This window comes from Streptopelia decaocto (assembly GCF_964273445.1).
Source record: "Streptopelia decaocto genome assembly, chromosome: Z".
NCBI classification, from domain to species: Eukaryota; Metazoa; Chordata; class Aves; order Columbiformes; family Columbidae; genus Streptopelia; species Streptopelia decaocto.
The window spans coordinates 39,064,364-39,136,452 of record NC_138657.1 but is presented as its reverse complement, the minus strand read 5'-3'; the positions used below and the strand labels follow the sequence as shown (position 1 = coordinate 39,136,452).

Here is a 72,089-nt window from a genome sequence, read left to right as displayed (position 1 = left end):
CTACTTTTCTCAAAGGGGAAAAAAATTTTCCCCTTTGTGTCCAATCAGGATCTCCCCAGGAGGGATGGAGAGGGATGACTACCCTCTAGGCCTGGCCATTCAGCCAGTTTTCAACCCACCTCAAACTGGAAGAGGATTACTCATCCAGCCCATAATCTGTCACCTTCTTTATGGAGATGTTATGGGAGACAGACTCGAAAACTTTACAGAAGTCATGTCTATGTGGAAGCTTATCAAGTTGGTCAAGCATGACTTCCCCTGATGAATCCATGCTGACCGCTTCCAATCACCTTTGTCTTCAAGCCAGTAATTTGGCCTCTAGAATATTAGAACTCCATTGTTATCTGTTGTTCTCTTCTGGTTGTTAAGACTGGTACAAAAACTTTGAAGAAAAAGCATCACACAATACGAATAATTCACTGATGCAAATTTTGTGCTGGGCTGGAATTACTAAAATGTTTTGTTCTTATAACAGAAACCTGGTCTAGGAAGGACTTGGATCAAAGTATAAGCTTACACTAGCATAGCCTTCTTCATCTTATCCTCTAAGGCATGGTCTTCAGCATTTACTACCACATTATGGGAAATGGGATTTTTGTATGCATTTTCGAATGTATAAAGCTCCTCTTGGTCTAGCGGGACTTTTCACATGCTAGTGCTGAACTTTTATTGGAGTCTGGGATTTTTCACCCATGTTTCTCATGTTTATTTCGAACAAGTCTGGGGAATGAGCAGCAGAACTCCAGTGGCTTCAGCAAGGCAAGATATTTTCCAATTCTTTACCTTTAAGGAGGGTGAGGCTGATCATGAACCACTCATATATCATCTAGTTGGCCCGTTTCTTGATGAGCATGGTCACCTTATTAACAGAGATGTAGACAAAGCCGAGTGTTGAGGTTTTGGTTGCAGGGTGACAATAAAATTGTTGCAGATGTATTGTTAACCCACTCTCCCGGCCTCCCACCCTTTAGCCCCTCCCTCTCCCCCCTTCCCACTAAGGACAGGCAATTGGGAGGGAAAGAAGGACAGAGAGAAGAGAGTTGGAAAAATTAAAAATTATTTACTAATACTACCAATAAAAATAGAGAAAATAATACAAAATATACAAAACCGATCTTGAAAGTCCCAGCAACTGCTCTGGCAGATGTGGGGCTGGCACCTGGAGTCCTGGACTGGACTCTGCAGCCAACCGGAACTGGATTCAGTCTGTCACTAGGCCTCAGTTCTCAGGGACGACTAGCAAGGTCCTCTCCAAATGTCGGCCATAAGGAAAAGGGATGAGATCCTCATGATCTCCCACTTTTATATAACGTATTCACATGAATGGGATGTTATACTCTGCTGGTCAGTTTCTGGTCACCTGTTTCTCGTTGCCCCTCTTGCAAGATGTACATCCATCCTTATCAGTCCAGCCACCTTGCATACCATTGCTGTGTCTACCAAAACATGTATCTGGCTTTCAGGAAAGCTGACAGACAAATTCACTAAAAGTCAAACTTGTTTTTAACAAAACCAGGACACTGAGATGTTTAATGTTTTTTCTCAGTCTTCAACACCGATGATGGTCTTGGGCACCCTCATAGCCCTGACTTGGAAAAACAGGGCTTGTAAGGGATTTTCTACTCTAGCTAGATCCCTACAAGTTAATGGGGCCTGATGGGATTCATCCAAAGGTACCTAAAAATCTGGCTGGTGTCATAGCAAGATCTCTCTCTGTGATTTTTCAACACTTCTGGGAATCTGGAGAGGTCCAGATGACTGGAAGTTGGCTAACATTGTCCCAGTCTACAAGAAGGGCAACAGGTATTACCCTGGCAACTATAGGCCCATCAGCCTCACTTCTGTGCCTGGCAAAATCACAGAGAAGATTGTTCTGGGAGTTATTGAAAAACATCTGAGGGACAACACAGTCATTAGTCCCAGCCAGCACAGGTTCATGAGGGGAAAGACCTGCTTAACAAACTTAATTTTTTTCTATGACAAGGTTACCCACCTACTTGACCAAGGGAAGTCTGTTGATGGGATCTTTTTGGATTTCAGGGTAATCTTTGATACTGTCTCTCGGAGTATCCTCCCGGACAAGATGTCCAGCATACAGCTGGATAAACACACAATGCAGTGGGTGAGCAATTGGCTGATGGGCCGGGCTCAAAGGGTTCCAGTAAATGGAATTATGTCAGGCTGGCAATTAGTCACCAGTGGGGTTCTACAGGGATCCATCTCAGGGCTAGCACTCTTCAATGTCTTTATAAATGACTTAGACACTTAGCACTTGAGGGAATACTAAGTTCACTGATGACACAAAATTTGGAGGAGCTGTTGACACTCTGAAGGGCAGAGAGGACCTGCAGAAGGATCTGAACAGATTGGACAACTGAGCAATCCCCAACCACATAAAGTTCAACAAGAGCAAGTGCATTGATAAGATCCCCTCTCAGCCTTCTCTTCTCCAGGTGGAACTGACCCAGATCTCTCTGTCTTTCCTCATAAGAAAGATGCCGTAGGCCCCTAATCATCTTCATAGCCCACCACTGGATGCCATCCAGTAATTCTTTGTGCTTCTTAAATTGGGGAGCCCAGAACTGGATGCAGTCCTCCAGATGCGGCCTTACCAGGGCAGAGTAGAGGCGGAGGATAACCTCCCTCGGCCTGCTGGTCACACTTTTCCTAACACATCCCAGGATACCATTGCTCTTTTTGGCTGCAAGGGCACATTGCTGACACATGGTCAGCTGTTGTCAACCAGAACTCCCAAGTCCTTTTCTGCAATGCTGTTTTCCAGCAGGTCAGCCCCTAACCTGTACTGGTGCCTGGGGTTATTCCTCCCCAGGTGAAGGACCCTACACTTCCCCATGTTGAATTTCATCAGGTTCTTCTCTGCCCAGTCCTCCAGCCTGTCCAGGTCTCGCTGAATGAATGGCAGCACAGCCATCTACGCTTCCTCCCGCTTTGGTACCATTAGCAAACTTCTTGAGAGTGCACTCCGTCTCTTCATCCAGGTCATTCATGAACAGGTTGAACAAGACTGGACCTAACACTGACCCCTGAGGAACCCCACTAACTACAGGCCTCCAACCACACTCTGCATCATTGATTACAAGCTCTGTGCTCTGCCATCTTGTCCGTTCATGATCCATCTCCCCATGCACTCATCCAGCCTGCACTTCCTGAGCTTGCCTATGAGGAGGTTGTGAGAAATGGTATGAAAAGCCTTGCTGAAGTCCAGGTAGACAACATCTACTGCTCTCCATTTGTCTATCCAGCGTATCATAGCATCTTACAGAAGGCTATCAGGTTGGTCAAACATTATTTCCCTTTGGCAAATCCATGCTGAGTGCTCCTGATAACCTTTTTTTCCTCCACATGCTTGGAGATGACATCCAGAAGAAGTCGTTCCCTCACCTTTTCAGGAGTGGAGGTGAGGCTGACCAAGCTGTAGTTTCCTGGCTTGTTCTTCTTGCCCTTTTTGAAGACCGGAGTGATGCTGTCTTTCTTCCAGTCATCAGGCACTGCTCCTGTTCTCCAAGACCTTTCAAAGATGGAGAGTGGCTTAGCAATAACATCTGACAGCTCTCTCGCCACTTGGTGCATCCCATAAGGGCCCATAGATTTGTGCATGTCCAGTTTGCTTAAACAATCTCTAAGCTGATCCTCCTCAACCAAGGGAAAGTCTTCTTTTTGGCAGACTTCCTCTCCTATCTCTAGGGCCTGCGATTCCTGAGGGCTGGTCTTAGTGGTAAAGACATCAGCAAAGAAGGCATTCAGTAACACTCCATTCTCTGTATCCTCCGTCACCAGGGCACCCACCTCATTCAGCAGCAGATCTACATTTTCTCTATACCTTCCTTTTGCTTCTGATGTACTTGAAGGAGCCCTCTTGTTGTCCTTGACATCCCTGTCCAGATTTAATTTCAAGTGGAGCTTGGCCTTCCTCACCACATCCCTGCATACCCTAACAGCCTCCTTATATTCCCCCAGGTGATCTGTCCCTTTTTCCACATTACATGAACATCCTTCTTCCACCTGAGTTTTTTTGACTGGAGCTCCTTAGTCATCCATGCTGGCCTCCTACTCCTTTTACTTGATTTCTTCCTCATAGGGATGCATCAGTCTTGAGCTTGGAGGAAATGATGTTTGAAGATCAGCCAGCTCTCTTTAATCTCCCTACCTTCTATAGCCCTAACCCATGGGATTCCTCCAAGCAGGACCTTGAAGAGGCCAAAGTTTGCCCTGCTGAAGTCCATGGTGTTAGTCCTACTTAGTGTCCTGCTTCCTCCATGCAGGATCCTGAACTCCTCCATCTCATGGAGGAGATGCCCCCAACCACGACATCGCCAAACAGTTCTTCTTGATTTGCTAGGACAACATCCAGCAGCACGTCTCTCCTCATTGGGTGCTCCACAATCTGTGTCAAGAAGTTGTCATCAGTTATCTGTAGGATCCTCCTGGACTGTACATGCTTAGCTGTGTTGCCCACACAGCAGATGTCATGGTGACTGAAGTCCCCCATGAGAACCAGAGCCTGTGATCATGAGGTACTTCCAGCTGTTTGTAGAAGGCCTCACCACTATCCTATTTCTGCTCAGATATCCTGTAGTAAATACGCACAACAGTGTCCTCCTTGTTAGCCCGTTCCTTAATTGTTACCCATATGGACTCAACCTGTTTTTCATCCCCTGCTAGACACAGTTTGATACATGTGAGTTGCTCTCGCATGTAAAGTGAATGTCCTCCACCTTGCCTTGCTGGCCTTCCTTTCATAAAAGGTACGCAGCCTTCCATGACAACATCCCAGTCAAGTGAGCTGTTCCACCATGTCTCCATAATAGCAATGATATCATGGTCCTGTGAACCCACACAGATCTTTAATTCTTTCTGTTTATTTGCCATGCTACATGTGCTGGTGTATAAACACTTCAGAAAAGTACTCAAGCATGCAGGTTTGTGCAGAAGTATCGGCCACAGCCGTATATATCCTTGATGTTGCTGGCCTTCTGGTTCTTGTCTTGGGAGGCAGCTAAGGAATACTTGTCTCTGCTGTGGTTGGCCTGGCTTATTCCCCAGTTGGTGGTCATGGCATGAGCATTGTCACTTTGTACTCCATGCCCAAGCTGATCAGTTTAAAGCCCAATTCGCTTTGCCCCTCTATGCTTGGTGTCACACACCCACAGCATGTCATGGGCGAGCCTGATTACATGCCCCTCCCCCTTCATATCTAGTTTCAAACCCTGCCAATGAGCCCTGCTAGCTTGTGTGCAAAGACGCTCTTCCTCCTATAAGAAAGGTGAACTCCATCTGACCACAGCAAACCCTGTGCCATGTAGGCCACCCTGTGATCAAAAAAGCCAAAATTGTAGGGGTGACATCAGCCAGAGAGGACCTATCTGTTTCTTCTAATGTCACTGTCTGCAACTGGAAGGAGAGAGAATAAAATAACCCCTGCTCCTGATTCTCTCACCAATTGTCCCAAGGCCCTGAAGTCTCTTTTGGTCGCCTTTTGACTATGGCTTGCAGCTTCATGACCATGCACATGGCAGACCATCAAGGGATAGTAGTCCAAGGGCTGTACCAGGCCAGGAAGTTTCCTGGAGATATCCTTAACCCAGGCCTCAGGATGGCAGCCGACCTCCCTAAGAGGAGGGTCCATCCAGCATATTGGATCCTCTCTACCCCCAGAAAGGAGTGATCTACAACTATAACTCTTCTTTTTTTTTTTTTTCTACAAGGATTTGAGTCACTGAAGTACTGGCGGGCAAGAGGGAACCTGAAGGACCATCCATGTCTCAGCCTAAAGCTCATTTTAGTTTTTCTCCAGAGGCTTAGGGCAGCTTCTGAGCATTAGCTCTCACAAAAGATAAAGCAGGAGACAGGAGGGAAGTGTGGAACAATCTTTACTCTAGAAGCAGAATATCACAGAGGAATACCTGCATTTCTCATGAAGACTGCTCTTTGGATGATCTGGTGAGACTACAGATCATGGGGCTTTTGAATGATATTTAGTACCAGATAATGATGGCTAAGGAGAGCCTTGGGAATAGAGTCGTTAAATAACAAATGGGGAGGAAAAGCCTCTTGGTTTTCACTATACATTTTCAATATACGTTTCTTCCTTGCCGAAGATGCCTTTGATGGTATACACAGATTTTATCAAGCAACCACTAACTACTAGAGTACAACAGTTCTTGTGCTTGCCACAGGTGTGGGGAGCAATTCCTGGCCTCTGGTACTTCAGTGTTAACATTGTAACCTAGGACTCTGTATTTTTTTTTTCTTATTGTTATCTATTTCTGTGTCTCCCCTGGAGCTAAAAACCAAAACTGATGTTGGTGTTTCTAATAAAAAGAAACAAATAAAACATTTTAGAACCTTTTTGCATCCTTCTTGGCTACTGTGTATTTTTAGGACTGGAAGGCTTTTCAAATCTACTCATACCAGGAAAACACAGCCTTGGCTCCTCGTTGTCTAGTGTCAATTGGTGTATTTTGTGTTACTGGGGTGAGTGACAAGCTCAGGTTGCAGAAGAGCCTGAAACTATACAGCAAAATGCTTTTCCTCAATGGCTGGACACCAGTGTCACCTAAACCAGGCTGCAGGTGAAGAGGGCTACTCTTTCAAGCTCTGCTTGATCAGCTCGTTTGACTGTAGGCTCTATGACCGCTGAGGTCAGCAGTTTAAGCTACCCTTGCCAGCAGTGCTTGATTTACTCATTTGGTTAAACAAGTACTGTGGCACAAAGTTGTGGGCAAGGTTTTTGTACTTCCTTTTCTATTGCTACTTGATACATATAATATCTTTCCAGTTGCAAATCAATCATGATCTTAGGAAATGTGAAATTTTGACACTACCTGCAAAAGAAACCATAGCAAATCAAGATTAAACACAATCTTGGCCAGAGTTCACTCTATTTTGATCCAACAGGTCATGTTAACTTCAAATGCCATAACTGAAACAGTAGCTAAAGCATACTCCTTAAAAATAAGCATTATTAATGCAGCCTTCTAGACCAAAAGAGTCAGCAAGCTGTATGCAGGTATGTAATATCTGTACCTAATACAACACAGTGTATCTGTGGCTTTAATACAGTCTTTTCAGAGGTGTATGTTGCAAGATGTCATCGGCTCTCTGCTGTTTCTGTTTTGGTTCTTTGAAGTGCTGAGGTGGACACCCTGGTGGACAATGCTTCTTGAAGCCTGACAGTGAGCTCCTGTCACAGTGTGGTTTTAGGTAGCCACTGTGAGCAGCTCATCCTAAGATACAGGGGCCAGGGAAGTTGCTGGCATTGCTCCTTTGCATTGCAGGGAAGATAACATGGCTTGCCATGCTGTTGCTTTTCTGTGAACAAGCATTCTCAAGGTGAATAGTTTGCTAATCTTGCAGTTGTAAGGCAAACAGCATTTCTGAATTATTATTTTGTCTGATTACTTTGACAAACTGCACCTTACTAGATTCTTAATTTGCAACTGGATAAACTATTTCACCTACCATCCTCACAGTTTTATTTTGGAAACAACCACCATGGCTGGTAAAGCTCTGTGGTGGTTGCATTTCCATGGTTCACCAGATGGATATAGCCATGAGCAGTGAAAGTTAATATTTGGGTAAGACTGGCCAGAAAAATGACCTCATGCTTGATTAGCTAGATTCAAGCATACTGCTACTGTTTGGTCAGCGTCCTTCATAGGCCAGAAAAGCCACAGCTGAAAACAAGCTCCTGCTATTGTCATCGATTAAGTCTGTCCTGGTTTTGGCTGGGAGAGAATTAATTTTCTTTCTATTAGATGGTATAGTGGTGTGGTTTTGATTTAGTAGGAGACTAAGTTTGATAACACACTGATTTTTACTTGTTGCTAAGCAATCAAGGACTTTTCAGCTTCCTGTGTTCCATCAGGTGTACAAGAAGCTGTGAGGGAGCTTAAGCCATGACAATTCAGCTGGCCAAAGGGATATTCCTCACCACATGACATTGTGCTCAATATATAAACCAGAGTTGGCCGGCAGGCAAATCTGCTGCTTGGGAACAAATGGGCTATTAGCATAATGGCTGCTGAGCAGCTGAGCATTATGCATCACTTGGTTTGTATATTCTGGGTTTTTTTCCTCTTATTTTGCTGTCCTATTAAACTGTTCTTATACCAGCCCACAATGATATTTTTTTGTCTCTTTCCAATTCTCCCCCTCATCCCACTTGGAGAAGGGGATAAGCAAACAGCTGTGAGGTCCTGGTTTCCGACTGGGCTTAAATTGTGATAAATCAGATCCCAAACGCTGTTTTGCAAGCACTCATGACTGCTGTTAAAATGTTGAGTACAGTATGTAGAGGGCTTTAACTTTAGTCTCCAGTGATCCCATGAGTGTCTTGGGCTGGCATTAGGCAAGAGCAGCTCTATTTAGCTCTGCCATGGTCAGATTGCATTTTTGATGCATCAATAAGGAGCTCGGAAACTGGAACAAATGGGTGAATTTTGTGCAGTTCTCCTCTTTTCTGATGTCCAGTGGCCACTGGATGGCACTAAGGTTACTGTACTGCTCACAAAAACACGTTCTAACCATCTTCATACTTGGACTGCAGGAGTACTGAAAAATTGTCTGGGGCACTGAATTTGGGTACTTTGTTGCTGTAGTTCAAATAGGGCTTCTCTCTTCACACAAACTATCCCCTCCTCCTTTGCTGTGGGAGTGGTTACAACTAATGGGAAATGCATGCTGGGAATTTTCGCACAGATGTGTACAGATCCTCAAACTTGCTGAGAGCACACGCCATCCCATCACTCTGGTGGGAAAAGAAGATGTCAGATAGACTTGGTTCTTGTATTATTTCTTAAGGCATGTAACTCATAACAGGATACAGAGTCGTTTCAAAGGGTTAGCAAAAGCAACAACAGAATATAATTGCCTTCAGATGCCTGGTAGCATATAGGGGCTGTTCACTGATTATCCAGTCATCTTAATGGCCATGACTTCTGAAGATTTTCCATGCTGAAAGAATACAAAAGACAAAACTATAGCACAGCCCTTTCAGAAACCAAAACACCCGACAACTCAAGGTATTGGCAGATATCTGACCTTAAGGCACCTTAAGTCTCTCTGCAGATAAGGTCTGGTGAGACATTCAGTGCAATTGCTGCTAATCCTTTTCAGCCATTTTGGCTGAAGGCCTGAGCTCCAAATACAAAAGCAGCAGGTTATATGTATTATTGATCCACTTGATGCAGATCATGTAGGGGTAGAATACACTTGGAACAGTGATGGCAGGGTATCTCAACAGCTGGAGCAGAAATAAATATTTACAGGTTCTGTCTCAAACTACATAGTGCTGAGCCACCAGAATTTAGGGTGCATTTTTCCTTTTGTCTCCTCTTTAACTACTAAAGTTAAAAACTGTTTGCTTAAACTCTAGATTGTGTTTGATGTTGTAATCTAAACAGTTTTCAAGGGAGATTGTGATCTTCCCCATCTCCAGCATACGGAAGCACTGCGCACTTTTGAAAACAGAGCTATGCAGGAAACTGCTTAAAATTTTATTCAAGTGCCCCCTCCTGTGGATGTAGAGCTACATGCAGTAAAATACAATTCAAGAGTTAATTGAGTATTACCTGAAGTTAATCTATCAAGGAAGAAGTATCAGAAATATTTTTAATGGAGGAAGTTGAACTCGTTCCTCTGAATAACTAAAATTAACTGAAATTAAACTGGTTTACACCACAACGTTGGCTTTAAAAATACCTTTTATTGTAAGACCTTTATTAGTGTTTGCTCTTGTACGTACTCCATACAGCTAGACTTCTTTTGATAATCACAGTTTCTAGAACTGCTTCTGCAAATTCAGACCAACTCTTCAAAATAATGTCAATGGTAAGAGGATCAGTGACAGGCAGTGATAAAGCTCAACCTGATCAAACAGCCAAAGATGCTTTGGGGGAAGAATAACCAGAGATGAGCTACTACTACTTCTGCAGATTTATCCACAGACAGAAGTCCTGTCATGATACTATACAGTTAGATCAGAGGAGACTTTACAGATGGATGTTATTGTTTTTTCACAAGAGATACTGATGAACTCTTCTAAACATGACCTGGGCCTCAAAAAATGGTAGCTTACTGATTTCCCCAAAACTGGATGGGACCTGTTCTTGCCAAGGCATGAAAATTAGTTTACAGACTGCTGCCATAAACAGGACAGAGGTGACAGAGCTAGGCAACCTGTGGCCAGCATAACCCACAGAAACACCCCCACTAATGCCTTGTAGAGTTGCTGCTGATTAGAAGCAGTATGTTTATTCCATAAAGCAATTTAGATAAGGTGTAATTTTGTTCTAGACTTAGTTTCAAACTTCTGCAAACATGAGAGCCTTAAAATATGTCCACACAACCCAGAAACACTCATTTTAATATTCTTCAAATTGTTAGGAATAGAAAATGAAAGGATTATTTTCCATACACAGCAGATTTCTGACAGTAAGAAAGTTCTTTCAAATAAAGTATTAAAGAGGACCCCACTGTAGCTAAGTAACATTAGCAAATGCCTCCTCTATTGTATTTAGCTGGCCTTGTGAAAAGAGCCACCCAGCCGTGTCTGATTCAAAAGCTCAGTAAAACTGAACTGTTCCCTCTCCTGCCCAAAGGATCCTTGTGAGTACCATCTTTGTTTTCATTAGTTTGCCCAAGATCCACTGCGGTTCCTCAGGAGTTGAAAATATGTAAATACAAGCATTTTGGACAAAGCATAGCTGGTTGGTTTGGCAGTGTCTATTGCTAGTAAAAGGACATGATGAAAAAGAATGAGAGCTAGTCAAGTGGGAAGACTTACTGGCTCAAAGCAGCATGATGTTAAGATTGCTTTGGGTACCCAAAGCTCTGTGGCTGTTTGCTGCTTAGCTCTAGATCACATCAAACACAGCCTTAGCAGCTACTGAGACAAACATTGTTCAAGTACTTTGAAATTCACACTGAGTGCGATACTCTCAAACGCATTGGCTACCCAGCAAGCTCATTTCTGGATTAATTGCAGAATGCTGAGGCCCTTGCAAAATCAAGAACAGCTGCAGAGCTGTTTAATTTAGGGTATGGCACTGTCAGAAGAACAGTCATTTTAAACAGATCAATATTCCACTACCATCTATCGTTCTAAATCAATGCTTGAGGTTTTGGCCACATCCAGCTAGTAAACTTCCCAATATTTCATTTGTTTTTACATGCAAGTACCAAGTCTTTCCTTTCAAAAATACCAATGTTATCTTCTCCTCTCAAGTTCCCTGTCTCTATTAAAGCAATGCAAAATTTCAGTAAGAACAAACAACATATATCATCTGTGATGTCACAGAAGAGTGCATAGCTTAAGATTATTCAGTTCCTTAACATCTGATTTTGGATATAACTAACTGGCAGTGAAAAAGAAGATGAGAACTTTCAGGTGGTTCGGTCCCTAGAAGTGTACCTGCTGTGTGGGAACAAGTGTCTAAACAGACACCAGAAAATAATGCCCTAAACGTTCAGACTTTTCTAGTGTTAGTTGCATATATAAACTGGAACTCCTTTCCAAAAGCCAATGTATGCCAGACAAGGCTTTCATGAAGTGACTCTGTCCTTCTGTTTTCAGTCTTCTAAAAGTCTGAGGAAACGGGGTGGAGAAAAGCAGCTGTTTTAATCCAGTGTTCTGAAGATAGTCAGAAAGGATCAAGCACTTGTCATCTGGCTAACTGAATCTCAGTGATATTTCAATGTCTGGCTATTTCAGACTGAATAAAAGATTTTTGTCTTAGCTGCAGAGCTAAGCACCAAGGCACCATCAGCTGCAGCCCACTCTATTGGCTGGCAGTGGCCAGAGGCATGCCAGCATTACAGCCAGGTGCTGTGCAGTTGCACCCACACAACCACCCTGCCAGTATGGCAAGCACGAGCCAGGGGATACACTCACCATTCTCCCTTATGCTTCCTTCTGTGTCCACATCTCCAGCCCCACTCCCTTTTTGTGACTGGAACATTCCTTGCACTAGGAACACAGCTATTGCCACTACTTGCTCTGACATGCCCCTCAAAAGCTGATCAAACTGCCTGGCATTAGGAGCTGTAGAACAATCTCCCTTGAAAGCTGCTTAGATTACAACATCAAACACAATCTAGAGTTTAAGCAAACAGTTTTTAACTTTAGTAGTTAAAGAGGAGACAAAAGGAAAAATGCACCCTAAATTCTGGTGGCTCAGCACTATGTAGTTTGAGACAGAACCTGTAAATATTTATTTCTGCTCCAGCTGTTGAGATACCCTGCAATCACTGTTTCAAGTGTACCATACCCCTACATGTTCTGCATCAAGTGGATCAAGAAAGGTTAGAGAAAATGAAGGTCCGCTGCTGAATGAGGTGGGTGCCCTGGTGACGGAGGAAACAGAGAAGGAAGAATTACTGAATGCCTTCTTTGCTTCTGTCTTTACTGCTAAGACCAGCCCTCAGGAATCCCGGGCCCTAGAGATAGGAGAGGAAGTCTGCCAAAAAGAAGACTTTCCCTTGGTTGAGGAGGATCAGCTTAGAGATTGTTTAAGCAAACTGGACATGCACAAATCTATGGGCCCTTATGGGATGCACCAAGTGGCGAGAGAGCTGTCAGATGTTATTGCTAAGCCACTCTCCATCTTTAAAAGGTCTTGGAGAACAGGAGCGGTGCCTGATGACTGGAAGAAAGACAGCATCACTCCGGTCTTCAAAAAGGGCAAGAAGAACAAGCCAGGAAACTACAACTTGGTCAGCCTCATCTCCATTTCTGAAAAGGTGAGGGAACAACTTCTTCTGGATGTCATCTCCAAGCATGTGGAGGAAAAAAAGGTTATCAGGAGCATTCAACATGGATTCGCCAAAGGGAAATAATGTTTGACCAACCTGATAGCCTTCTGTAAGATGTTATGATACGCTGGATAGACAAATGGAGAGCAGTAGATGTTGTCTACCTGGACTTCAGCAAGGCTTTTCATACCATTTCTCACAACCTCCTCATAGGCAAGCTCAGGAAGTGCAGGCTGGATGAGTGCATGGGGAGATGGATCATGAACGGACAAGATGGCAGAGCACAGAGCTTGTAATCAATGATGCAGAGTGTGGTTGGAGGCCTGTAGTTAGTGGGGTTCCTCAGGGGTCAGTGTTAGGTCCAGTCTTGTTCAACCTGTTCATGAATGACCTGGATGAAGAGACGGAGTGCACTCTCAAGAAGTTTGCTAATGGTACCAAAGCGGGAGGAAGCGTAGATGGCTGTGCTGCCATTCATTCAGCGAGACCTGGACAGGCTGGAGGACTGGGCAGAGAAGAACCTGATGAAATTCAACATGGGGAAGTGTAGGGTCCTTCACCTGGGGAGGAATAACCCCAGGCACCAGTACAGGTTAGGGGCTGACCTGCTGGAAAACAGCATTGCAGAAAAGGACTTGGGAGTTCTGGTCGACAACAGGTTGACCATGTGTCAGCAATGTGCCCTTGCAGCCAAAAAGAGCAATGGTATCCTGGGATGTGTTAGGAAAAGTGTGACCAGCAGGCCGAGGGAGGTTATCCTCCGCCTCTACTCTGCCCTGGTAAGGCCGCATCTGGAGGACTGCATCCAGTTCTGGGCTCCCCAATTTAAGAAGCACAAAGAATTACTGGAGGGCATCCAGTGGTGGGCTATGAAGATGATTAGGGGCCTACGGCATCTTTCTTATGAGGAAAGACAGAGAGATCTGGGTCAGTTCCACCTGGAGAAGAGAAAGCTGAGAGGGGATCTTATCAATGCTTAGAAATATCTCAAGCGTGGCTGTCAAGAGGATGGGACCAGACTCTTTTCAGTGGTGCCCAATGATAGAGTGAGGGGTGACAGGCACAGATTGAAGCACAGGAGCTTCCGTCTAAACATGAGGAGAAACTTCTTTACTTTGAGGGTGCCAGAGCACTGGAACAGGCTGCCCAGAGAGGTTGTGGAGTCTCCTTCTCTGGAGACATTCAAAATGTGCCTGGATGCATTCCTGTGTGATCTGCTCTAGATTAAGCTTCTTTAGCAGGTGGTTTGGACTAGATGATCTCCAGAGGTTCCTTCCAACCCTAACCATTCTGTGATTTTGTGAAGTCCTTGTGGTACTCTTGCCTGAGCTGACTAGGCAGCACTCAGCCCTGGTTACTCTGCACTCTGCTCGCTTTTTTTATCTGCCTTCCTGTTTGTGGCCTTTTGAGGACCTTGTTTAGTAAACATTACTTGTCCTAGGCAAGTGTGAGGCTTGGATCTCAAAGGCCCTTTTTAAAGTAAGTATTTTTACCTCTCTGCAGTGTCAAAAACCAAAACCCTTGAGTATTTTTAATTCCAAGATCTGTTCTAAACTCTTTGTCTTTGAGCAATGGATTTCTGCATGAAGTCATGCATGTTCTGTAGTATGTTTATCCTTATAACAAACCACCACAGTTCAATGAGCAGTTTTTCTCTCTTTTGCAGTCTATTTTCTTAGAGAGTAGAGTTGTTGGGCCTAGGGACAGTGTAAGACTGAATGATGACCAACTTTCTCAAAGGATAGCAGAGTTGTCATCAAAAGAGACAGGTAAAAGCAAGGACTGATTTTAAATTGCTCTGCTACCAGCTCTTTCTGGCTATGCTCTGGCAGCAGTTTTTCTCAAGTGCCTGTGCCCTGCTCAACATGATGGTGAACAGAGATTCTTCTGCCATCATTATTTAGCCTTGGTCTAAATAGCATCCCCTTCCCACGCCCAACTCCCCCTCCACCAAGCTCTTTTTCATTGTGTCATGTGGGAAAGTATGCTCTGCATTGAGCTATGCTGCATCTTCATTCTCCTTTTCAAGCCTCCACCAGAAAACTGCTGCATGAAGAAATAACATCTTAAACCAACCTATTCTGGCTGTAACTTCAGGCCAGACCTTAAAGATGTTTCTTTTCATTGATTTTAATGTTAGTTTAGCACATAAAATACTTTTTAAAGGGAGCTGAAGGTTAATGGATGCTGTAGAAGTCTGGTGTGTGTTTTAACACAGCACTGGACAGCGTTCTCCATCAAAGCTAGAATTGACCTGGCATGTCAGCTACTAAATGGATGAAGACATAGCTGCTAACTCTCAAAACGTAGCTGTGAAGAGGAACTCATCTTCCAGTGGGACAAGAACAATTCTCATAATGCAGTCACCAGGAGATAATACAGCTGAATAGTATACAGAAATATTCCTTCCTAAATGATCAGGCACCTTGCTGGTGTGTAGTTATCTTGTTCAATGAAGAGTGAGTGGAATTTATTTCTGAAAAGTAAGATGTGCCAAAGGAGACTTAATGGCAGTTCAAATGTGATGCAGGAAAGCAACTTGTTCCCTCAAGCTGTTTATAGGAGTTAGGCATCACACTGATGTAGCTGTGGGTTTCTGGAAGAGGTGCATGGAGTGTAAACTTTTGATTTTTCTAGGAACAACTTGCTTGGTGGACCCTGTCTTCCCAAAGATTTTGGAAAAGATGATGAGGCAGTAGTCCTCACAAGCAAACAGAGTTGAGGGTCGCCTATTTTCTATTACACCTTTGTAGGCGCTTCAAACAACCAAGGAGGTATGCTGCAGAAACAGTCTCATTTGTTAGGGCTCCAGCTCTGTGGGCACAGGGGGAAGCAGAGCTACGACTAGTGCAGTGAATAGAGTTGACTGCAGCAACACAGCCTGTATAAGGAAATATAAAACATTTCCTACAAATCTGCTCTTAGCATAACACACATAAAGCTGCAAGAACTGACTGCTTGTGAAATTCTTAATGGATTTAGCTGTAACTTGATTGAACTTGTAAGGTGGTAGCTTTTCAAGAAACCCAGTTTTAGCCATGTGTTGCACTGAATTTCACAGTGTATCCTTTTTGTGTTAAGAAAACAAACTACTCTAACTAGATAATTCCTTCAGTGTAGTTCTTGATGTTTTTTAAATTTAACTAGTTCTGTGATCTGCTGACAATGGAGGATTTCTGTCTCACAAATCCCTGGTAAAGCAGCAGCAAGCCATTTGTCATACCACACAGCTAACATTAAACAAAGACCACTTGTCTAAAATAATGAGGGCAGTCCTATGGGAAATGCAGGGATGAGCAGGAGGTATCCTGCAAGGGTCTAACACTGGTTTCCCAAAGGAGAAGCAATTTTTTTTTAAATTAAAATATTTAATGAACTGGGTACTAAATTCAGTAGTTTCTGTTTTGTCCAACAAACAGAAAGACGCATTAAAAGAGTAATAAGGATAATTATCATATTGGCTGCTCACACTCTGGCATCTGGTAATCCCTTAATTCTTTGGTGAAGAAGATAGAACTCTCTTAAATTCTACATTAGATTGGAGGCATTATCCCTTCTCTTCCTCATCCATAAGCAACCTGGCTAGCGCTCTGGGCACATGGAAAAGGTTTTGCATTGTCTTGGCTTATGCATATGTATCAATGAGCCAGCCAAGCTCCATCTGGCTTCTTCTAGTCAGACACCATGGACAGGACTTGAGGCTGGCAGAGGTGCAGTGCTTGCTCCCCAGAACTCCTGGTAGTGCTGCTTCCTTCAATATTTCACATCTACTTAAGGTTCAGTGATCTTGTTTTGCATCAAGTTATGTAGCTCCCATGTGAATTTTACAGTCTGATTCTTAGAGCATAAGTACTGTATCCATTCTGAAGAAAGAGCTCCAGTTTGCATCAAACCATTCAGATAGTCCCCCAAATCAGCAGTAACATCTTAGTCTAACTTTCAGACACATGAGGGCTGCTCAGCCTTCTTTGCATCAGTTCAGTGGGGGTGTTTGTTATCCTTTTGTGCGAACTAAATTTGAAGCTATGTATTATTTTAATATGCATTACTACCTAAGTAGGTTCAAGAGGTGAAGGAGAAAAAAGATAAAATTATGGGACTAACTGCTCTTGATGGTTCTTACTCTCTTCACTCAATTCATGCTACTCAGGTGAATCTGAGCAAGTCAGTTATTAAGTCAGGAAAGTTTTTACTTCCAAGATGGATGAGAATGGAAATGTGTTCCCAGAAAAGCTCAGTTGCTACATGTAAGAACTAATTGGCCTGAAAATTCCTTGCCTGCAAGGCAACACTTTGCAGTCAATAACACACTGGTTGGTGACTCTCTGCTTAGCTCTTCAAGTAGATTGTGGCAGTTGCATTCTGCCTGAATACTCTTAATTTTCAAAATATGCAACTTCCAACCGCTTCCACATTGCAGTGTCATTTGAAGATCTTTCAGGGAAAAATGAAAGAGCATTGTCTACTGCCTTCAGCTGGTCATTGCCCAGTCATCTCAGAGGCATCATAGTGTTGTTTACATCCTTGGATTGCATTAGAATAGCAGAGATCTGAAACTCATCCTTCGAAACAGAGTGTTTCAACATCTCAGACACTTATTTTGCCCTTGGGCCTCATGACTAAGACATATTTCTAATGGAAGTTTTTGGTGAACAACAGCAAAATCATCAGGAAACACTTCTGGTATAAATATGATACTTTTGAAATTTGAAATTCTTGACCATGCATTATACCACCTCCAAGCTAGTAGGTCAGGTAAACAGAGGCACATCCTTTTACATGTAGAGACCCAGATTATATGTTTGATTATGACATCAAACAGGGACGTGCTGTTGACTTTCTTAAGGGATAAGAGTCCTTACAGGGGGATCTAGACAAACTGGAGCACTGGGCAATGATCAATGGGATGAAATTTAACAAGTCCAAATGCCAGATTGTGCACCTGACACAACTATAAATTGGGAGAGGAGTACCTGTAGAGCTACCCTGCAGAAAGGAATCTGGGGGTTCTGACTGACAGAAGGCTCAACATGGGACAGCAGTGTGTGCCCTGGCAGCCAAGAGGGCAAACCATATTCTGAGTGCATCTAAAAGAGCATAACCAGCCAGTCAGAAGATGTGATTGTCCCATTCCATTGGTTGGTGCAGTGGGCCCAAGTTTTGCCTGGTCTTCCTTTCACTGCTGATGTACACATAAAATTCTTTCTAACTGACCTTTACCACCTTTGCCAGATTAAACTCAAGGTTGCCTTTTGTTTTCCTAACCTTATCACTGTACAATTAGATAGCATTTCTGTATTATTCCTTGGTCACCTGCTTCCCCCATTTGAACACATCCTTCTTATGGCTGAGTAGGCAAGTCCTCCTTGTTGAAGAAAACCTAGAAATGAAACAGAGACATTTTGGTTGCTCTCTGACGAATGTCTCTTTGAACCTCTGGCTGTGTCCATTAATCACTCTCACTCCATTGCAGCTGGAAGTCAGCAGTCTCTAGTTGTGCACAAAAGCACTTGCTTCAATTTGCATGAACTGTAGCAATTCTATGTGGTATATTTGTTGGCCAAATGCAACTGCTTCTCTCATCGCTCCTGCACGAAAATAGGTTTCTAGGGGGGGGAATCAAGCTATGTGCTAGCTGTTTTGCACAATATGTAGGAGCTGCTAGAATGAGTTGAACTGCAATTGTAGGAGTTGCAGTTGGATGACTTGTGCTGTTTGATGTGACTCACCACTTCCTAGCCCATTTCTGTACAAACAAGTGTCTGTGCCAGTGCTGTTTCTTCCATTAGTATGGTCTTTGTGCTTGCAGATAGCACTCCAGTGAAGCCAAAACATCTGTGATATAAGTGGGACAGGCATGACAGCCTAGCTGTCTCTATAAGCAATCATAGATATGGGAGCTTATTTCGTGTGACTCCTTTCAACCACACAACACTTATCATCCAAAGTGGTCTTCTACATGTAGTGAGAGGAATTGAACTCTATCTTCACTTACTATATTCTTTCAGTCTGCAGAAGCTACTAAGCTGGAATAAAGTAAATTCCCTTTCCAAGCTTAAGAAGTGAAAAAGCACTGCTTCAGATTGCAGCAATATAGTTCTATGACTGTAGAAGATGTTGCCACATGTATATGCTTTTTAAGCAAAATATTAGAACCCTGTGGGAAGATCTGAAGGTACCAGGATGTGGAGCGTATTCATCAGTCTTTTCTTGCTGAAAAGAGAGATGAGTAAGAAAAATGTGTCACTTCAGTTAACAAAAGTTTTACCCCTAACTGCTAGACTGAGTTAGGGCGCTGCAAAAAATGATTAAGGACTCCAAAGCATGGAAATGTGGATTCAAGTTTAGAAAAAGTACAGAGAAACAGCTACTTCCTGAATCTTCCTTTGATAAAGAATAGACACAGAATGACTCTAGACATTAGAAAAATAAACCACCATTTGCAAGGTGGAAAATTCTTGTCTGAAAAGTGAGGAGTTGAACTGGAATTTACAGGGTCAGAAGCATGTGCTACACTTGTGGGAGGAATACAGAGCCTGCTCACATGAACGTAACTAAAACCTCAGGAGTGCAGAATGAATTAGTGGACTTTATTATTGTTTCTAGTGCATGGGGAATTGTTGGTACCTGCTCCCAAACTACAATTGGGCTCCCCCAATCCCAAATTACATCCCAGAGTAAAAAAAAGCCTGCACATGGTACCTGTGTCTGTTGGGCAATGTTATGCAAAACACCACACATCTACAACAGCTCCTGCCAGTTTCAAACTCTATTTCTTTATATGTTCCTCACAAATGGAAAAGAGAAAAGAAAAAAAAAAAAAAAAAAAACCCACACCATTTTAAAGAGCTTAGTATTCTACCAAATCAAGCTTTCCTTACAAGGTTTAATTGGAATTATCTTCCTGTGTACCATTACGGCAGCTTTTTAATGGCAATTCTGTTAAAACAAAAGACAGCTCTTATCCATCTGTAATTTCAGCTTCTAAGTTATGGACATTTTCTCCACACAGTAAGGCAATGAATCGAAGTATTTAAATTGAGACTGCTGTAATATTTCATAGTCCTGCTGGAGACACAAACACTGTAGCCAGACTGCAAACAGCCCTGTTTCCTCACAATCCTGTCAGAAGACATGCAAGAACTTAGATCTCTCTTTAGTGCTGAAGCTCATAAAACATACCATGAATATAAGTCTAAGCTGCACATAAATATTTGCAAGACAGAAACATGGAGATTTATCTTCAGCAAGTGCAGGTATTTTAGATGAGTTCTTGAGCATCATGGTGTAGCAAGTATAATATTGCAAACTTTCTGATTTACACTCAGAAGTGGTCTTTGGTTTGCAGTGTTTGAGGGGAAAAGTGGAATTTCAAATCATTTGAGTTTGGGGTTTCTTTTTGGTTGATTTTGTTTGGTTGGTTTTTATTTACCTACAGAAGCTGTAGCAACACAAGACTATTTTGAAACTTAGGACAGGCCTATCAGGCATTCTAAAATGCACTTCTACACTTTTTCCTCTTTTTTTTTTATTAGATGAGCTGCCACAGGAAATTAGCCAAACTGGAATCTTCACAAGTTACTTTTCAAACATTTGCAAGAGTATATATAATGTCATGCAAGATTTTTGTCCTGGAAATGAAAATTAATACTGATTGATTGCACCTCACTGTAACACAACTTATAGAAATAGTAAGACAGAAAAACTTGTCTGATAAATTATAGGTTTTGTTTGAGAAGGAAATGTTTTTTGTATCACCTGGCAGAACATGTGCTGTTGTTCACAAGAACAACTCCTCCAGTGTTGCTTACCCATGGATAGCAACAAATCTCTGTGTAACAGAATGTGGCTTGATTTAACTCTGCTAACCTGCAGCTGAGTAGTTGTGTCTTCCAACAAGTAGGTTAGCTAAGTATTTGTTGTCATTCAAGAACAAGACTTGGCTTACTGTAGAAGTACAGCTCTATGTTCATGTGTTCAAGATCACCCTCAAAAGTATCATCTTGCTCATGGTTGTCTTGCTGAGACAGCATTTAGATGATTGCTATAGACTTGCCTGTACTATTTACTATGAAATTGTAGTAAATGAGTCTTACTCACAAGGCAGCAGGGAACACTGGACAGCACAGCTGCCTAGCCATGCATTTTATGGATGAGAGAGTGAAGAATACATATATACATCACAGCCCTCAGCTTTGTTCATTTCAGCACACCATTCCCACTTATTATTTCTCCACCATGGTATGAAATCACAAAATTACTTTCAATCCAATGCAGGAGATCTGTGCCAATGTCTAGATCACTTGGGTATCATTTTAAAATCTGCATACTACTGAGGATCCAACCACTGCCTCTGGGACAATATTCCAGGATTGTTGCAGCTCAGTCTTGGGAACGTTTAAAAGGCAGCCATGAAAATACAGTTAATGTCAAGTTTTTCTTTGGCAGTTCAGCTAAGTTAGCACATAAACTCTGCCAAACAAGCAGTGGGACTGAACATACTTTCTGGTATATATACATATATATATATATATATATATTTTTTTCTCTTATGTGTGCTTTTGGGAAAGTACAGCTTTTTATTACTTTCAGCCGCATCTATCCTTGCAACAAGTGATTTCTCCTCTCCAGTCTCCAGCAATACAATATTATGCCTGAATCAGACGTTACTTGCAAAGAGCTCCAGGTGCTAGCAGGAGGAGAGGGAAGCTGGCATTAAACTGTAGCTGGGTGCCTCTAAGTACACAGGACCAAGGAAGACAGCAGAAACAAACTAACACTCTGCAAATGTAGAATATCTTGCCTGCCTCTGTGGCAACCAGGATGAGATACAGGAGAGTAATTTCTCATCCACCTGGTGCCTAACTATTACCTTGTGTTACAGGCTTTAATAACAAGTATGGAAAGGTTGCCATTTTGAAGGACAGACTGGTCTGAAATTAAAACAGTCTAAACAGATTATCAGGTTTTGGACAATCAAAAAAAGTGGCCAGCACGTGTGATCACACCAGTCTTTGTAAAAATTCACTATAAACAGACTGAATGACATTGTCAAGAATGGACATGAAAGTTCACTGCCTTTGACCTGGACTTCCTTGCTAAGTGACATGATTACTGGGCCAACTTTCATTCGTGCTTTTGCTCTGACTGCTTTAAGCAGGGGTAGGCCTATGCTGGGGGTCTTTATTCCATGAAAGGACCACTGTACAAAGGTACCCCAGGCAGAGGTCTAGCCATGTGAGTTTCAGCAAGGTCCCATGCTCACATGGCTCTGCTGTTTGGACAAGTCAGGTAGTTGTGAGTTATGCACAATGGCTGTCTATCATGAAGAAACTACATGGTGGAGAAACAGAACAAAGAGTGTGCTCAGGAAGTACGATTCTGCCAAGAGATGACCTCTTATGACAAGAAGTACTAGAACAGGTTAAGTGACCATGCTTTTGCCCTCAATACTCTTCATAGGAGATTCTTCCTTTGACTCAAGGTCCAGAAAGGTTGTTACAATTGCCTCTCAACAAATGTGAATTCACCTTGCAGTCTTGGCTATGACATTTGGTCTGTTTGACAAAATGTAATAAGAGCTGTTTTTTCCTCTGTTCTTGTGTGGATGAGCTGCCTCCTCTGCAAAACTCTCCGATCATGCCAGGAGCTAGGATTTGTTCCCCTCCCTGTGGACAGTGCTGGGCACTGCACCTGCTTTTTCAGGGCAGTAATGTGTCTTTTGGTGAAAAAAAAAAAAAAAAAAAAACCACACAAAAAGAATCTCACCTGTTCCTCTGTTACAATCTATTTCTCTCTTAATGGCACTAAAGGAAAAATCTTTATGGTGGTTAATGAAAGAGATTTAAAAATTGGCAATCCACTTTCCAGAAAATAAAAAAGTGTTACAACTTCTAAGTTCACTGAGTTTGCCAGTCATCTCTTTCCTGCTTTTTGAATCTACATGCATTGGGATGGAATGGAAGATGCTCTTCTCCTGCTCTTCTCTTTCCTGTGTGCCAGGAGCTGCTTGGAGCCTGAGATGCAATCTGGCCCTTTGGTGCCACATCTAGCTCTGAAAGTATGAAAGAAGGCCTGGATGCAATCATCATAGTCTGTGCTGCCTGTGCCAAGGAAACAGTCAAGTCACATGGGAATAACTACGGGAAGAACAGAGTTTCAGTGTCAGTCTATGCATGAATGCTTTGCTCCAGTAATAACGAGCAAGACAGCAAATCTCTTGCATAGTTATGCCGATTCCCTGCTATAATCTGAAGGTAAAAACGCTGCAGTTATGACATAACCTAAGGGTAAACTGCCAGAAAAATCCATTAATGGTGCAGACTCTCCTGACAACTACAGATCTCTTTAGGGCAAGATAAGAACAGGCAGAGCAGTTTTAATTCACCAATCAACAATTATTTATTTATTATTCTTTTTAATTAAAATAATTTAATTACAATCAAGGCAAGACAGAGCTGCATTGCACTGTGCAAGAGACATCGTTTCCAAGAAGGACTCCAGACCAGCTGGCAATCAATGCAGTTAATTGGCCAAGCAGGGTAGTTAAAGCAATCTGACAGAAGACAGTGGCAGGGCAGGCAGCATCATGCTATCTCAGTCTGCTCCACTTTATGACTTGTCTCAAGCACCTTGCAAAACAGTGGCTTAAATCCACAGCACAACTTGTAACTCAGGTAATTAGAGAAAACCTAGTTAAGATTGCAATAATTTATTCAGCTTTGAAACAAAGCACACAGAGAGATAAGTGGCACTTGTAGTTTAGCACCGAGGAAAGCTACTGGATCTAAAACCAGGAGAAATTAATCAGTTTTTAAGCAATAAATATGATTGGCGTGCAGTACTAGAAAATAGGCAAAAAGATATTAAGAAATTAAATCTGTGATTGTGCTTCCTCAGATCTAAACAGTGTCTGCAGTGGATCAGACACTACTTAAATTAGGTCTGTAACCATATAATATTTCTTTCATTCTGGGAGAATTTGTGGTATGGCAAGATGGTAGGAGCTGGAGCATCCAGTTCCCTTAGGCCCCCTTTGGAAGCCAAGACTGTAAAACTTGAATACTGAAGAAACTCTTGAGATGGCATTGCTATCTATGCCATTAAAAGAAGAATAATTTCTCCTTTTTCTGAAAGTCTTGAAATTTAAGATTGCATATGGCCAAATAAATCGATTTCCTAACCAAAAAGATATTTTTCAAACTCCTTACTTTATTTTGCAGACAAGTATAAACATTACTTGAATCAGAAGAATGAGACAGAACTGGGAAGTCCAGCCCCTCAGTCTTTAATGAAACAGTTCACCTGGAGAAAAATTATTCATGAGAGCCTTGGCTATGACATGAGGAAAATGGAACATAGACACACCACATGAGTTAATTGTAGCCATGGACAGATGGATTGTCCCAGTTCAACATCAGGGGGTTTCCTTTCTCTATCCTTTTGGTTGTTGTTTTTCTCACCTAAAACTGTCCCTTCTATGGTAACAGGCCAGCATTTTTATGATGACTGTCCTCACGTTATCCTGCTTTGCTGCTGATACTGGAGAAGACTGAGGGTATTCTGCTGCAATACCCTTTTCGCAAGTGCTTTAGGAAACCTAACCAAGGACACCACAGAAGCTTGTGAAAAACAGAGTTTGTTTGATAGCCTTCACTAAAATTATGTCACTAAGAGTAGTCTACCCTTCTTTTCACTTTTCTCTGTGGGTTCCCATCTCTTTCTAAAGATAAATATAAATTGTCTGGCTTCCCTTTTGAAGACCTCTGAAAGCCTGCTCATGCCCTAATGTTCACATCATGAAGTACCTCGGGAAAGCATAGCATCCTCTCAGGACCACTGCAAGCTTCACTGCAGTGGGTTTTCTAAGGATTGCTAAGACTTAATCTAGTCAGATGAGAACATGTGTCCTTTGTGCAACAATTAACATCTGCATAACTACAACTTTTTTCTTCTCAGCCCTTCCTAGCACTCTCTTTTGCTGAGATGTCTCCCAAGCTAAACTACAGGGACAACACATTTGCCATGCTAATCAATGTTGTTTCCCTGTTGTGTGTGGTCTTCTGGCCCTGTCTGTGCTTTTGTGCCTAACAGTCAAACTGGATGTCTTCTGGAGAGGGAGACAACCCTTATCATTTAAAAGAAAAACACGTAGTGGCAACATAGGCGAGCTTCTTAAATATATCAAGCAACTTTATAATAACAACTCCAATTTCTAATGCGATTTGTGTTAGGTCTGATTCTCCTTAATCCTGACAATGTTTGTATCAGATGGGATCTGGAAATGTGCATTAAAATGTCTCAAGAATGCACACATGGTGATGGCATGCTAAAAGGAGCTAAATGTGCAGTGGATCTGTTTTCTGCCTCAGCCTTCCATAATCCAGCATAGGTTCTGGATTAATGTTTCTAATCCAGCTGTTCCACTCTTCCATTCTTCTGTCCTTTCCTCTGAGCTTGGCTAGTACTCTCAACCACTCTGCCTAGATGCTGCCAGAGTACACGTCTATTTGCAGCCAAAGTGCAGCCAGCAGGCATGGCTCACCAGTGGCAGCATTCCCTGCTTTCTCTTCCCTTGCTTAGCAGCAGTGCATGTGTCCAGCTCTTTGAAACTAGAGACGTGACAGCAGGTGAAGAAGCATCCTGTGGTCCATTCCTGTGCATCAGAAACTGGGCAGAGAGGAGAATATTCTGCAGGCTATGGTCTTTGTTTTTAAAGTTCTATTTGTGATGAGCATGGGCACAGCTCTGGGCAGGGATTCACGGTAATACCAAAGAGCTGCTGTTGGTAACTAACTCTGAGAAGCAAAGTAATAACCAGCAAGGGAGAAACCATTCCTTAAGGCTCCCCACAGATTCAGAAATGGCTGGAGCATGGCCAGCAAGTCATGGAGTGCTGTAGGCAAGTAGCACAAATCTCACAGACCAGGCACGTTGTGGAAAGTTCATGTGAACAAGAATAAGGAGGTCAGAGCCATAAGCTGAAAGTGTTTGATAACATGGATGAGGAGATCTGTGGAGAGAAACCAAGCCCCTCATGGAGACCAAGCCTCTCTGTTCAACAACCTAACTCATCATTGGATCATTGGATTCTATGATCTTGAGAGTGTCTTCCAACCAAAATTATTTTATGATTCTAACATGGGGTTTTGACAGTCTAGGAAAAGAAATCAACCTCTCTGAAATCCTGGGAAAAGTTGGAGCTAGCTAATACGTGCTCAGAATTGGTTTGGTTTGTGAGTAGACAAAGTTGTTTGCCTCTTTTTCTGTAGCTGATTTTGTTTGCTGTGTGCATTCGGAGTGCAGTGTGCCCTGCCTGCTCTGCTGCATCAAACACTGTCTTGCATCCATGGTGAGGATTTCCCATAGAAAGCAATCTAGTGAGCCTTTCTTGTGTACAGGCTAAAACGTACAGACTGTTGTCTTCTGAAAAGCACTTTCAAACTATTGTGGCTATATTTTTGATGGTAGTTTCTGACTTTCTCCACAAGTGTGATTAAGCTCTCATTCCCGATTATTAAGTCTTCTGAAGTTCTCACACAGACATTCTTTGATGTCAAAAAGTATAAGAACCATAATAATTAACAGTAATGATTGGAAGTGCTTGAATTAGCACAGAGAGTCAAGCTGGCTTTTCTAACATGTGAGCAAATATGCAGTTAAGGGGACAACTCCTGTTTTGTCTTTCTTGATTTTGACACAAAGAGTCATAGCTGAGGGTGCAATTAATAACGTGGAGCTGTACCTGCAAAATCACAGTTCCTGCTGCAGATGAAGAACAGTCAAGATTTCGTTATCGAGTATACAATAAATGGGCAAAAGGACACAGAGATTCAGTTGCTTAAAATACTGATGGCTATAGAAAGCCTATGTTTAAAAGATCAAAGATACAAATTTATGAATAGTTTTTGGAAGTTGTTTACAAACAACTGAGGAGTTTCATGAAAGATACCAAACTATTTCTTGCAATAAACAAGTATTCTGGATTTTTCTATATTTGCCTTACTAATTAAGCAACAGTTACTCTCTGGCCCCATTTGTATTCTTTACTTCTCATAATCAAACAGATTTTTCTTAACACTGTCAGTACAGTGCTGCAGTAGTGGAGAGTTTCTTAGCAATATTCTGATGTTGTAAATACAAAGCAGGTCTTCATTAGCAGAGCAGAGTGATTTCTTTGATGCATACAATGACAGAGTGATATATTCAGCACTAGTAAAATGTGTGAGAAAGAGGTTTTATTTTTTACCAAATACCCTTTTACAAAGCTCTTTGTATTTACATCTTTACTTTACATTACCTTGGCCTATGGTCTTGCCCTACAGAGTTACAGAGCCTACAGAGTGGTTAGATGAATATCAGAGTCTCATAGTTTGACATTCAGTGTGTTGCTATGTAGTTGTTAGGGACGTAACATTGCTTAGATAAAGCACAATTAGTTAGGTGATTAAAAATAATAATAATTTTTTTTAAATGGCAAAAAATAACACAACTACAATGATACAAGAATATTTGCTCCATTTGCTCACTATACTTGTTATCAAGCAATAGCTCAGAGAGGTCCATGGGACAGGAAATATCCAACACTCTGGAAGGTGTTTTCCTCCTCACCAATCTCATCCCACCTCCACTCGAGAGGGAGGATGGCATGACTCTGTCTTGGCGGGCACCTGGCCATGGAGGACCTCCAGGGATGCCTAAGACCAAACCACATTGAACACTTTGCTCTTTTCAACTGCTGAGAGCTTCCCTCCTGTCCACAGGGAAAGGTGAAATACAGGTAATGGATTTTATCTGACTTTGTACTGTTTTTTGTATTATTAGTTACTCCTTCACATGGGCAATAAACACCTCAAATCCTTTACACTGATTCAATTATTGTGTAGTAATTAACATGTGCACTTAGTCTGTACTGACTCAAACCATGACACAGGATTCCAAATATCTTACATGGGAATGACAGTATTGTATGGAGCAGCAGATAAAAATCACAACAACCCTGTTTCTTGAGTAATTATAAAAAAAACTGTACCATTGCATGGAACTACATCAACTGTAGGAGCCTGCTCAATGTTATCACTTACAATGCTCTTTTCATAAAACTTATTATTTCTGGGGTTTTTTATGTGTTTTGAATTTACATTGCCTCAACTTTGTATGTGAGAGACACACAAAGCAGTCTGGTTTGGTGAGTATTAGAAACCTTATCACATAGTTGAAGCCATGAAGGTCACAGAAGCAGTCTAGGAAACTAATGCTAAGTCTCCTGGAACATTGGGATGGTCCTTAGGCTGCTTTCTGAAACCTTTTTTTATCACTTGCCTCGTATTCCTCTTCCTTGTGGTGAATTGTTTCATGAAGCTGTGTCACACCAAAACCAGTCTAGATGTATCTGGCACTACTCTAACATCTTGTCTTAACTTGCAGGTTATTTATCACAGCTCTCAAAGCCACAACAAATAAAAGACTTCAAGTCTACACTGACCTTCTGAGGCCTTTGTGTTTAACAAAACAGCTAGCATGCAGACAGACTGTTGTGGCTTTCATATTTATTATTGGATTATTTGCCTTGAAATAGTACCTAAACGGTCTTTCACATATACTAGGAAAGGTCATTTAGATCCTGCAGACCTCTGCATTTTCTGTTCACTAGCTGTCTTTTAACTTCCTCAGGCCACTTTCCTCCATGAATCATTGCATATATAAAAAAATATGGGTGGAAGGTGGTTTAAAGATACATGTCTACGTGTGTGTATGCATAACAGACAGATATACCATAAAATATAAAATACTTCCCCAAAAAATTCTCAATTTTCTTGTAAAGTCTCCTATTTTTCCCTTATTCACTACTTTCTGGACATGTGTTACAAACAAGTAGAAAATTATCTGCATCTTGCTGCACTTAAGTTCTTTGACTTCAGACCTTTACCCTGAGTGGGTTTATGTACTTAGGTTGCATCTGAGCCAGAGTTTGCCCACAATCTCTAGCTGTGGCTGCCTCTGTGCTATTCTTTCATGGTATTTAACCTGAACACAGAGAGCTGTTTGCCCTTTACTAGTGCAGGTATTTGCTTTGTTTCTCTCTTCATGTGTAAAATGGCATTAACAATTCTTCACTCATGTTTTTGAAGGAATCTTATTCCTTTGGGATGAAAAACATCAGGTGAATGCAAGATGGCATCCCATATATGGAGAAGGCCAAAGCATGACATGTTTTTATTGCAGCTGAAAGTTTCAATAAGTGGGAGCTGTGTGTGTGTCCTCTGGTGTCTTTTGAAGAGTGCAACATAAGGAGTTCTGCATAAATCAGCCTGTTGCAATACAAAATTGTTCTAAGAATATATCTTCTCTTTCCAGCTAGGCATTTGCTGTCATCTTTCCCAGGGCAAGTAAGCTGGTCCCTTCTGCCTTCATATGTGTTTGGTTTGGAAATTAGACAACTTAATCCCATGGCTTTTCCCATTGAGATTTCTGGACAGTTATTGCGAAGACAAGAAACATTAAATCTTCAGAGCTAGTACACTGGACTGTCTTCGGTGTTCCTACTGTGATCACAGTCCCAAGGAAGGGAGCAAAAAAGTTAAATCTTATTTATACAGTTGTGCAGCCTGTCGATAATGCTTACATACGTCTTTAAAAAAAAAAAAAAAAAAAAGACCTTGTAATATTCAGAGAATATGGAACAAAAGCATTTCCAAAACTGAGTTCCTCTAGAGCAATATTAATGAAAAAACAATAAGTAACAAGGTTTGTGGACACAGTGACTCCATACAAATAAGTTCTGTTCATGCAAGTGTGCTTTCCGTGTGAACTTGACCACAGCCTAATCCCCTTGCTCCATTTTGATTTCCTTTTCTCTCACCTATTTAGCTGCTGAGCTGTTCATGTTAGTGATGCACTAGGGGATCGTGATTACTCTGAGGTATTCTCACTGTTTTTGAAACAATAGTGATTCCTTCCTGGTTAGTGGCAGAATTGTGCTAAACTATGCTGAGATTAAGATAGAAGCTCCATTTTTTTTTTCTTTGGCCATTGATAGTCCTTGGAAGACCCTGCTGGCTTTTTGCTGTGTAGATGACACTGTTTTGTTTTTATTGGTTGTACATTGGCAGTGGAATTCAGAAGTGTGTTTATCCCACTGTCAGCCTATACCTGTAAAGAAAATGGATCCCTGGCTCTAGCAGAGCATTAAAATACCTGCAAACTATAGATTCACTCCTCTAGAGGGAACTCTTCCCATGTTTTATGTCTCTCTACACATTTCTCAGTAAATCTTGCAGGCTGGCCAAGATGACGGAAAAGCTACAATCTTTTTGCCAGAATTAGACCTGGCAGAATTCCACTCGCTGAAAACCAGCAGCCTTCAGATTACAGTGGTTTCCAATTTTGCCAGAACTCCTTTCTTAGCTCAGCCTGGCATTATCATCCCTAAGAAACATGAAGGACACAGTCCTAAGTATCCGCCAAACAGCTGGATTTAGATCTTCTCCAGTCCTGCTGCTGTGTGTGCTACATCAGTTCTCCAAGCTGATAGGTGAAGTGTTTGTGTATTGGCATCAGACAGCAGAAAACTTGTCCTGAGGGTTTAGTGCAAGAGGTTGCCTGGGGAGGTGGAGGGAGTTCTGGGGAGAAATGCAGAGAACAGCAACTGTACTGCAAACACTCCTAACCCACACCACCCCTCTATGAAGCTACCTTATTAGCTGCAAAGTCTGAGGCCTGTTTTCCCTCAGGATGCTGCACTAGTTCCCATAAACTCATCTGTGGCGGGAACCCTTAATTAACTCGGTACTTTCAGGCCTAAATTTCTAGGTCTGTGGGTGGCAAAGAGAGGGAAGAGGACTTCTCTGTGGGAGGGACAACTGCTGCATGCAGAGGAGTGCGGAGAGCAGTTTTTGTGGATATCATGGGATCTCTGTTTTGGGTGGAGCTGGTCATGGTAGATGAGTGCAGCTCTGTCACAGGACCTCAGGGGAATCACTGGGTAACAGGGCAGACTCCTTCCCACTACCCTCCTCAGTTCTGTGCATTTTCTGAAGACCAGTATCAGTCTTCCAGCTTCTCTAATTACCCTTATATGGAAAAGTAACAAATATCACTTCTGTTCATATTGCTTTGGTGCAGTGCCAGCCTTCCTACACTCTGCAGACGTCTTTATAGGGAACAAGTCATGACTGACTACAATAGCAAACCCAGTGATGCAGCCTTTGACTGCCTTACTACTGGAAAAAGGGACAGCCATGAATATAGGAGAACTTTGGTCTAAGTCAGCATCCTTTTCAGGAAGAAGCTGGAAATTATAATTAAGAAGAGGGAGAAAAGTGGATAGCTGATTCTGTTGGCCTTGTATACCATGTCTGCATCTTGCAGAACTCTCCAGTCCACTAACTTGGCCCTCTGGTGTGAACTGTTTCCAAAATCCTCCAAGAAATGAAGCGTGCTCCTGCTAGTAGCCGAGGTTATGAGCAGTCTAAGGTCCCCCCACTTGGCTGGATAGGTCAGGTGGTGCAGAAGGCCTGTATGTGCTGGAAACAGAAAGAAAAGCAACAATAAAACCACAGGATTTTATTCTTTTCTGGTTTTCTAGATGAACAAAGATTTGCTGTAGGCAGGGATTTCTAATTTACCAGCTATGCTCTGTGAGGGAAAGGCACCAAAACAAATAGTCACCAGCCAAGAAAAATATGAGAGGTCAAAGAGAAATTACCGATGTTCTTTGTTTCTAGGCAGCTGCATGTAAAGACTGCCGTGTGTTAGTGCTGCCAAGCATCCTAGCTATGTGATAGATTCAGTTCTAACAACAAAAGTAATCACAGGAGCTAATCTGATTTCACAAACACTTAAACTGGATAAAGTGAGTGATCAAGGAGTGGGTTTAAGCTACACTAAGTAGCACTCATCCCACGCCTGAAAACTCAATACTTCCACCCCCTGATTCACAGCTTCGCATTTGTTTCTGTGATATGGCTCCCTTGAAGAACAGGTTACTTTGTTCTCTCTTAGTGCTGAACCCAGCACTTCTTTGCTTTGCTCCATTGCTCTGAGAGAAGTTGTGACAGACACCAGAGGAGTACTCTCTTCTCAAAGAACAAGAATGGATTAACAGTGCAGAGGTGCATTAGAAACTTACTGGTTTAGGGAAGAAGCTACTTTGACTACTTCGCTTTTTCTGCCTTAAACTGGATCTGTTCATACCACCTCTAGATATTAGGATAGGACATGAATCCAAAACTAGTCCCTGTTTCATCCACACTGCATATTGTGACCCCTACCCCAGGACTAAACAAGTAATTGCTTTGTTGTTTTACTCTGCGGCAGTCATTCCTTTACTCCAGAAAGAAGGCCCTTTTTGCAGATCACCATGACAATAACATGCTGCTAGGTATGTACATTGATTTATGTGTGTCTTAAAGGGAGCAAGTGAGATTTGAACCTGCAAGTCCTGTTGAGACAAAGCTGAAGAACTCTCATGTGTGTGTAGCACCGTACAACTCAGCCAAGACGGTCAGCCAGCTTAGACCAAATTGTGCTCACAAAAGCTACCTTTTCAGAGGGAGCTACATCACACGTGTGCAACATGCTCAGTGAGAGGGCTTCAGCCCAGGAGTGAAATGGAGACTGAGCCAGCTGAGCATTTGAATACACACACCGCTAAACAGGCAGCAGCATGCACTTGCTTTTCTATGTCAGCTGGCTCTGCTTCTTGCAATTGCAGTTTCTCTAGAAAGCCTTGTAGGAGCAGGAGGCATGATAAAGTACATCTTTTGCAGCAGCATACACAGCAGTCATACATGCCACTCCTGACTGGGTGCAAACTTCCCAGTTCTGCATGTTCTTTCACTGCTGTGCTCACCTGAATTTCACAGTCCACCTCTCTCCACAGTCTTTCAATGAGGGCTGCTAATCATAAACGTGGCTAGCTCTATTCCTTGCCTACTCAGGAGAGAAACAAAGGGTGGGAAGTCTCAGCGTTCTGCTGTGTGGGCAACCCCAAAGCATAATTCACAGAGTGAGGGAAATCAATGTTCTCACAACTTCTACTCCTCTGACACCACATCACATCCATCATCAGAGCATCTTCCATCTCTAGCACAGAGGAGGAAGAAACCTGAAACACAAAATAATCTGTGGAAACAAAAGGAAATAGGAAAATGCTAACTCCTGAATCCCGGGTTATCATGTGGCCTGTTACTGGGCTACAGTACCCATTTTCCTACACATTCACAGTGTCCAGCACCTCTGCCTGCTGGGATGAGAGGAGAAGAGGACATTTTTACCATGATACCATCTGTTACTTGGCACTGGGGAGAAGTCTATTAGTACAGCTTTTGGAACATAATGATTTTAGGCTTCCAGAAATAAGTTATCTTTGCCTCAGGAGCAATCTTCCCTCAGCATGTAACAATTGAGAAATGTTTTATCATGAGAAACCATTAAACTAAAACCCATTGAGTGGAAGACATTCCTAAACTGTCAATTAGTCTTTGTCTGTCACCTCACTATCCTGGGATCTGGGATCCTTTTAATGCTCATTTACTCAGTAAGACACTTGGGCTGTGTCTACATTGGACACAAAGTGGGTCTCACAGGGGGTCTAGGTGCACTGAGCCACAGTGTAGGAAGAAAATACAGAAAACTAGCAAAATCCCATTCCAAAGCCTCAGCTTAAAGTCTAACTCATTCAACATGTTAACAAATGAACAATCAAGGGCTGTGTACCTTGGGCTTCAGTGTAAACACTTTAGCAATAGTTGGTATCATTTAACACACTGTGCACCTGCATACAGTTGGTGTACAGTTTAGATACAAAAATTTAACTTCTGTACTAGACTTCACAGTTTATCCAGAGGCCTTGACTATATAAACTGAAATGCTCATTGTCACTACTGAATATTTTGAATTTCTGTTAAAGCAAAAATTGTTAAACTTGTTAGAATAGAAAAACAAATATATTTGGTTTGTATCTACTATATGGGAAGTTTCACATTTTAGGATTTTCCACAGACAAAAGAATAAAGGAAAGGACCCACCTGCAGCCCTTTTGTAAGTCCATAAAGCAGAGCAAACCTTACACATTTACAAGTGTTTTTAACCAACTCTTTACAGTAACTCTAAGAAACAAGACATTTAAATAAACCTTGTTTAAGTGTACTTGAAGTTGTGTAATTTGGAAGGTGATTAACCAGTAAATGGGACTATCAGCTAGGGTATATGAGAACAGCTGGACCAGGTTACAGTTACCCAGCTGGGAATCCTTTTCTGACAGCAGCTAACAGCAAATACGAGCAGAACAGAGCAAACATAACCAAGTTTCTCTGAGATGCTTTCCCAGCCTCCAGCCACCTGATGCCAAATGATTGCCAGTACTACATGCAGTACTGCTGTGCAAGCCTAGACAGACTTTTCTTCCATTAACATGTCTGATCACATGTGAATCACATAATCCCTTGGTATGTAAAATTCTTGTGTCAAGGTGTCCCAGCTTTAAACTTCATGTTCTGTGACATGCATCCTTTAATTTATTTTGACATTTTGGGTATATTATTGCTGTAACCATCTAGACTGGAAGTGTGAGAGGGGGGAAACTTACCATATGTCTCCTCAGCACACCAAAGCACATCCCAGGCTGCTGCCTGGGTGAACCTGTTAGGTTTGTTGCTTACATGGCATGGATTTTATGTATTGTTAGACATCAAGTAGAATCAGAATAATAAATCTGCCTTTATTGAGAATGCTCTGAAATGTTTTCCAGACAACAAGAGCACCTGACCTAGCAGCAGCGTGGCTGGGGATGCCAGTCTGTATAAAGGCTCATATAAAGGACTTGCAGAGCCCTTTCTCTCACTGTCAGGGCTGCTGTGGCAGTCTGGGGAAAATGGGGTCCATGCTGTCCCAAAGCATACCTGTGGCCACTTAGTCTTGAGATCCAAGGTCTCACTTCAGAGTTATTGACCCACAACAGTGGAATAAGGAGTGGGAAGGGAAGAATCCCCACTGCCTAACAGTGAGAAAGCCAAAGCACATGTGGAAATTACCTCAAAAGCTATGGAAATGTCTGCTGTGCTCCTCAGCACGGCAAGTTTCAGCCTTTCAGACCCAAGGGATGCCACACTGACAGCTCCCTGAAATGGTGGAGTGACAGTGGATCAAAAATGGGAAAGAAGGGTTGGTCAAACAAGGATGTTGCTTTGTTCTCTTTTCTTCCCTACAATTCGACTTTCTCTTGAAAGTGATCTCGAACTGGTTTTTGCCATTGTACCGTTTTAAAGTTATCCCAATTTTTAACATACTTATATCTGAGGTGACTGGAAAATTCTTCTCTATACTTAATTATATTCAAAATGCCTGGCAGGAAAGAGGCTGATGAAAGAGTTTTTATGAGCACTGGGAGACCTGCTTTCAATTGCTGAAACATCCATCATCCCTATAGGTGTGGCATTTGATCTACCCTACTATCTCTGTTCTGCATTTCCTAAATAGACTCTAATGAGGAAAAAATTCATTAATGATTGTTGCATAGGCAAGCTGTGGGAAGGTCTGAGCCCACAAATACCTAGATAACAAAGTGGGGAAAAAAATAGGAAGGAAATAGTATGCCTGTTCACATCTATGCTCAGCAGCAGCATCTTAAAAACAAACAAACAAACAAACAACAATGATCTTTAAGATTGTTCTTTAGACTGCCTGTGTCCACAGCCAAAGCAATCCTTTCTGACATGTTACTCCTGAAACCAAGTGCTCAAAACAACCTATCTTCCCTCAGCACCAAACCTTGTGTTCACTCCTGCACAAGAAACAGTCACACGCAAATAGCCATCCTGCTGCTTCAGCAGGAATTTGCCTGAAAGTAACCTTTCCCCCCTAACACAGTGGCGTTGTTTAATTCCCTTCCCATGTTTTGCAGTGGTAGTCAGGCAGCAGCTATCCAAGTGAAAAGCTAAGCAGGATAAAGAACTTAGAGTCAGTATGCAAATATGTATCTAATCCATGTACAAATATATACATATACGTAGACATATGTATACAGTGAAGGGTTAGGGGTGGTACTGGAGGTTGCTGATCTCAGATAGTTCAAGCCTTGCTTTCCCCTGGAAGCAAAAGAAGGTTTCATTTCCATGGTGGAAGTGACTGGCATGGGCTCTTTGACATATATTTTTATATTTTCTTCTTCACTCTTCTCTGGTTTCTCCCATGTGCCCCATTCTGGGAAAGCTTCTGCAGAAAAGGAACAGCCAGCGTGAAGATGTAAGAGAGTCAGATTGTGATCACAAAGGAGGTCAGGAAGGCAATGGAAAATGCTGTGCCCCTGAGCATTCATCTCTAGGCTGGGGGTGGGGGCCTAAATAAATTTGGGAAGGTGGATAACATAACAAGTGAGTAACTTCTCACTGCCCACTTATGCCATTTGCATGCCATTTTTTCCTAGTCTATATTATTTTCAGATTGCTTCCTCTTCCAAAACAAGTGCCTGCTCATGCTATCTGCTCTATGCCTACTCACAACAGAAGTGGAATGGCACATCTGCAGAGGCTGTGGTTTCCATAGATGGTGTTGGGGTCTAGCTTATCACTACTGCTGTTAAACAGAGCAACTAGCACTTCAGCTCCTCTTATGGCTCCCAGATAGCTCTAGGTCTTTTCTTCAAGATTCAACACCCTTCTAACTGAGTCCTCTCCTCCTCTTGCCAACTTATCTTCTCAGCATGGGGCCTCAGAGGGAGACAAACAAGTCTCCCAGGGGCTGATAATGTGTAAGAGCCACTTTTAACATGTGGTCAGGGGGGGACATGAAGCCTGTCCACAGCTCTAAGAAAATACCCCAGGCTCAAGACCTCTTTTCCTCCTGTGAAAAGTGTACAAAGGAGATGTCTTTCATGGAGTAGTAGTCAAGGGCTGATCCACAGGGAGAGTACAATACCAGACCACTGTCCCTCCTGCCAGGCTGCCCTCGTATGCATATCCTTGGGAGTGTACTTTGTAGTGCTGTAAAAGGCCTTTTCACCTTCAGCTTTATTCTGAGATGGTTTTCAGTCAAACAAGAAAAACCTCTGAGCCTAGAAACACTGCCTGTCAATTGTACTTTGTGAACACGAAAGAGAGGAAAGGATGAGATTCCTGAATTTACTGTTATGTCATCTATCCCTTTAATGAAAACTGCTTGTCCTTTTGCTGCCTGGAAGAGAAAAGGAAGATCTGGGGTCAGTAACAAGCCAAGACAACATGTCTGGTAAGGGATGCTGTAAGAAGTTGAGGAGCTCAGACATAGCTGTGCTGTGACTGAGAAAAAAGGACCCAGCTGGCTCATTGCCACAACTTCAGGGTGCTGGGAGGGTGAGTATGCATGGTATCACAGCACTGCAAAGCAGTCACTAGCTTATCTTCAGCTTTCAGTCTTCAGAGTACTCAGTTACTAGGAAAGCTTCAGCCACCCCGCCTCCTTTCCCTCACTGGTTTTTAACTTTAACGAATGTGAAAGGTGCTGATAATCACTGCAAGTAAATGATACAGTATTTACTCACTCATGCTGCCCCTTATTTGTGAATTTGTCTCAGTATAGTTACAGAGCAAAGATCTTTCTTACATTACATTGTTCTTTCACATAGCAATGGCTGAAGCCCGAATATTGAGCAGTGTCTTCTCCTCCTCAGCATCAACCCTTGCTGCTTCCACCTCTTCAGGGTGTTAAATTGGACCTTTTTTGCTTTCTGGAAAAGTTATTACCAGTTTTGTACTCTGTTGTTAATTCAGCAGAGGTAGAAGGAACACAGCCATGTTTCTTGTCAGCCTGCTTGTACTAAAGAGCTGTGTGCCTGTCTACTCTCCTTTATAGCACTTCATATGTTTGTGCATGGTGACAGCAATATTGAGAGACTTTCTCTTACAGGAGAAGATGACACAGAATCAAAGTTACCAAATCAGTGAAAGTGCTTTGGTAAAAGCAACAGAAATATTGTTGACAGAAGCTGCCTTATGATGCATTTTCCTGTGTCAGTTCTTAACCAAAAGATGCGTTTACTCTTCGTCCTCGATCAAGTCTATTTTCTGACATAGCTACTGTCACATTGGAGATGGCTTTCCTTAATGCAGAGACCTGTGTGATGCTTCGTCCAAAGTAACAGCACTTGAAATGCCCATCTTGATCACAGCGGGTGATTGAGGTGTTCCCACAGGTCAAGATGTTTCCCTTGCTCACATCATACATTTATCAAGAGATAGGAATCTCTGCTGTCTCTGCTGTAATGTGATGATCCTTCACTACTTGGTTGCATTGATTCTTTCAAAGTTAAAATGTATCAATTTAAGTAGGACACACATTACTGGAGTTTTTTTAGGCTCAAAAGCTTGACCTGTAGAGAGGAGAAAATTAATCCTCTTCTCCTGCAGTCAAACTGTTTTTAATATAGCTATGGGAATCCATCAAATTCCTGTTCCAAATCTTCCAGCATGTCTTCCACAAACAGCTGAATTTATTTCCACTTACCATCGCTTTACATAATGTAAGTGATTCCAGTCTGGCACAGTGGTAGGAGACACCTGAACTTAGAGAAATGTTTACTCTGTGGATAGCCTTTCCTTCAGTCCCATATAGAGCATGCTATTCAATTACTAAAGTGTATCTCTTCAAGTATTTAATACCCTTTGTCTCATCTCTAGAAACATAAATATAGGACTCAAACTCGGCTATGTAAAACATGCATTTGGGTTTTCAGGGTTTTTTTTACTAATGCAAGGCAAGCATGTAAAAGTTAATCCTCCCAGCAATAAATGTACAAGACCTTGTAGGGAGAAACGTGTTCCTGCTTAACAACACTATGTACATCAGCAATGAATACTATAGAAAACAGGACACAGAGTGAAGAGGGTATTCTGTACAGGACATGGATCCAGAGTCCTCCCCAAATGTCATCTAGTTGCACAGAGTAAAGTCCAAATAGAAGACTACTGCTGTTTCTTTAAATGAACTTACAGTGCAATCAACAGAAGACAGTTTCACAGGTAGGTCCTCTTATTCTGATATGTTAGGTGATCAACTGATGGGGGACTTTGAAACACTTATCTTGTTATCTTAATATGATGCTATTCTCTCCCCATTTGTGATGGCTTTTAGACTAAAATCTGGGGTTAAAATGAGCCTAACAGGGAGGGGAAAAAATGTTGCGGAGTCTTTAGAGAAATAGCTTATTCAGGCAGAGAGTAACGAACAAATTCATCAGGATCCTTTGAGGCCATGGGACAGGGAGCACAGGGACATTATTAAGGGGAAGGGTGATAAAATCTGCAAACTCAGTCAAAAGAGAATTGAAAGGAGAAATGGAAAAGAGGATAAGAGGATTCAGCAGCTAGTTAGTATAAGTTTGGGTAGAAGGTCATAGAGGCTTAGTCATACCTACACAAAGATGTTCAAGCATCTGGTCTAAGATTGTCAAGGAAATACAAGTTCTCCTCCCTGGTTATCTAAAAGCTACTTTTCAGAGCTCTTTGTGAGCTCAGTTACAGGTTTGCCTGGAAGAAAAACCTCCCATGTAAATGCGGATATTGCTGCCACTAAGATGCTCAAGGAAGTGTTGAAGGCAATGGGACTAATACCTTGAAAGCTAACAATGTGCCATCATAGGGATCCTGTCAGAGAACGGCCCAAAGCATATGGAGAAGTGGTCAAGAACCAGTCACTCAGAAGACATACCACTGAGAAAATGAAATGTCTCAGAGAGGGCTGCTTGAGCACTGTCAAAAATCCCCGAATAAACCTTGTATAGAACGTTTGCCCTCTTGCCCTCTTCTGATGCCTCCCATGCAAATTCAAAATGATGACTTCAAATGCAGAGGGTGAAAAATGACACCCAGTTTTTAATGTGACTGGGTGCCTAAGCCTTCCATTAAAAAACAGCCAGCCACAAAAATGGCATTGTTTTTATGCTCCAAATTTAAACCTACACGCATTATGCAAGGGAGTAAAGTACTATCAAAAGAATGTTCCCCAGTATTTCCCTGATTTCTCCCCAGGGTCTTTAAATTCACTGATGTTGAAAGAAAAACAAAGAACTACAACAACTCACATGAACACAGCTCTATAAATGAAAAACAAAAAATAATTTTAAAAAATAGAAGGGAAAGGGAAAGGAAGAAAGGAAGAAAAAAAAAAAGCAAGCAGCTTCCATTTATTGAATTTGTCATTGTGCAGGCATCCATCCTTGTATTGTGCTTAGGACATTAAGAGAAGACTGATATTGGAAGCAGTCTTTCTGTTGCACTGAGCCTGGTCTGCACCTTCTGTCTAAGGCCTGAGAAATAAAATCAGAGAGAGTAAAATCTGCTTTCTATCCTTGTACTGAAAAATCTTGCAAGTAAAGGCAAAGTTTTGCCAAGATAAACACAAAAATTTGGCTTAATTTTGTGTCTGGGTTATAGATACAGTAAAGTGGGGGAAATATTAGTCATATATAAAGAACAGGTCGATTACAATCAAGAATATGTAGGTGAGTGTTCTGGGTGGAATAATTTAAGTCAAAGCTCTTCTTCCTTGCTGTTCCACTTAATCTATTCTTCTTGCTGAACAAGTGCTTCTACTTTGTAACCTTTATTTGTATTTTGCTCTTCATTCTCTAATCTGAGTGATCTTTCTATAATGGGTCTTCATAGACTCTCCTTTAGTTTGTTATGGACTAAACATTTTAAATAGATATAAACATAGTGCAAAGTACTTAAATGTATACCTAGCCTCAGGTGCACGCTCCCATTTTCTTGATGTCAGGAGAATGTGTATTTAAAATCAAGGGGATGCTTAACAGCTTTGCTGTGCTAGTCTTGTTATGCCTGATTTCACTTCATTATAGAACAGTTCTGTACAGCCTGCTGCAACACCAAAGACCCCCTCTTCTTAGATATTTCTGCTCTTTTTGCTTTTTATTTGCTTTGCTTTTGCTTTGATTTCTCTCAAAATGGACACTTACAAGTAACAGTGCTCCAAAATTTACACTTCTGTCAAGCCTCCTGACTGTTGAACCTCCCTGCTTTAGCTATGCTTTCCCATTTTGCAGCTTGGCAGCAGTGAGGAATTTGAGAATCGATGTGACCATTCCTGGCTTCAGGGAAAGATCCAGCAAGGGTCTGGAAGGAGTGCATCACGGGAGTAGCATGCCACTCAGAGCAGTGAGCTGGAGTTACAGGGGAGCATCCCTGAGGTGGCTCCCATTGCCCATGGGAACATCTGTCCTGCCAGCAAGAAGGTCAAGGCAAACAGTAGGCTTTACCTGGGATTGTCTCAGTCTCATATCATTGTACAGAAGCTGCTAGGTGCTAAATGAGGTATTATGTACAATGTCTTTCTCTCCGTTTTTTTTTTTTTCCTTCTAATTTTAATTGTGTGCTCTTTACATCACTGCAACTACGATGTTTTCTCTGGCATCCCATAGATAACCAAGTGGCCAAAAAATGCTGGGAATATTTGTGAGAAGTCACCCAGCGATGGTATTTAACATAGTGCCTCAGCAGATCATGACCTGATATTGTGTGCACTTAGTTTGTTTAATAACGCATAAGAGGAGCAAAGGCAAGAAAGCTTGAGCTGTGCTTTCATTTTAAAACCACGATATCATGCCAGGTGTTAGGAAAGCCCACAAAAAGACTTTTTCCAGCCTCAATGGGGTTTGGATTAGCCTCATACTGTGAGGGCATGGTTGGCCTTTTCACCAAGAGCACAAGCCTGGTAGCCCTCTCCTCACATAAAGAATCAGCCATTGGACAGGTTTACTAATCCCAAAGGTTAAAGGAGCCTTGTGCATCAGCAACAGCAGGAGTAACCCCTGAAAGTTCCTGAATGCAGCATGCCACAGGAACAAAGCAAGGGGCCTCACAGGTACATGAGGACCTGGAAAGGAAACCTTCTCAAGTCTTTTTTTGTTTGTTTTTTAATGCTTCTTTTGAAAAAATACGGTTATGCTTAGCATATTTTCAACCTGTTCTAGCATGGGAATCTGTTCCTACAGCTCCTAATTTCCGTGAAGTGTCTGTGCATACAAAGAAGTGAAGCTGGCACTGGCAGTTCTCTCTGTTTGGGAGTGTCCTTGTTTCAGTATTTAGAAGGTTCCAGGTTTACAGCTTATTGTGGGTAAAAAACCCTGTGGTAGGTGGAGCAATGTGAGACGTGTCCTCACTTCCTGGCGCTTTTGGGGACAGACACAAGGCCAGCCAGGCTGTCTCACTGCTCAACCACTGGTTCAATGTGGTGGGGTGATGAACAGTAGCAGAGACTCTCCAGTCATTGGTGAGTGGTGAGACTAATGATATCAGGTTACTTCCCACAGGAAGGGCCTACAATGCAGAACACAGTGTTTATCTGACATGAATGGCTGAGAGATTACATCATTGGACATACACTGCACCCACACACTAACACCTGCTACACCCACAGTGGTCCCAGTTTAGCATCTGCTTTTCTGATGTGGATGCATTGTTCTGCCTGAGCTAACTTGAAATGATTTAGGGAAGCATCCTGAGCATTGCTTAGCAGAGATAGGACCACACACGGATATAAAGGCATTGTTGAGACAGGCTCTATATGGGATGTTCTGCCAAATGGTTCCCTTCCCTTCCTCTTCTCATTTCCTTGTTCTCCTTCAGTCACTGGAGAGTGCTAATCCCTTTATTTGTTTATGTGTAAACTGGTGACTTCCCAGACCTGCTACAAAAGACTTTGACTAGAAGACTTTTCTGGAAAGAGGCAGCAAGAGAAGATAGAAAATTTTTTCCTAAATGATGACTTGGTGGCAGTTGGATTGGTCCCCTTGGACATAAGAATTTTCATATTGCTATGTTTGGATTGATCGAGTCATAATATGGACAGCCCTGCACTGACAACTTTAAACAAAAAGGAAAATACTACAGCTACCTTAATTCTCTTTTATTGAAAATTTGTTTTCAATATCTGTTTTTGAGCAGCTTTGAAAGCAATGCATTTGCAACGTCTTGCTCATTCAAAGCAGAAAGCTTCTGAAATTTCATTCACAACACACAGAGAAAACCAGACACATAACTATATCTGAAGGGAGAAAATAATTTTTCCATAACTAGTCATCACAGTGAGAAGGAAATAAAGCTTTGGTATACAAAGATGTGGGATATACACAGGCCTTCGTGATTTCAAGGGTCACAGAAATCAACCACCCACTTTACAGAAACTGAAAGAGGAATAGTTTTTCCATTGCTGAATCAAATGAGTGCTTTCTCAGCTTTTATGGAGGAACTAATCTTGGACTTTAGATAATAAGCTATTATTCTTGCTCCCTGCAATCTGTTTAAAACTTGTGAAAACAGGTGCCACATTTCAGTTACCTATGAAGAACATGGTGCCTCAGCAGGAGAGTCAAATCGGCTAACTACCAAACTGCTAATTGAGAATGGAGACACCTATGGGCAGCACATTTTTTGCTGGTTCCAAAAATTCCTCATAATGAAATGTGTAGAAATAAAAATCTAGGAGCTAGGTACTTGAGTCAGGACGTCCTTGCCTCACAGGTACATTAGCTGAAATTCTTTCTTCACCCTTTCTTTCCAGCCAAGAACGTCTCTTTCTGCCTGTTCAAGCCACTGGTTAGCCATAGGGCATTTGAACACTGCACATAGTCCTCACCAAAGACAGCTGGCAGGGTGAGCAGGGGTCACCACCTTTCCTGATGTAGTATGGCGTTGCAGAGCAAGATGTAAGAGTAAAGGGGACAGGGAGACCTGGGCAAAAAATATTTCTCTGCTTTAGCTAATAATGTGTTTAGTATAGTGAGATTGCTGTGGCTTTAAAAGAATCATGGTGCTTTTAGAAAATGTGATCACAGGCCTTGTCTCATATAACGGCAGGGGTCTTTCCTCTCTCCCAACCCAGACACTGACACAGAGAAAGAGAACACCTGCTGCCAGCATTTTCATGCATTCTGTCTCTGCAGATTGAGTTCCTTCCCTGTCTTCCCTTTTCCATTCATTCATCCAGGGTACTCCATACTCCACCTCCAATTCCCCCTCCACTTCCTCTCCTTTCATCTCTTTCCCTCTATTTGTCCTTTGCCTTTGTGCCCAGACCTTTTCCATTTCATACCTCCCTTCTCCTTTCACATGGAGTGAAGGTCTGCTCTTGTCAAAGAGCTGCCTCTGGCCAGGTAAGTGTTGGAAGCAGAGTCCCTTAAGTCAGCTCAGAGCTGCTACAAAGACTCCTAATATTGTCCCCCATGTGCATGTTACTACATCTCTTGTAAATTCTGGCAAACCCCTCTTAAAGACCTTTGCAAAGCCTTGCTGTGTATTGCACAAAGCAAACTGTTCCGGTGACAACCACCAGATGTGGGCCAGAGTGATTGTTTTCCCCTGTTACTCCCTTAAGGGGCAGTGGTGATAAGGGAATGGTGCTTCCCTGATAGGCCCACAGGGTCAGAATATATCTATTTTGGTACAGCAATGAGCAGAAGCATAGTTCTGACACCTGCAGGGGAATTAAAAAACACAAAGGAAGAAGTAAGCCTTTTGATGTAAGGGCTCTTGTTAAAAGGGCATTAAGACTTGAAAACGACAAAGTGTAAGTCACTCTAGTGACAGGGATACTACTTTCTCACACATTATGATTCCTTGAAGTCTGGAGACATGATTTTTGTATTTCCCAAAAGGAAAAAAAGAAAAAAAAAAATCACATGTTGCTTAAAAAAAAAAGTGTGTATATATATGTATATTATACATATATATCTATATACATATATATCTATCTTACCCTATCTTTTCATCCCAGAATCCAAGTAAGAGGCTATGGCCTTCACATAAAAGACAAATAGCACATGGCTTCATCAAAAGGAAAGTAGTGACTTTGGCATCAGTTTGATAATTTTATTAAAACCATAGGTTTCCATTCTGTACAAAACTGAGGAGCTTCCTTTTTTAAAAAAGTTTTAACCACATAGGAAATAACACAGTATAAGTAGTTTGTTGATAAAAATCTGTTTGAAAGCTATATACAGGATTAATACCACACAACTGTATTAATGTAGAGACTGTCAGCAACTTCAGCAATATATACAAACTACCTTTACACACATAAATACTTTATTTACAGCTAATAAATAACATCTGAAGCTAAATCTTGTGTCCTCCTGTACAAGAACCTTCCCTATTTTGTATCCAAGTTCTGTATGTGTTTGTATTTGATCCTGTATTAAGAGCACAACTGTTCAGACACTTTATTTTCAAAGAATTTAACTCTTAAGAGAAAATTGCAATACAATGTTAATTCTACAGGGAATAAATCATAATATTTATTTTTAGAGGTCTCAAATGCAATGACTCAACACCCAACCCCACCCTCAGTGACTCATCACATCTCTGCTGTAGTTTAGGGGTTAGGAAATCAAATGTGAGCAATTTTAGAGTTATTAATATTCCAACATATTGCACTGTTTAAGACTTTTATCCCCAAATATACTAGCAGCCACAGCTGAAAAAAAAGAAAAACTGTGCATATAAACTCATACATATTAGTTTTGCTTTCAAGATGGGATATTGCAAAACCCACCACCTCCACAGTCTGCACATGCAGAATAAGTCTACAAAAGACAGCATCAATAGCTAACATTACACTGTGTCTACCTTTGAGCACTTCTACCGGCCCAGTATTTTGTTTGTCTTCTAGAAGGCTAAAAGAGGGCTATTGAACCTTTCAGAGCACTAGAAAAATTACATACTGCTTAAAGGGGAAGTAGAATATGTTCAGTATATCTATTTTTGGCAACTTGCAGCACATCTAATTCAAGTGTTTTTCAGAGCAGTCATTCTTGTTCATCGCACAATCAGGCTCCTTTTAACAGTCACAGCTCCTGCTTCTTGCTGAATTCCACCTCATGTCAGAAAACAAAGCAGCGCCTAGGATCTAGCACTGTATCACAGCCAAGCAACAAAACCAAGGTGGGTCACTCACAGTCACAATCCCAGTACAGGGAACCATAAGTATGCTTGTCACCTGTCAAGTGGATTCACCTGCACTGAAGACTGCATACAGCAGCCACTCAGCTGCATGGCTGACATTCGGCATCAAAGAGCAGAGAAACTGTCACATACAGGATGTAAGCAAGTGGTGGGGAAAACAAACAAACACACACACACACAACAACCTGGTAACAGTTCATTATTCACAGAATGTTGGAGAGTAGATGGTTTCATTTTCAAGGAACGAAAGCACAGATGAAAGGTTGAATATCTGCACAGGACATCAGTACTGCTGTCTTCTCCTCCAGCTGCTATTTATTTCAGGTTAAGCTGCATAGAAGTATATAGCTTAACAGATCATGCCTATTGTTAAGAGGCACTGGCATCTACCCCCGGTAAAACACATCCATAACCACAAACTAGAAAATTAATCCCCATATTAAGTCAGGCCCTGACACGTTTTAGTAATACAAAGGTGGGGTTTTTCAGGAGAAACCTACTCATTTGCAAAACACACACTTGAAGAGAATGAACTCTAGCCACTGAACTGTCTGAAAATCCAGCCAGCCAAGCCAGAAAAAAAAGCTGTCCAATTTCAGAAGACTCCTGAAAAGAAAGAAAAGCCAGGTATAGGGCTTTGCTTCTTCTCAATAAATACTAGAAAATTGCTATAGAGTATTTGATGTCAAGAAACCTTGTCACAAGGCACGATGATTAAGCAAAGTTACTTATTCCTTCCCAGCACTCAAGCCTTTGGCAAGTTGTTTTGCAGATTTCTTTTTGTTTTTTCAACTATTTGGATAATGTATCTTTATGGTTAGTACTTGGTATGCTGAGACTTCCTTACAAGAAGTCTCCTAAGATAGCTAGAAACAGCAGGCAAAAAGCCAGCAGCAGATAAATATTTCTATATATTTGGTTCTGAATATCCAGTCCACTGGGATGAACAGACCCTCCTCCTCCCCAGTGAGGAAAACCTTCATTCTTGTCACTTAAGCAGATTCATAGGCAGAATTTTCTTTGGAGGTTTTCTTGGCACTGTGGGAAAAAAGAAAAAAAGATAGATGAGGAAGATGCAAGATACTTGTTCCTTTTTGTACTATTTTTGAGACTTAAGATTAAAAAAATACTATTTAGCAGGGAAAAAAAATTATGTGCTTGGGCTTTCCTGGCTGCTGCTTGATTTTACACATGTCAGATACAAACACAGATCTCTCAAGGCCTCCCCAGGTCATTGTCCTGGAGTGAGGTTCAGCACACGTGCCTCTTTATGAAAAACTAGATCTCAGTCTGTAAGTGTTCCCATGAGACCTTTCAAGCACAGGAATTGCACTAAAATAAATATGACCACTCCTCCAGCTCAAACTTCAGTGGATGAAGTCCAAATAAAATTGGCCCCACATATGAAAGTTTATTCTGGGTTAGAAAAATAATTGATCAAAAAACTAAAGTGCACCAAGGGCAACACAGATCAACCTCTGATCCAAATCAGAGATGCAAATCTCAGGAAGTCACTCACCTGACAGTTGCCAACAGAAAGCTGTGTGCCAGGGAAAGCACAGGCACAGGTACTACTCAGCTCCTGTACCAGCCTCTGAATCTGCTGCTGGTGACTGAGGAGGGAGGGCTCTGGACTGACTCTGTTTGGATGTTCTTCAGTTAAGGGTAAATGTAAGCTCTCTTCAGATAGAGGCATGCTTTCCTCCATGCATTAGTGCCTTGTCTGTAAACTCTCTCTAACAGTCATTTATACTTGGGAGTGGAGCACCTCCCTTATGAAGAAAGGCTGAGGGAGCTGGGTCTCTTTAGTTTGGAGAAGAGGAGACTGAGGGGTGACCTTATTAATGTTTATAAATATATAAAGGGTGAGTGCCACGAGGATGGAGCCAGGCTCTTCTCAGTGACAAACAATGATAGGACAAGGGGTAATGGGATCAAGCTGGAACACAAAAGGTTCCACTTAAATTTGAGAAAAAACTTCTTCTCAGTAAGGGTGACAGAGTACTGGAACTGGCTGCCCAGGGGGGTTGTGGAGTCTCCTTCTCTGGAGACATTCAAAACCCGCCTGGACATGTTCCTGTGCGACCTCACCTAGGCATTCCTGCTCCAGCAGGGGGATTGGACTAATGATCTTTTGAGGTCCCTTCCAATCCCAAACATACTGTGATACCACATGAACATGAGGGGCAGTGACTTGTACTTGCTTTTCAGACATATTATCAACCACACAAGGAGATGGTTAGCAGATAAACAAATCAGGGATTTTTCGGCTGCAAAAGTTACCATAAGGAAAACTCAGGTTAGTCCCAAAGCCTTGAGAAGACTACTGCACCGGTCAACTAAATCAAGAAGTTTTGTTAGATCCTCCTGCTACAACTCAAGTTTCTCCCAAGCCAAAAAACAGTGAACATTCATACCCTCCTCTCTTCCTGTTGACAGGCTGCTCCAAACATTTCACAAATATTGCTGCCTCTTCTCCTTTACTGAGACGCGAGGTGCCATCTCGAGAACAGAACACCACTCTGTGGAATAAATATTGGACAATCATATGACTAAGCCAGATGTCTCTTTTTAACCATAGAAACAAGACTGGTGCTTGGAAGCAGCCTTTATACTTTGTCATGTAAGGCACTACTATTTTACAAGCCTATAAGAAAATTTTTAAAAGAAAATTCTGTGACAAAAGAAACACTGTGCATGATAAACTGGTAAATGCACTATGCATGGACCTTAAATGTAGCCATAACTTTCACTGGTCCTATGCATAAAATCTCCCTGTAGCTAAGAGAGCAGAAGCTTTGTTCTCAGTCTCCTGGGTCTTTATTTACACCAGTCCTTGTGGAACTCTTTGTGAGGTGAATGATCTTTGAAGAAAGCCTTACTACTGCATATTTTTGCAAATAAAGTAGGTTGCCAGCTCCAGCAAACCAGAGCAGTTGCTTTTCTACTTATCAGTACTTTCCCCACCCCTACGTTTGTTCAGCTCTGATAACTGTTCTTCGATCAAGTTCACCTTGTTTATCCAAACAAGCAAAATATTATTTGCGATATCATACATAGGACATTCATACTCTGGTCTGGGTTCATTTTCTGCTAACAGATCTCATGTCTATTAATGAGTATTTCAAAAGATTCAGATCAAAGCAGTTCTGTTCAGACTTCGCTGTTCTAACACTTATGCATTAGCAGAGTCCTGTAACAGTCACGTGTTTCAATTTTCACCCACCATTCAGGTATTCAACGGCTAAGAAAAATCCAGTTTAACAAAGCAATGATTTCTGGTGCAAACACTTTTGGAAGGGTGTCTAAAAATCTCTAAGCATGTTATTTGCAAGAAAACCTATGCAAATGTCCACCAAGAGAAAGATGGAGAGGAACTGCAAATACAATCAGAGATGCTGGTTCATGGAGATCCTCTCCTGTATATTGTAACTAACCTAAAGCACATGACAGTGGTATGCAAATGAATTACATGGGAGTAAAACTACATATTGCAGATCCCAATGGGAGCAAACAACTAAACCTGGGTGACAAAAATGCCAGTTTGGTGCCACTGGAGCCCTGATTATCAGTACTGCACCCATTTGTAACAGCTTTCCATGTTTTGTTCCACCCTGTGATACACCAGAAAAAAAAAAAAAAAATCAGGAAACACTGTCAATTAAAACTAATATGGCTTATAACAATCAAAAATTACTTCTTCTGAGTTTCTCCAGACTTCACTCTGACTCTCTGGATGTCGAAAGTAAAAGGAGTCCACCAATCTGACCAGCTGAAGAAGGTATCTTTCTCCCACTGCAGCTTCAGCATAAGCAGGTCACCAATGTCCACTTCGGTGTAAATCAGGAAGGAGAAGGTCTTGTTTGAAGACACTTCAGGCCTGTGGGAGGGAAATAAGGAAAAAGAAAACACCTCAACCAAAAAAAAAAAAAAAAGGAAATTTTGGACAGATAAAGAAAATTAAGTGGAAACACAACCAGGACTTTATGTACTTCAGAAAAGAAGAAAGGAACAAGCAACTTTGTCCACAGTTCTGATGAATGGAATAAAAAAAAAAAAAAAGCGCTTTTGTAGAGGCAGAAGGAAAAGCTTTCTTCAGCAAGGCTGGTAAAATCCCAGGACAGACTGCAAGGCAAGAGGTACTCCAGTACTCCAGTACTGATGGCTCTCAGAGAAGCCAGACAAACACCAGCCAGGAACAGTTTAGGTTTCTTGGAGCAGACAGACTGTTTTCCAGCCCCATTCCCTGCCAGCCCATGTGCAGGGATAGTAGTACAGACTTCTGCTTATTTGCAGAGCTGTGGAAGCATATCCCATGCCTCTGTCAGCTTCTGCCCTGAGGCCTTCAGGCCCATCAGACACTCAACTTCAGGTTGCAGTCTGCATTAAGGAACTTTAATACATAATGCTACTGAAAAGAGAAGAAATCACGAAAGCTGGCACACCACAAAAATTCTTATTAGGCTGACACACAGATCAGAATTCACATTTCTATATTTCGGACCTCTTACCAAGATCAGCTCTTACAGAGCTTAGATCTTTAGCTTCAGCAGTAGATGCATCCCCTTGATCAAAGACCAGGGCAGATTCTGGAACCCTGTAAGAATTCTGTAGCTGGAGCTAGAACAAGTTTTTCAGCTGGAGCTTTAGCAGATTCAGATAGATTCAACAGTACATTGCAGTTGTTTCTGTAGGTACTCACAGTGTAAAAGCAATGTTCTCACTCTCATCTAGAGTGCCATAGAGAGAGATCAGGAATGGCTGGTTTGTCTTGGTTGTATTAGCCTTTCCAAAGAAATGAATCTTGACCTGGTAATGAAAGACTGGAAGAACACAAAAGAAAAGGCCGTTTGGAAAAAAAGCAATCTCCAAAGAAACTGCTGGTGACAAAACCACTCAAAACCCCTCATGCACAATCCTACGCTAGAATATGCCCACATCAGTAAACTGAGATTTAGCTCCCTGCAGCTATCCAGAGAACTATTTTTGTGAGAAGGTAAAGATTAGGATGCACAGGAATCATGATTAAAAAACACCTTTGCAGTTCTTGCAGCTATACTCTGCATTTATGTTGACTGTCACTATAATAACCCCAGCGTCTGCAGTATGACCTTCAAGCCCTTTATAAATGTGTAAGAATTGCCATTGCTGACTTGAAACAAGTGAGCTGTGCTCTCCTCATACAGGAGCCCTGGTTAAAAACAAAAAATTCAACCCACTGACACTGCAGATTAAGCACCAAATGCCAACAAAACACTAGTCTTGCAGCTGTTGTAACACTACAGGAATGTGCCAATTGCTGGTTCCCCACAGAACGCGCACAATGAGCATTCCAGGTGGTACAGTCAAAACTAAGGAGAAAAAAAAAAAAACTGAGTAAAATCCAACTCAGAAGCTACTTCCCTAGCTGAAAGCCTTCCAGTTCTTTCTGGCAGTGTCTTTCTCAGATGCACCACTGTGGCAATGGGAATCAGGAAATGCTGTGATATTTTAATGAGGACCAGTGCTCCTTTGACAAAGGTACTACGAAAGGCACAAGTCTGATGGTTGTACATCTTCAAAGATGTTGCTCATCATGCTGGGCTCTACTGATTATTTTCCCAGCAATAGAAAAAATTCATTTGGATGAAGAGTACTGAAAAATTTGAAAGACTCAGTTGTTCCAAGTGACAGGGCTGCAGAGTAGGTCTTCTTAATTTTGCTACTTAGAAACTTGTTACAAACATCTTTGCATTCTACCCCCACTTCCACACCTTGAGTAAGATACTTTTTCTTTTCAGAGACTGCCCCTTAGCTTGTGCTTAATGGCAAACTGCAGGCAAGCTCCACCACTGCTCACCACAGGCACTAAAGCTGCAATATTGTCATCTGCAGCATGCACCCACCCTCACACACAGCTGAACAGAGGTACCAGTCTTGCTTGCCAGAAAGCAAGCAGGACTGACCTTTATATGGCATCTGAGCACGAGTCTTCAAATACATTTTGGTGTTTCTCTTCGTCCTCACTCTGTTGACCTTGTAACCCAAATTGTTGCAGCGGTTCTTCCGGCAGCTCAGGCAGAGACCCTTCTCAAAGGCCTCCTTTGTGTTGCAGCGGTAGGCCATGCTGGGCTTTTCTTCATAGAGGAGTGAGTCAATGAAGAGGTGGATGGATCGTTCATGGGAGCATTTCACCAGCTGATCCACATCTTGAAAACAAAAATGTGTAATATGTATACACACATGCATAAAATGACATAAACTCTTAAGCAATGCTTTCAACAGCCATGATCCACTATGTCAGAGCTGGGCTTTTTAGGCTGACTTTTAAAAGCACTTAAAACAACAAGCTCCTGTGCCTCTCAAAGAGATCTTTGCTTGCAAAAAAACCTGCAGGCTATTGAAAATATCCCTTTGGATGTTAACAGATGTTTGTTTCAGATCAGCCTCACCTGCAAAGCCTTTTTCAGCAATCAGACGGAGTGCTTCTCCCAAGTTGCAACCTGGCTGGAAACCTCCACCATTAGGATAAATATCAATGTGTCCAACAGGCTTCTGGATCCCAATGCTGCGATCTGGAGAACCTCGAGTGTAAGTGTGTAGTACATCCACGAAGTCAGCATCATCGGGGGAGAGGCGGGTGACAGCATCGGCATACTCAAAGGAAGGACCAGCTGGATCCAGCCCTTTATGGGGCAAACAAAAAAAATTAGATTCTCTGCCAAATACACCAACAGTGATAAATCTCATGTTCAGCTACCACATTGGGCTAGAGTATTAAGTAGCATTCAGGTATACAGGAGAGTCAAATACACTACCTTGACATGCTGTCACTCTTTAAAAAAAATGCATGTAAACATATGTAAAGAAGCCCGAATAACTTCCTCACAGCTGTTGCATTTCCAGTGAATGGAAGAAAGAAGCTAGCAAATATTTTCTCAATGTCTTCCTGTCCTGTCATCTACTGTAAAATTTCTATCTGAAGCGTCTGAAGTGTGGAAAATGTCTTGCTGCTAACTCCCTGCTAGGGGAACTAGTGGGAAATACAAACAAGAGCTTCACTGTCTACATGCCTAAGAGGAAATTATGGTAAACTGTCAAGCTGCAGCAACACTGACATCAAAAACACCCAGAACTATTCTGCCAGTGAAGAGATACCATCTCTTGATTAGACAGCTACTCGAGAGACAGCTGGAGGCAGAGCTGAATGGACTTATCTTTTCTGTAACCCTCATCAGGGACAGGCACCTAGGCTGCCTACCACTTATTAGCCTCACCTGGTCTGAGCTGCCTCACTCTCTCCTGTGAGGACTTTGGGGACCACATCCCATCACTCACTATGCTCAAACGTGATGCTTCTTTCCTGGGGAAACATTCATCCTGGGCACTAAGAGCAACTGTGGGGTCATAACAAAGGGCTACTGGTATTTGTGTGATTTGGCAACCTCAGTGAAAGTACCAAAGCTGCAGCTGAAAGACAGGAAGGGGAGAGGGACTAGTGATTTTAATCTGCCACCTCCTAGGAGTCAGCCTTTCACAATGCAACCGCTGCCTAGTCAACCCATGTACCTGTAGACCCAGGATCAGAGCCAGGCTCATGTAAAGGAGTAAAGGGTGCCAGAAGGACAGGAGCTAGACTCCCATCTGAATGCCAGTCCCAAGCTCTCTCAGCAATGAAGATACCATAGATAAGTGATTTTCTCAGCCTCTGCTGATGCTGGCATTTCCTTTGTCACAGAGATCAGTACTAGGGGATCAGCTTTCCAGGTACCGGGCTGTAAAATAAGTCCAGAGTGGCTGTGCACTCTGCCTTGTCTAGCACAATTCTCAGCCTCCAAAAATCACCCTATGCAGACACCTAAGCATGCACAGGAACAAAGTAAGCATATGTATACTTCCCTTCCCAAAATACTTCCAGTATGGTTTTCAGCCTAGAATATTACTTAAGCCTGTCATGATTAAGTTTTTCTAGTAACCCACAGTGCACGTCTTCTGATTATCTGTCCAGTCTCCCTCTGAGACCATGTAAGCTACTTGTATTCATAGCATGCCATGGAAAAGAGCTTTGTAGGTACAACCCTCACTGTAGGAGGATCTACTTCCTGTTCTCTTTTAATGGCTCCCACCCATCGCAAGGTATGACCACCTAGATGAAGACAATCAGCTGAAGTTCTCATGCTACAAGAGATACTGTGACCTTCTCCAAGCTGTGGATTTGGCCAGTCTCTATCACACCCCCCAACCAGTCTCTTCTCATGGCTGATGAATCCCTGCCTACTCACTCTTTTTGTGCAGAAGCAGATCAACTCTTCTCACCCATCACCTTTGTTGTTCTTTTCTGAACCTTTACCAGTTCTACTACAAAAATGTCAGTCCTGCTGATTCTATAAAGCATGAATACATAACCTCAGTACAGCCAAGAAGCAACAATTATTCTGATGATTTTCCAGTGGAATATTTCAGCATGGAAGAGACATGACTACATTCTACATTCTGCAACCACAGGTCTTCTTACCAGTAATTCTGTTCACCTTCTTCTTAGTCAGACTCCCAGCAATCCCAGCAGCATGAGCACCAAGACTGTACCCCAGCAAGTGAACATTGTTGAGAGGATAATTGAATTGCTCCTGAAGAAGAGAATAGTTTAACGAATGAAGTCAAATGGGAAAACATCAGAAAGCATAAGGGAAAATGTATTCTAAACACTGGGATTTCTCTTTGAGCCATGAATAACAGAATGAACACTAAATACAACTAACATAACACAATTTTCAGCTACCCCCTTCCCACCAGTTTCTGGATCTCTTAAGTATTTCCCAAAGGCAGGCCAGACTTCCATTTCCCAAGGGCTGGCTGCTGTATAGCAACCTGTCTTTCATAGCTACTTCTCACAAAGCCTTCAGAAATACTGTAGACTTACAGGGTTCCACAGACCACGAGGTAAGGCTTCCAGACCACACTATAAAAGTCCTCCTTATGTAAGCAATAATTATTAAATTAAAGCTGGGACTTTACCAGTCCAGCAAAAGTACTGTCTTGAACAGCTTAACTCAACCTACCCCACAGGAGATAACACAAGAGCATTATTGCTGTTTTGTCTCCTAGGAGATTATGTACAATGTGAGACATGTTAACTAAATGTCTTACCTCCATCCAGTCAATAAATGTAGCAACATCCTTTCCCACCAGCTTAGTGTATGCAGCAGATACTGGGTAGTGCTGCTGAGCTCGAACTAGCCAGTCCACCACAATGACATTTGAATCAGGTTCCCTCTTGTACAAAGCATCCACCAGCTTTGGGACCCAACTTTCATACATTCCTGTCACCTGTTGGGTTTTTTTATTAAAAAAAGACATATCTTAATGTTATCTGTGGTGTATAGACACCTCAGCTGTTTTATCTAGGACAATTTATCACTAATGTGGTTGAAAGGGATATTCCTCCCCTTTCTTCTTACCGTCCACCCATGGATCACCACAAAGGTTTTACTGGTGTGATTGAAGTTGCACTGTGCCAGGCTGTCAACCTGCCCAGGAATCAGGTAGCAGACATCCTCATCTGGTTCTGCAGGCGTCCGTAAGGAGAACTTGCTCTCAATTCCCTCGAAAGTGGTCTCAGTTTCTGCTATGCAAGAGCACAGGAAACATACAGCAGTGTTTTAGGAGTAGAGAACTGCACAGAACAGTCATAAATAGTCATGCAGGAAAGCAGCAAGTTCCTACCATACTATTAAATATTTTGGTGATGCATCTTCCACATCAGTAATCACTCATTCCACATCAATAACCACTACCTAACAAGGCTCTTTATAGCACCAAGTAATTGCAGTGTATGAAGAGCTGCAAAGTCACCACTGTTTTTGCAAAATGCTAATTTAAACTTTTTATTAATGGAGGAAAACAGCAGGTGAGGAGATCAGACACTCATTTTGAAGGCAGTATTTTTTCTGATAAGCAACACTGCAGGAAAAAAAAAACCCACAACATCTTCCTCTGCCTGAAACTATTTTGAATCGGCAGGGCAGGGTAGGAGGAGGTGAAGATCATGTACTGGTGGTGACAAAGCATGTGGTGGCTTGTAAAGATCACTTCTTAGAGAACTCCCTCTAGCTTCAAAACGTAATTTTTGCTTATGTTCCTGCCAAAGCAGAGAAGTTACTCTAGCCTTCATACTCACTGCTTCCTCTGTCTGGGAAGAAACTTACATCCCTCCTCTTTTTACATCTGATTCAACACTTAAGTACCTCTATATCCAGCAGACCCTGTAATTAATTGTGGACTTAAACCAGGCCCTACTTTGTCACCTTGCATTTAGCAAATATTGATTTCCTGTTCTCCAAGTGCAGCTGAACTCAGACCAACTCTGTCCTGCTCAGTATCGTGAGTATTGTGTTGCCTGACATCACAACCACCAATCTTTCACAAACTCCTAAACACACACTAATGAATGGCTCCAAGTCACCATAGGGAATGCAAAGGGACACAAGCAAGGACCTCATGCCAGACACACAAAGCCCCATTTCCACTCTCCTTTTTCCCCATTGCAGAAGAGGTTTTCTATGATAACTGTATTTCTCCATAAAGTTGTGCTTCATCACTCAGAGGTAATGATTAACAAACTACTTTTTTTTTTTTTTTTTCTAAAACTCAGGTTTTCTGGTCTTCTCATTCAAGCTACCAAACTCAGCAGGGCACTGACCTACACCCAGCCTCACTCAACCTTCAGGTAGCTGTAAAAAGCCTGGGAGGTTCCTGCTGTGCTTGGAGAGCCAGAGAAATCAGGTCTAACCTCTCACATACTGTGTAAAACCAGCACACAGGCTGGCAACAAATGAGCGTGGACAAGCCTTGGAGAGACTGCCATCATCCACAATAAGTGGCTTAACACTGCCTGAATTCACCAAAACTTCTCATCCGTTAAAAGCAAAGCACATGTAAGGAAGCAAGAAGAACCTTTCATTGAACAGAGGCAGCACTCTGCTTTAGGTTTTGACCTTGACTGTGCTAGGCTGGCTAGCTAATCCAGGATAATCACACTGAGGACCCTCTTCTTGCCACCCTGCCCCTAAAGAAGGGATAAAGTTTGAGAAACACACCTCTCCAACCAGTAGAACTAGTCACTAAAAGCAAAATTTACCAAACTAACCAAATGCCAGTCTTTTTCAGAAGTTGCCCCTTATATTTTTGCACATTCAAAACTCCATTTTCTAACTGAAAGAGTACAAAACTTTCTGAAACAAATCTTTAGACTTACACAATCTACTTTTTAGCCAGAGAAGTCCCAAAGGCTGATTGGCTAAATATGAAACTACAACTTTTCATCCAGCAGTGAATCAGTAAAACCTTGAAATGACCAAGAACAGCTTTCAATTGTAAAGCATACAATGCAAGGACTTTCCATTATGTATATTCCTGCCCAGCACAGGAAGGCTAGCAAGAGTAGTCCACCTGCTCACTAGTTAATAGTGCTTCCTTTCATACTTAGATATAATTTCCCTTCTGAATTAAACCTGGTAATCACCCAAAATCTAAATTAAATTGATATCCTGTCTTATAGTGAGTTTTCAATTACAATCAATTACAATGCTAGAATTCACATATTAGTTCTTCTGGAAATTAGCTTAAAATTGTAAATTTGGTTTACTACAAGTGCACCATACTTAAAGGTGCACTTAGAAAAGTGAAACAAACTTAGACTGCAGTTTGGTGTCCCCTACCACTAAAGATGTACAGAGTGCTTCCCAAACATTTACTGTTTCAGCCTAAAAATCTTTGGGTGGGATTTAAAGACATAGGAGCTCTGAGATGCAGTCACAAAGAAGAAAGCAGCAGCTGCAAAGCAACAACTCACAGAATCACAGAATATTAGGGACTGGAAGAGGCCTTGAAAGACCATCTAGTCCAATCCCCCTGCCGGAGCAGGGGCCTCACCTAGATGAGGTTACACTGGAATGTGTCCAGGCGGGCCTTGAATGTCTTCAGAGCAGGAGATTCCACAACCCCCTGGGCAGCCTGTTCCAGTGCTCTGTTACCCTTACTGAGAAGAAGTTTCTTCTCAAATTTAAGTGGAACCTCTTGTGTTCCAGTTTGAACCCATTACCCCTTGTCCTATCATTGGCTGTCACCAAGAAGAGCCTGGCTCCATCCTCATGAAATTCACCCTTTATATATTTGTAAACTCATGAGTTAGAGAAACGGCAGAAGGCCACTCAGCTCATTTAGCTATGTTTTACAATGAATTGGAAAGCCAGAATAAATTCTTGTTTGCATGTTTTATGCTCACAAGTGTCATTTTGTCTAATGTCCACATATGCTCAGTTGCCAGCAGCAAGATACCCTCTGGACGAGGGAAGTGTGTGTGGTGGGATTTGTTACAGAATTCTTAATGATGTGCTCATTGAGAAGGTATCCTCAAAATTCACCTGAGTATGGCTTTACAGGTTCTGTATGGCTCAGAGCATAACTTGTCTGCACCCCATGTTGTGCTGCACACCTTACCTCCCACTTTCTGCAGATTAAATTATAGAAATGCAGCAGAGATACATCATAGTATGTACACACTCACTACACATACTTAGAACTACATGTACCATTCTTAAAAGCTATAGCAGAGAAGCTACAAAGCATACAACTTCAGAAAACTAGCATTTCCCACTTGTACCTCATAAAGTATCTCGGTCTATTAAAAAGCTATTCAGAACTAAACTTTATTATACATAGGCTTTTGTCAGACATTTGCCTTATAGATTTAAAATTAAAAGACTTGAATCATGTCCTAACTGAGCTAGTTCAAGTTAAGTCTCACTCTTACAGCATTACACAAAGCCAAAGAAATGCAGAGGCAGTCCATGTATACACCCACCCCTGGCTAGTTAATGATGTGCTCTAACCCAAATTCATTAAACCTAGGAAAACACAGAAATAAGAAGCGTTCAGCATGTTTCTGAAAGGTGGATATAAATTCACTTGAATTTGCATCAGGTATTACATAATGGAGATACAGAAGTTAATAAAAAGAAATTTCTGTGCACCCATATTGAGACACCGCAGTAGTTCTTCATGACAAGAATGAAAGTTCCTTTCCAAAACAGGTCTTGAGGAAAAACAGATCTGGAGGTAAAAATATGTAGACAAAAACAAATCCATGCTTTTGCTAAAAATCATGTTTTCTCAAGTTTAGTTCAATGGAGGTGTAAAGGCATGTGTTTCATATTGCAAAAGCTTCCAGGCACACAGTTGCAAATACAAGTCCCAGTTATTGTACAAAAGTTTTCTGGCCAGCGCTGTGGGCTAACAGTTAACAAGGTGACTTACAAAGGGACTATTTAGGGAACTAAAAAGGGAGTGGAATTAAGAGTTAAACCACCAATTTCAGACCCCAGTTGGCTTTTCTAACAGCCCATAGGCTGCATTGCCAAACTCAATCATTTTATCATGCTCTGCAAATTTTCAGATGCTTTTCTTACACCTCCATTTACATTATCTCTGTTTTCATATTTTAAAAAAGTTGTCCTGTACGTCAAGGTATAGAGAATATTGTAGAACTCAGAAGAAAGTGGGGGGAAAAAAAAAGGCTTAGAAACTGGGAAAAGTCAGCAGTTCCATTTTCATGTTTACACCTCAGGATGCTTTGGACTTGCAATTTTTAAAATTCCATTCAGTTAGGGACTCCTATCAATTTTGAAAGCATCCTACTGATTTTAAGCATTCTGACACTGTACCTATACAAGTTTACACACTAATCAAGTGAAATCAGCTTCAGGTTTCCTTTATGGGAAGGCCAAGGTGACCCGGCAACTGATTTTGATGAAGAAAACTTTATCACTGGTCAGCTTAGTAAAGAATGCGACTTTTGAGGAAGTAACAGCATCTGTAATACTAATCAAAAGTTAAATTGCCTGCATCAGACACAGGATGCCAAATATTATAACAATGCATTTCCAGAATCAGTGCACCTGAACTATGGCTGTAAAAAGGGAATCTTTGATAACAATTTCCTAGCACCATGCACACAGAAATGGAAATGCTATTAGCTAGGTGCAACGATCATTAGAAATTACACTGCTAGACTGTGTAAACTCAAGCCTACACAGACACAGCAGTAAACATAAGCACATAACAGACATTTACACAAAAAGATGGAGTTAACTGGAATAACTCTTCCCTCAGCTGATAGCAACATTAGGATCATTCATCCATCAGTCACCAAATTACTAAATGAGTTCTAAAGCAAACTCATGGTCAGCTATAATAAAGAGGCTGTATCACAGAAATAGTTATCATTTAATTTGATCTACACTATAAACTAAAAGCAGACTACTGTGTGTTGCAGTCCCATGAAACCTACCACACAAGTCAGGGTATTGTTGAACTTTGCTGTAAAGAAATTACGACTTAAAGTTTATTTATGTCTTCTCTTTCCTGAAAGTATGTTCTCCTTAACTTCCCAGGCAGAGTCAATGGAAAGAGCAACAACTCTGAACAGCAGCTAAGCCAAAGTTCAGACACTGAGCTGGAACCTTCCAGCCCAAGTCCTGCAGTTGGCAAAACAAGGGCAAAACACAGTTCTGACACTGTGCATGTGGGTGCTCAGCCCTCTCCACAGCACTCCCTGTCAAACAGATTCTTACTCAGCTGCAGCTGGGGGCTTGTAACTCAATCCAGCACAGCTCTTGCAATCCATCAGTCCCTCTGGGATATCTGGAATTAACCCAACACAATAAAACGCAATCACTATCAGACTTTGCAGTATGTAATATGGAGGAAAGGATGCATGAGAAACCCATACCTTGCAAGTAGTTCCGGCACACAGGAGATTCCAGCAAGCTTTTAGTTAGGAGTACTAGTGCTCATGTTATTCTACAGCGCACTTTTGATGCCTGACAGCTTCAACTCTGGGCCTTCTCAGAAATGCATTGTTTCTGGAAAGGCCATGCCACAGCTGCCCTGGCAGGGCTGTCACAAATACAGCCATAGCAAAACCCAGCAACTCACATCATACAACAGCATAAATCTGCTGTAAACCCTGACTCTGGATTCACATTGGTAAAAGTAGAGAACATAATGTGTTCCTAGTAATATTTTTATCTTTTCTTGGAACAGCAATGTTATCTTCACCTAGAATATTTTTTCTATGTTGTTTATGAAATACTCTGGATTCCTGAAGGGCTGGATCATGTATTTTCCATGGTTTCAGAACATTTTTGCTGTGGTGTGCAAGAAATAGTGCACGACTGAAGGCTTGGATCAATTTAGGATGATCACACAACCTGTTTTCATAGAACCTGTTCCTAGGGAGAAATAGTTTAATCATTAGTAAGTCTGTTGAAAATCAGTTCCTACAGGGATGAAATCTTGCTCTGGGAGGATAGTTATTTTACTGTAGAGAACTTGGATACGGTGATGAAAACTGCTTTTGATTGCCTCTGATGGCACAAAATCGGATTTAAAGTGCAAATACATTCCTTTAGCTGTGCCCTAGCACCCCATCCTCTTACTTTTGAATACTTCCCTTCGGCTTTCTTGTACACAAAAGAAATAACAAAGACATCTGCGGTGAAAGAGCAGCAGTTTCCATATTCCGTTTTAGTATCACACAGTACCTCTAAGAGCTACAGCCACATTTTCTTCTATGGCTGTGGACTTTAAAGTATACACATTATGTGGGTGAGATCAGTGTAAGTAAGTTAAGACTGTGACAGGGCACTGATAACTAAGTTTGAGGAGCAGTCACCTCCTAAACTTGTCTCTTTGCTTATTAAAGCTGCAATCATGTCATGATTGCCCAAGAGAGCATTAGTGAGCATCTAGTAGTAAACAAAGCACAATCATATGTATATACAGATATTTTGAGAGTACACCCCTCTGATTACTTTTTCACTAATGGATTCTGCTGCATTAGAGGTGTTAACTACAAAACAAACACATTATCGTTACACTGATGAAACTCGGTCTTGCCTTAGAAAACTTAGACCAAGAACCGTAGGAAGTTGAGATACAGGGCGAGTCCCATGCCCAACAGAAGGTCCTAGCCCCGCTGGGAGCCGAGGGTGTTACCGCTGTGCCAGTCCACTTCCCAGCAAGGGACTCTTGGAAACTACCTTGCTCCTGAGGAAAAAAACACAACCCAAACCTTCACAGCCCAGGTCACCAGCGGGGCATGTTGTGCCCGGGCAGGGGACCGGCTCCGGGTCTGTCCTAAAGAGGATGCAGCTCCCCAAAGCGCCGCTCTCCAGCGCCTTCCGAGGTCATCCCCGCCTCTCGGGCCCCGCAGCATCCCCTGCACCCCGGGAGAGCCTTAAAAAGCGAAGCTGCCAACTCCTCTTTCCCGCAATGTCGGCGACATCTACCTTGCACCCTCCTCCCAGGCATGCCCAACAGCTTCCCTGCACCCCCTGCCCCGTGCGTGCTGGGGCTACTCGCCCCTTCCCCGGGCCGGGGACTTACCGCCGCCACCGAGAACAGCCACCCAGCGCAGACAGAGGCAGAGGGCGACTAGGAACGCTTTCTTCCACATCTCTCCTCCTCTCTCCTTACGTTTTGCCGCGACAGAAAGGTTTCGGTGCAAAAACGAAACAAAAAATAAATAAGTTTGTGGTTAAAAAAAAAAATACAACTGCAGAACAAAAATAATGCAATGAATCACTCTGTTAAGCGGCCACGCAGTGCCCCAAAACAGACGACCAAACCTTCCACCAGCGCTCCCTCCCCGAGCTCTTATGTGCCCGCCACTATGCAGATATGCAAATGACCCCCACATCCATTGGCCGCGCTCCGCGGGGTTGGGCTGCCGCGCCTGAGGGCGGGCAGGGGGGCCGTGCCGTGCCGTGCCGTGCCGTGCCGTGCCGTGCCGTGCCGTGCCGTGCCGTGCCCTGCCCTTCCCTTCACTTCACTTCCCTTCCCTACCGTTCCCCTCCCCTCCCCTCCCCTCCGTTTGGGTAGAGCGGCCCTGGGCAGCTCCGGAATGGCGGGGCCCCCAGCACAACACGGCTCGGGCACAGCACGGCTCCGGCGCGACCCGGGACGTCACGGCCCCGGGTTCAGCACCGCGTGGTACGGTTGGTCGTGACGCGTCTGGAGCGGCACATCCGTGACCCGGGAGCTCAGGCAACGTGCCTCAGTGCCCATAGACCCTTTGGCCCCGAGCCCTCGGGCCTGGCTCCCTCTGCCCATCCCCGTCTTCCTCAGCTCTGCCCTCTCTCCGTCGCGCTGTCTCACCAGCCCTGCCCGCACAGGCAGGATTCCCCCGCTGCTCTCCCCTTGGTCCTCCCTGCCCTTGGCGACTTAGCTCCACTGGATAAGATGTTCTTTCTCATACGTGCTTTTACACCAGAAGCCAACAGATCGCTGTTTTCAGTTCAGTGCCTGCAAGGGGCCTTCTGCTGTTCCTTGGAAAACCTTGGCCAAAACCATGTTTTGCCAGTGCTCAAGGGGATACAAGTTTGGAGCATAAATTAATTCACTGGAGATTGCATCTGTACCCTGAAGAAATGCAAAGTTGCTTCTTTGAGCTTTTCAGCTTTCTCTGCCCTCTCAGAAATATGGTTTGCAAGCAGCTTTGCACTGGCAGCCACTGGGTGAAAGAGCAGTTGTGTAAGGACATGTAATAGAGAAATATTAAATTAATAACAAGGCCAGTTTTCATTTCACCGTGCAGTGTATTGTCAAAGGCACAGCTTCGTAAAGGACCTTATGATACAGAGAGTGAGGACTCCCTTGGTTTTGCAAAGTGACACAAATTGAATTCACTTTGAGGGTGACTGATTCTTCTCAGACCAAGTACCTTAGAAGACTAAAATATACCTGGTCTGTTTTAGCAAGGCTATTCAATAAAAGGTTGCTCAAGTGTAGCAGAATTGGGTCACTTTTGCAACATTAGATTTCATTAAAAGACCAGTAAGATCTAGAAGTGAGAATACACCTTCCCCAGGACACACCTTGAAGTTCCTCTGCTGCCAGCCCCTATTTATATCCAAAAGGCATTGGAGGAATTTAATCAGGGTGCAAATCAATTGTGCTGAGAGTTTCTTTCCAACCTTGACAACTGGGGCAGCAGGATCAGAGAGGGGAGCTAAAACAGTGTATGAGACAGTGAGGGAAGGTGGGAGTCAGAGGCAGCGGCTAGAAGGTGAGGAGGCCAGAGGTAATGAAACCAGCCTTCCTCACCAGAGGTGGTGGTAGTGCAAGCAGGGAAACATGCATTTTGCACTGCAGCTTCTCAAGTATCAAGCATATCCTCTGACCGGTGTTTGAGACCCTCTCATCTAAACAATAGCAAGAATTTTCTCATGTCTTTGTTGCTTTTTTTTTTTTTTTCCCAAGTGTGGACTAAACAATGCATTTTCTTTTGATCTAATTTAGTTGAAACTCTATAGTGTAATTTCCCCCCTAGAAATCAGCCAGACTGTATCTAGGTTCTGACATCCTTCCTAGAAAATTCCAGTCCCTGCAGGCAACATTTTGAGAACTAAAAGAACAAACAATTTAAAGCAAGCTGCTGTAACGGAGAGTGTCAGGCCACCTTAATCACAGGTGATCCTACCAACACAGTCAGAGCAAAACAGAGTATAAGGGCTCCTGTTTTGCACAGGTACATCCATGGCTACTGCAGCAAAGACAACTCAAGTTTTAACTGCTTATAGGATCAGTTTAAGTGAGTAGGAAAGAGCAGTGGCAGTGCTTGGCAGGCCAGCCTTGGGTGGACTGCTGGCCCCCACTGACCTCTGCTAATCCACAGATTATAATCAGACTTCGAGTTCATTCCCAATATCCATCATGAAACTCATCAGTAGCAAGGGCAGGCAGCAGATTTACAAACTACTGAGAATAAAATTAATTTGTTACACTGAAAATGCTCGTTTGCATAATTTTTTGTTGCTTTTTGTGCTCATGCCTCATTTTAAGATACAATCTGAAAGAGTTATGCAAAAGCTCCACCTAGAACAAAGAAGGAGAACTAAAATCAAAACACTAAAAGAAAACTTTAAAGTGATGAAAGATGGGGAGGGGATGGAGGGGGATAATTCTGTTTTCTTAGATCTTGAACAAGTTGCTTAAGTCTATTGTAAACCCAGCTGCAAAAGAATCTGAAATAGATAGAACTTCATGAAGGCAGAATATGACCCTGAACACTAAACAATGTGCAGTTGCACCAGTCCGACATGGCACATTTTCTAACATTGGAAAACTTTCCCTTGCAGATAATCATGATCAGATGGGGAAGAAGCTTTATGGCATCAACTCAATGTGCTTCAGTGCAATCATTAACTGGATTTGAGTTTTGTTTGCTCTGTAAAATATATAATCCTGTAGGGGAAAGCAAAACTCAATCTCTAAAACTGATTTATAGCACTTGGGGATTCCAAAGTGGGTGGAAGATAACAGAGTAAGAGCTAAAATACGTTATTTCTAACAAGGAGTTGGGGGGAAGTCTGGAGGAATGGAGACAGGAGTTGTGTAACTAGGCTGATACTTGCACCCACAGACCATGTGGAAGGCTCAAGTCAAAACAAGCCCACAAGTGTTTCAAACACAACGTGGGCAGCATTGTTTTGTGTGGTGCAGCTGTGCTAAACCCCAAGCACATTCACTCGACTCACATGACAGCAAGCAACAGGAGAATCAACCCCAAAATTTCATTTCCACAGCAATGCTCTAAAGAGAGCTTGAAACACAGGTCAAAAAGTAAGATGGGGGAAAAAGACAGAGAGAGACTAATAATAACTTTGAAAATTCACGTGCTGCTTTTGTTCTGTTCATATAAAGATTTGATAGCTGAGGATGAGAGGTCTTCCAGGATGAGAGGTTTTCCAACAAAACTGTCTGCTTAGAAACAAGCAAAAAACATGTTCTGCTCTCCTTCTAACTTGGAAATGCAAGACAGAAGGGTTTTTTTCTCCCTATGAATCTTTAAATTTTCTCTTCCCCCCTAGAATAGAAAAAGTGAAATTAAATCCAAAAACTTGCAGTGAGCTTCCAGGTGATTTCCGTGCTAATAAGTTCAAACAAAAAAATTAATCCTCTTCTCCCACTTTAAGTTTGTTCAAAGATACCAATGAAATATACTTTTAAGATCTCTTTTTGTGAAAAGCAACCATTTGTAATGAAACAACAGTTTGAGGATAAAAAATTAATCTTCCCTGCCTGTGTCCATAATGAGTGGTTGTGCTACAGTTACAGCTTCACATGCAGTGGAGGTTTTTCATCCTGGGTTGAACCTCTTTGATGTGCTCTGAGTAAGGAGCAATGTGGCATCAAGCCATCCAGGGGCTTGAGATTGACCTGTGGCAAGCCTGTCCCACCAACACTGATCTACAAGCACTTTTTTGTGGCACAGTAGTAGTCCCTACCTTTCCACACTAGCAGTGAGTGCAGGTACCTGTCAGTGGGGACAGGGGCAGCCCAGTGACAGGCAGACATGCAGGCAGGTGAAAGCTACAGTTGCAGGAAAGTTTGCATGTCATAGTTACCTCAAATCTCCCTAAATGTGCAGCAGTGGGAAAGGTAACAGCAGGAAACCCCTGGATGTCTGTTTAATAGCACAATCCATGCAACTTTCTTGTTGGTACCTGGAAGATCTCATCTGGAGGCACAGAAATATGGTGCAGCAGCTGCAGCTCTGACTGCAATTAACATGGCACCTATCCCTCCTGCCCATTTTTGTGCTTTCCAGAGAAGCTTCTTCTGTCTTCAGTGCCACATAGGCAACAGGAGGAGGGAATCTTCCTTGTATAAAATAGTGTTTAGCCGTCTTGCCTTGCTTATCCTTCCTACTGCTATGATACAATTTGCTGTTCTGTTCCCAGGTTGCCTTATCTTGCAGACAAGGTCCTCTCTCACTGATTAGCACAAGGCTTCATTCCTCTTCATCCTGCTCTCTTATTTTCAGTGCAAAATGCAAGCTGCCTACGCCTTCAAATAAAGAGATAGGGTCTGGAGCAAGATGCCCTGCTCTGCTAGTGAGCTGTGGATCTGGCTGTGGAGTAAGCTTGCGCTACAATTTTCTCAACGGTGCTTTAATTAATTAATCACACTGCCAATGCGCCTGCCAAAGTCAGCTAGCTTTCTGGCCAGACACATCTTTCAAAATGCAATGGCAGGGGAGAGACATTCCTGCACCCCTTTTGGGGTGGCGGGTAGGGGAGTGTAGTTCAGCTCCCTACTCATTGGCCATGGGGCTGGTGTGCTGACCAAGCATGGTTCCCCTTTGCCGTCCCTCATGTGGCTCTGAAGCCCTGCCTGCAGTAGGTTAAAGATGACGTCTGAAACTTTTGCAAGGTTACGCAAATGTGCAAGGGCAGGGGGGAGAAGGAGAGAGAAGAGCTCTTGCCTGATGGAAGGTGCTCAGTCCCAGTGGTGCTCAGGTGCCCACGGAGGCAGAAGTAAGCCCCTGCATCTTGCCAGGTGGGTGCCTGGTGGAGAGACTTCAGAGTCCCATGATTTCCCTTCTTATTCTCCTGCAATTTGCTAAACCCATCTCTCTCACAATGAAAAGAGAGCTTTCTCACTTAGGTCCCCACCTGGCAGTCTACACCCCTGCTTGCCAAGGGGAAAGTGAGTAGGACAAGAGAGCAATGCAGGGTGTCACCATTGTGGGAAAATGTGTCATTTCCATGTTGAGAAAGTATCAGGGAAGAGGCCTCTCCCGTGAGGCAGAGGATAATCACATGCTTTCTGCTTTTCCTTTATTTTGCTCTGTAAGGCTGACAGATGGTGTGTGGTACAGCCAAGGCTGGATTCCAACATGTATCTCTTTTGGTCGCTCACAACTTACTGAGGACGCATTCCTCCTTGGGCTGACATTTCCATCTCATCCCAAAGGGATTTGTTTTAATTTTCATTTAAAGTTAAGGCTGAGTTAGCATTCCTTCTCTGGGATTTTGCAACTGGTAAGTAAAATCTGCCTCCTGGCCCAACAGTCCTGCTGTGGACATCCAACTCAAGAGCTCACAGAGTGAGGGGTGTGCTCTGAAATGGCAGTTCAGCCTACGTGTGGTCAAAGCACACTCATGCAGTGCCTTCAGGGACTACAGAGGGATCTTGCAGTGATTTTTTGATCTTAACTGCTATGTGCATCAGTTTTTAGGTCTCAACAGAAATTTAAAAGATTTAGAGCAAACTTGGAACTCAGTTAGTGGTCTGTCTTAAAACTATGAACAGGAAACAGGCCAAGTTTGCATATGCACAGTAAAATTTCTTTGTCTGGTCTATTCTAGTTGCCACATGTAAATAACCAGTAAAAAGTGGGATTTTTCCACCCACTTCTTTATTTGCATTACTTCACAATCTTCACAAGTATGCTGACAAATTGTAGGAACATATACAGCTGCAGACCCTGTCCCAGAGATCTTCCTGCCAAAATAAGACATGGCAACAGAGGAGATAGAAACAAGAGGGAAGGGGAGAGAGAAGACAGGAGCTGCAGCAACAAGAGCACACCATTCATCAGTCAACCCAAGTCACCAAACAAACTATAAGAGAAGCTTGAAAAATGGCAGACCTGATTCCTTGGTCATAGAGGGCTTCATATCCTGTAGACAGGATTCTCCAAGTTGGAAAATTACATTTTCCCTGAGGGCCTTTCATTCAGAGAGAGCCTATGAGAGAAATACATCAACTTGGCCTTCAGGCACCAAATGATGCCATCATTGTTATCTGCACATGGCAGCCACAAATTGGGGGAAACATTTTTCTGGTTTTAAAGTCCCGAAGTGCTTTATCTGGCCCTTTTAATGTGAAAGGCACATGCCTGTCACTGGACGCATTGCCACATTGGTGCACCAGAGAGAAGGGGCATGTTCCAGCTTCTGCTGGAGACCAGGAGAACCTGTCATGGTTGCCGAGAGCAGCCCCTGAAGCAGAAAATACTGCCAGTCCATATTAAGCTAGTCCATGCTCTCCATCAGCCAGAGCATGCACAAAGCAGGTGGAAATTTGACTGGTTTGATGGTCTCTGACACCATCTCCTCCTGACTCACTCCTACTGTGCCCCAGTGTTTCCATGGGGCCACAGCAGGCACCAGTGAGACCCCATTGCTGTTCAAGAAGAAACCACTGGCAGCAGCAACTCTTGTCCTCTGCAGCTCCAAAGGCCATGTGTAAGCACTTTACATAAAGAGTACAAAATCGAGGCACCAGAGATTGAAATGACCTGCCCCAAGGCTGTCTAGAAAGTCAGGAGCAGAAAGAGACCCAGAGTCCAGACCGCCTTTGGCAGGCCAGGCTTCCCACCCACTGGCCTTCCTAAGGGGCATGAAACCAGGATAAAAATGAAAAGCAGGAAAAGTATTTGCTGCCTCTGTCTCCTCTGGATGCCAATGATATCAGGCTCCACCAGTGCCTTGACCTTCTCCACATTCACATATCCCAGCACATCCTTGAAGTCCATTGGGGAATACGTATTTTCATGCCTAGTGGTGAAAAAATAGTTGTGTGTTTATACACGTCTGCAGCTGTATAGATGGTAGGACGCCAGACAGAAATGGCTATTCTTATAAACCTTCCTGTTTACTTACTATGGCAGCTACCTCAGTAAATGTCCCTGTGCTTAACATTATAAAAAGGCCTTTCAAGGGACCACTAAAAGGCTTAGAAATCACTGAGGATCAGACTCCAGGCATGAATTAGGTAATGGTAGTATTAGCATAGCCTGTTTTTCCAAGGCAACTGATAACATTGTAACTGACCAAACTATGACATAGATTTGCCCCAGGAAACAGGCAAAATAGCTCTTTGGGTTGTCTCAAATTACTTATCCTGCGGGAATTCTAAAAATTCCTGTTAAATAATTAGGGACACATGAATTTTATTTCCAGTCGGTCTGGTGCCATGAAAACTCTGGGAATGCAGATTTTCTAACGAATATCGGTTCCTTTGTTGTTGAGTGAACTTCAATAGATTTTCTAGGGTCATCCACATCTTTGGGTATTATTTTGTATTGGAGCAAGAACTAAGGCTTCCAGGCCTTCACATGTAGGAAAATAACAAAAGTTTTTCTGACCGAAGAAAACATAAAAAGGTTTTTGACCTAAAAATTCTGTGAAGAGAAAATCAGCCAGAGAAGTTCCTAGTGCATTGTGGACTCACACAGTTGAGGAGCAGACACAGATGCAGTGAAACTCCCTCTAACAAGCAGGAAGGTCCTGGGAATGCATCTGCTTTGCTGGTGGCACCACACCAGCCACCCACCAGCTCCCTGGACCACGGGACTGGCTGAGCTTTCTCTGGGCAGGGGAGCACACCACCACCTGGGTGCCACCTCCGGCAGCACACCACCTGGGCATCCAAGGCCCAGGTTGCTGGAACTAGGCTTTTCCTCTCCATAAAAAGGAAATTATTGACCTCCACTGCTGCTTTATGTTTTCCTCCAAGCACTGAGGCTTTCCTGAGACCACTTTGATGTAAAGCTGACAAAATTTTGTTTTGCACAAAATTTCCCGGAGACCACCAAATGGCCTCAGTCTTCTTGTTGTTCAGCCTTGCCACTCAGCTCCTGCTGGATGCCTCAGCTTGCCTCCAGCCCAAGACCAAGCAGCACTTTCCCATCCAGCACCTGTAGCACAGGTTGTTATGCAAAACGCAGTTTCTATCTCTTTCACGTGCTCAGACTGCTAAGAGAGATGACATATTCTGAGGACATCTGCCAGTTATGGACTACCTCCGGAGATGCTTAGCTGCATGATGCATAGGCACCCAGGAGGACAAAATGCAGGACTGTTCTCAGCAGCAGTCCTGACTTATGTGTGATCTTGAATTCAAGTCTTAGAAATGTCACCTAAATCTGTCATCAGTGCCACTGCAAAAAATGTGAAGAGGTGCCGGGAATGGGGTGACACTGCCCTTCTCCATAGGAGTGGCATGTTGTGCATGAACTGAGCTCATGCATACCTGTTCCATCACATGGAGAAGCAAAAGTGCATCCCATTGCATGCCTATGTTTTAACTCTGTGGTTTTCCACAGTTTTTGTGAATTGATGTACAGGGTTGAACTGACAGGCCTGAGAAGAAGCTGTAGAAAATACAGACTGCAGAAAGAATGAACAGTACGCAGTCTCTCTTAAAAACTGCTGGGTTTTCTTTGTTTTGTTTCAAAAGACAAATGCTGGGGTATGTTTTATTTGCCTTCTGATCTTCAAGGTTTAACATTCTCATAGTCAAACTCTTCTCTGTGACCATGCAGGCTAAACATTTACTCTTCTGTAATGCAAGCTGTGAGTCATAAGTAATTGCAGGACTGGAGGGGGAGTTTTACATAAAGTACCTGTTCCACCAGACTTGCCCTCTTTCCTAAGAGCTCCAACCCCTTTTAGGGTTAGTGAACATTTCACAAGCCACCTCTGGTTTTCTCTTGCTTGTTAATCTTCTATCCGATTTACTGAATAATTCTTCTATCATTTGTTTATGTTTGCCATCAAACTGGTGGAAAGCTACTCTCTGACTCCTTCAGTGGTTCGTATCTGGATATTGTGGTTTGTCATCTCAGCCAAGCAGGTATTTGTTTGATTGGTTTGTTGGTTTGGTTTGTTGTTTTTAGTATTTCTACTTACTTACTTACTTATTTATTTACTTATTTATTTAGGCTTGTGTATTTCTTTTCCTTAACAACCCAGAGAGAAGAAAGCTTTGTGAAAGAAAGAATTGGCCTCAAAGTGGCTTCTACCTGAGGACATTGAAAAAAACAGTTCACTTATGATAGTTTTCCTTTCACAAAGGAGATCTAAAAATATTTTTTCCATGTGTTTTAGGGATATCACAGGACCTTGAGGGGGAACCACCCTTTGAGTTGCTTTGCAGGTGATTAAAAAGAACAGTCCTGCCCTGTTTGGTGCTGGGCTGTCACCTTTATTCCTTCCCAAGATAAAGCAGAGACAGACAACAGAGCAAACAAAGCTAATGGATTAAGGCAAATTTGGAGCCAATTAGGCACGGTAAAGGAAGGAGTCAGTCCTCTGTGGATAACTCAGGATGACACAGCTGCAGGGTTCTCTTTGAGGCAGAAGTAGAGCTCAGCAAAGTATTTTCAACCTAAATAGTTCTTGGCTTTGAAAATGTACATTACGAATCAATCACAGTATTTTGCAGTTTTGTGCTGAATTAACTCAATGGCAAAAGATTAAAAAATTATGCCACCCAAACATTTTGGTTTGACACTTCTTAAAGCAAAACACCGCTTTTTAAAACTTCCTGTTTTTAACCTCCTTTCAAATTTGTTTTTAAAAAGTAGAAAAGTAAATGACCATCCAGCTATTGAATTTGAATATTGAATATTTTTTATTTAATGAGTAGTTTATTGATCACTGATGGTTTTAATGAGTGATTGTGCTTGCCCTCAGGTATTTCAGCTCTAAGTTTTTTTGTTTCACTGAATCTCCTCCTGCATGAGTGCTT

General features: G+C 42.4%; 1 protein-coding gene across 2 annotated transcripts; it reads right to left on the bottom strand.

Moving 5' to 3' along the window:
- Positions 1-44,619: 44,619 nt before the first annotated feature.
- LPL (lipoprotein lipase) lies at positions 44,620-62,411 on the bottom strand. Of its 2 annotated transcripts, none has more exons than XM_082074430.1 (10): positions 62,151-62,411; positions 55,163-55,329; positions 54,852-55,031; positions 54,220-54,331; positions 52,157-52,390; positions 51,671-51,913; positions 50,428-50,548; positions 49,423-49,605; positions 48,143-48,247; positions 44,620-46,763 (listed from the first exon to the last, which is right to left on the bottom strand). In XM_082074430.1, exons 1-10 carry the CDS (start codon positions 62,218-62,220, stop codon positions 46,718-46,720), a joined length of 1,461 nt encoding a protein of 486 aa, XP_081930556.1. In that variant the 5' UTR covers positions 62,221-62,411; the 3' UTR covers positions 44,620-46,717. The 2 variants fall into 2 exon arrangements, with proteins under 2 accessions (XP_081930556.1, XP_081930557.1); XM_082074431.1 differs by having other exon boundaries at positions 55,163-55,326.
- Between the last annotated feature and the right edge of the window lie 9,678 nt (positions 62,412-72,089).

Excerpts from the sequence above, each read along its gene's own strand:
- LPL (XM_082074430.1), bottom strand. The coding sequence starts at position 62,220 with ATGTGGAAGAAAGCGTTCCTAGTCGCCCTCTGCCTCTGTCTGCGCTGG. Across the intron at positions 54,332-54,851 it reads CATTTATTGACTGGATGGAG|GAGCAATTCAATTATCCTCT; the intron begins GTAAGACATTTA and ends TCTCTTCTTCAG. Across the intron at positions 51,914-52,156 it reads TGCTGAAAAAGGCTTTGCAG|ATGTGGATCAGCTGGTGAAA; the intron begins GTGAGGCTGATC and ends TTTGTTTTCAAG.